This window comes from Scyliorhinus torazame, chromosome 13 (assembly GCF_047496885.1).
Source record: "Scyliorhinus torazame isolate Kashiwa2021f chromosome 13, sScyTor2.1, whole genome shotgun sequence".
Lineage (NCBI taxonomy): Eukaryota > Metazoa > Chordata > Chondrichthyes > Carcharhiniformes > Scyliorhinidae > Scyliorhinus > Scyliorhinus torazame.
In genome coordinates this window covers 156,571,950-156,643,470 of record NC_092719.1, presented here as the reverse complement: position 1 = coordinate 156,643,470, position 71,521 = coordinate 156,571,950, and positions in this window count along the sequence as shown.

Sequence of the window (71,521 nt, the reverse complement as noted above, 5' to 3'; positions counted from 1 at the left end):
GGTGAAAGAGAGTGAAACGAGACGAAGGAGGGTGAAAGATAGTGAAACGAGACGAGGGAGGGTGAAAGAGAGTGAAACGAGAAGAAGGAGGGTGAAAGATAGTGAAACGAGACTAGGGAGGGTGAAAGAGAGTGAAACGAGACGAGGGAGGGTGAAAGAGGGTGAAACGAGACGAAGGAGGGTGAAAGAGTGTGTAACGAGACGAGGGAGGGTGAAAGAGGGTGAAACGAGACGAGGGAGGGTGAAAGAGAGTGAAACGACACGAGGGAGGGTGAAAGAGGGTGAAACGAGACGAAGGAGGGTGAAAGAGTGTGTAACGAGACGAGGGAGGGTGAAAGAGGGTGAAACGAGACGAAGGAGGGTGAAATAGAGTGAAACGAGACGAAGGAGAGTTAAAGAGAGTTATACTAGACGAAGGAGAGTTAAAGAGTGTTATACTATACGAAGGAGGTTAAAGGGAGTGAAACGAAACGAAGGAGGGTTAAAGAAAGTGAAACGAGACGAAGGAGGTTTAAAGGGAGTGAAACGAGATGAAGGAGGGTTAAAGACAGTGAAGCGAGATGAAGGAGGGTGAAAGAGAGTGAAACGAGATGAAGGAGTGTGAAAGAGAATGAAACAAGACGAGGGGCGGTGAAAGAGAGTGAAACGAGAAGAAGGAGGGTGAAAGAGAGTGAAACGAGACGAGGGAGGGCGAGAGAGCGAAACGAGACGAGGGAGGGCGAAAGAGAGTGAAACGAGACGAAGGAGGGTGAAAGAGAGTGAAACGACACGAGGGAGGGTGAAAGAGAGTTAAACGAGACGAGGGAGGGTGAAAGAGGGTGAAACGAGACGAAGGAGGGTGAAAGAGGGTGAAACGAGACGAAGGAGAGTTAAAGGGAGTGAAACGAGACGAAGGAGAGTGAAAGGGAGTGAAACGAGACGAAGGAGGGTGAAAGAGTGAAACGAGACGAAGGAGGGTGAAAGAGTGTGTAACGAGACGAGGGAGGGTGAAAGAGGGTGAAACGAGACGAAGGAGGGTGAAATAGAGTGAAACGAGACGAAGGAGAGTTAAAGAGAGTTATACTAGACGAAGGAGAGTTAAAGAGTGTTATACTAGACGAAGGAGGGTTAAAGGGAGTGAAACGAAACGAAGGAGGGTTAAAGAGAGTGAAACGAGACGAAGGAGGTTTAAAGGGAGTGAAACGAGACGAAGGAGGGTTAAAGAGAGTGAAACGAGATGAAGGAGTGTGAAAGAGAATGATACAAGTCGGGGGGCGGTGAAAGAGAGTGAAACGAGAAGAAGGAGGGTGAAAGAGAGTGAAACGAGACGTGGGAGGGCGAAAGAGAGTGAAACGAGACGAAGGAGGGTGAAAGAGAGTGAAACGACACGAGGGAGGGTGAAAGAGGGTGAAACGAGACGAAGGAGGGTGAAAGACGGTGAAACGAGACGAAGGAGGGTGAAAGAGAGTGAAACGAGACGAAGGAGGGTGAAAGAGAGTGAAACGAGGCGAAGGAGGGTGAAAGAGAGTGAAACGAGACGAGGGAGGGTGAAAGAGAGTGAAACGAGAAGAAGGAGGGTGAAAGAGAGTGAAACAAGACGAGGGAGGGTGAAAGAGGAAACAAGACGAGGGAGGGCGAAAGACAGAGAAACGAGACGAAGGAGGGTGAAACGAGACAAAGGAGGGTGAAAGAGAGTGAAACGAGACGAAGGAGAGTTAAAGAGAGTTATACTCGACGAAGGAGAGTTAAAGAGAGTTAGACTAGACGAAGGAGGATTAAAGGGAGTTAAACGAAACGAAGGAGGGTTAAAGAGAGTGAAACGAGACGAAGGAGGGTTAAAGGGAGTGAAACGAAACAAAGGAGGGTTAAAGAGAGCGAAACGAAACAAAGGAGGGTTAAAGAGAGCGAAACGAGATGAAGGAGGCTGAAAGAGAGTGAAACGAGACGGAGGAGGGTTAAAGAGAGTGAAGCGAGATGAAGGAGGGTGAAAGAGAGTGAAACGAGTCGAAGGAGTGTTAAAGAGAGTGAAACGAGACGAACGACTGTTAAAGAGAGTGAAACGAGACGAAGGAGGGTTAAAGAGAGTGAAACGAGACGAAGGAGGTTTAAAGAGACTGAAACGAGACGAAGGAGGGTGAAAGAGAGTGAAACGAGACGAAGGAGGGTGAATGAGAGTGAAACGAGACGAAGGAGGGTTAAAGAGAGTGAAACGAGACGAAGGAGGGTTAAAGAGACTGAAACGAGACGAAGGAGGGTGAAAGAGAGTGAAACGAGACGAAGGAGGGTGAAAGAGAGTCAAACGAGAGGAAGGAGGGTTAAAGAGAGTGAAACGAGAAAAGGGAGGGTGAAAGAGTGAAACGAGAAAAGGGAGGGTGAAAGAGAGTGAAACGTGACGAAGGAGGGTGAAAGAGAGTGAAACGAGATGAAGGAGGGTGAAAGAGAGTGAAACGAGACGAAGGAGGGTGAAAGAGAGTGAAACGAGACGAAGGAGGGTGAAAGAGAGTGAAACGAGACGAGGGAGGGTGAAAGAGAGTGAAACGAGACGAAGGAGGGTGAAAGAGAGTGAAACGAGACGAAGGAGGGTGAAAGAGAGTGAAACGAGACGAAGGAGGCTGAAAGAGAGTGAAACGAGACGAAGGAGGCTGAAAGAGTGAAACGAGAAAAGGGAGGGTGAAAGAGAGTGAAACGTGACGAAGGAGGGTGAAACAGAGTGAAACGAGATGAAGGAGGGTAAAAGAGAGCGAAACGAAACAAAGGAGGGTTAAAGAGAGCGAAACGAAACGAGATGAAGGAGGGTGAAAGAGAGTGAATCGAGACGAAGGTGGGTGAAAGAGAGTGAAACGAGACGAAGGAGGGTGAAAGAGAGTGAAACGAGATGAAGGGGGGTGAAAGAGAGTGAAACGAGATGAAGGGGCGTGAAAGAGAGTGAAACGAGATGAAGGAGGGTGAATGTGAGTGAAACGAGATGAAGGAGGCTGAAAGAGAGTGAAACGAGACGTTGGAGGGTTAAAGAGAGTGAAGCGAGATGAAGGAGGGTGAAAGAGAATGAAACGAGACGAAGGACTGTTAAAGAGAGTGAAACGAGACGAAGGAGGGTTAAAGAGAGTGAAACTAGACGAAGGAGGGTTAAAGAGACTGAAACGAGACGAAGGAGGGTGAAAGAGAGTGAAACGAGACGAAGGAGGGTGAAAGAGAGTCAAACGAGACGAAGGAGGGTGAAAGAGAGTCAAACGAGACGAAGGAGGGTGAAAGAGAGTCAAAAGAGACGAAGAGGGTTAAAGCGAGTGAAACGAGACGAAGGAGGGTGAAAGAGAGTGAAACGAGATGAAGGAGGGTGAAAGAGAGTCAAACGAGACGAAGGATGGTGAAAGAGAGTCAAACGAGACGAAGGAGGGTGAAAGAGCGTCAAATGAGACGAAGGAGTGTTAAAGAGACTGAAACGAGACGAAGGAGGGTGAAAGAGAGTCAAACGAGAGGAAGGAGGGTTAAAGAGAGTGAAACGTGACGAAGGAGGGTGAAAGAGAGTTAAACGAGACGAAGGAGGGTGAAAGAGAGTGAAACGAGATGAAGGGGGGTGAAAGAGAGTGAAACGAGATGACGGAGGATGAAAGTGAGTGAAACGAGATGAAGGAGGCTGAAAGAGAGTGAAACGAGACGGAGGAGGGTTAAAGAGAGTGAAGCGAGATGAAGGAGGGTGAAAGAGAGTGAAACGAGTCGAAGGAGGGTTAAAGAGAGTGAAACGAGACGAAGGAGGGTTAAAGAGAGTGAAACGAGACGAAGGAGGGTGAAAGAGTGTGAAACGAGACGAAGGAGGGTGAAATAGAGTGAAACGAGACGAAGGAGGGTTAAAGAGACTGAAACGAGACGAAGGAGGGTGAAAGAGAGTGAAACGAGACGAAGGAGGGTGAAAGAGAGTCAAACGAGACGAAGGAGGGTGAAAGAGAGTCAAACGAGACGAAGAGGGTTAAAGCGAGTGAAACGAGACGCAGGAGTGTTAAAGAGAGTGAAACGAGACGAAGGATGGTGAAAGAGAGTGAAACGAGACGGAGGAGGGTGAATGAGAGTGAAACGTGACGAATGAGGGTTAAAGAGAGTGAAACGAGACGAAGGAGGATGAAAGAGAGTGAAACGAGACGAAGGAGGGTGAAAGAGAGTGAAACGAGACAAAGGTGGGTGAAAGAGAGTGAAACAACACGAGGGAGGGTGAAAGAGAGTGAAACGAGACGAAGGAGGGTGAAAGAGTGTGTAACGAGACGAGGGAGGGTGAAAGAGAATGAAACGAGATGAAGGATTGTGAAAGAGAGTGAAACGAGAAGAAGGAGGGTGAAAGAGAGTGAAACGAGACGAGGGAGGGCGAAAGAGGAAACAAGATGAGGGAGGGTGAAAGATAGTGAAACAACACGAGGGAGGGTGAAAGAGAGTGAAACGAGACGAAGGAGGGTGAAAGAGTGTGTAACGAGACGAGGGAGGGTGAAAGAGAGTGAAACGAGATGAAGGATTGTGAAAGAGAGTGAAACGAGACGAAGGAGGGTGAAAGAGTGTGAAACGAGACGAAGGAGGGTGAAATAGAGTGAAACAAGACGAAGGAGGGTGAAAGAGACTGAAACGAGACGAAGGAGGGTGAAAGAGAGTGAAACGAGACGAAGGAGGGTGAAAGAGAGTCAAACGAGACGAAGGAGGGTGAAAGAGAGTCAAACGAGACGAAGAGGGTTAAAGCGAGTGAAACGAGACGCAGGAGTGTTAAAGAGAGTGAAACGAGACGAAGGATGGTGAAAGAGAGTGAAACTAGACGAAGGAGGGTGAATGAGAGTGAAACGTGACGAATGAGGGTTAAAGAGAGTGAAACGAGACGAAGGAGGATGAAAGAGAGTGAAACGAGATGAAGGAGGGTGAATGTGAGTGAAACGAGATGAAGGAGGCTGAAAGAGAGTGAAACGAGACGTTGGAGGGTTAAAGAGAGTGAAGCGAGATGAAGGAGGGTGAAAGAGAATGAAACGAGACGAAGGACTGTTAAAGAGAGTGAAACGAGACGAAGGAGGGTTAAAGAGAGTGAAACTAGACGAAGGAGGGTTAAAGAGACTGAAACGAGACGAAGGAGGGTGAAAGAGAGTGAAACGAGACGAAGGAGGGTGAAAGAGAGTCAAACGAGACGAAGGAGGGTGAAAGAGAGTGAAACGAGATGAAGGGGCGTGAAAGAGAGTGAAACGAGATGAAGGAGGGTGAATGTGAGTGAAACGAGATGAAGGAGGCTGAAAGAGAGTGAAACGAGACGTTGGAGGGTTAAAGAGAGTGAAGCGAGATGAAGGAGGGTGAAAGAGAATGAAACGAGACGAAGGACTGTTAAAGAGAGTGAAACGAGACGAAGGAGGGTTAAAGAGAGTGAAACTAGACGAAGGAGGGTTAAAGAGACTGAAACGAGACGAAGGAGGGTGAAAGAGAGTGAAACGAGACGAAGGAGGGTGAAAGAGAGTCAAACGAGACGAAGGAGGGTGAAAGAGAGTCAAACGAGACGAAGGAGGGTGAAAGAGAGTCAAAAGAGACGAAGAGGGTTAAAGCGAGTGAAACGAGACGAAGGAGGGTGAAAGAGAGTGAAACGAGATGAAGGAGGGTGAAAGAGAGTCAAACGAGACGAAGGATGGTGAAAGAGAGTCAAACGAGACGAAGGAGGGTGAAAGAGCGTCAAATGAGACGAAGGAGTGTTAAAGAGACTGAAACGAGACGAAGGAGGGTGAAAGAGAGTCAAACGAGAGGAAGGAGGGTTAAAGAGAGTGAAACGTGACGAAGGAGGGTGAAAGAGAGTTAAACGAGACGAAGGAGGGTGAAACGAGACAAAGGAGGGTGAAAGAGAGTGAAACGAGACGAAGGAGAGTTAAAGAGAGTTATACTCGACGAAGGAGAGTTAAAGAGAGTTAGACTAGACGAAGGAGGATTAAAGGGAGTTAAACGAAACGAAGGAGGGTTAAAGAGAGTGAAACGAGACGAAGGAGGGTTAAAGGGAGTGAAACGAAACAAAGGAGGGTTAAAGAGAGCGAAACGAAACAAAGGAGGGTTAAAGAGAGCGAAACGAGATGAAGGAGGCTGAAAGAGAGTGAAACGAGACGGAGGAGGGTTAAAGAGAGTGAAGCGAGATGAAGGAGGGTGAAAGAGAGTGAAACGAGTCGAAGGAGTGTTAAAGAGAGTGAAACGAGACGAACGACTGTTAAAGAGAGTGAAACGAGACGAAGGAGGGTTAAAGAGAGTGAAACGAGACGAAGGAGGTTTAAAGAGACTGAAACGAGACGAAGGAGGGTGAAAGAGAGTGAAACGAGACGAAGGAGGGTGAAAGAGAGTGAAACGAGACGAAGGAGGGTTAAAGAGAGTGAAACGAGACGAAGGAGGGTTAAAGAGACTGAAACGAGACGAAGGAGGGTGAAAGAGAGTGAAACGAGACGAAGGAGGGTGAAAGAGAGTCAAACGAGAGGAAGGAGGGTTAAAGAGAGTGAAACGAGAAAAGGGAGGGTGAAAGAGTGAAACGAGAAAAGGGAGGGTGAAAGAGAGTGAAACGTGACGAAGGAGGGTGAAAGAGAGTGAAACGAGATGAAGGAGGGTGAAAGAGAGTGAAACGAGACGAAGGAGGGTGAAAGAGAGTGAAACGAGACGAAGGAGGGTGAAAGAGAGTGAAACGAGACGAGGGAGGGTGAAAGAGAGTGAAACGAGACGAAGGAGGGTGAAAGAGAGTGAAACGAGACGAAGGAGGGTGAAAGAGAGTGAAACGAGACGAAGGAGGCTGAAAGAGAGTGAAACGAGACGAAGGAGGCTGAAAGAGTGAAACGAGAAAAGGGAGGGTGAAAGAGAGTGAAACGTGACGAAGGAGGGTGAAACAGAGTGAAACGAGATGAAGGAGGGTAAAAGAGAGCGAAACGAAACAAAGGAGGGTTAAAGAGAGCGAAACGAAACGAGATGAAGGAGGGTGAAAGAGAGTGAATCGAGACGAAGGTGGGTGAAAGAGAGTGAAACGAGACGAAGGAGGGTGAAAGAGAGTGAAACGAGATGAAGGGGGGTGAAAGAGAGTGAAACGAGATGAAGGGGCGTGAAAGAGAGTGAAACGAGATGAAGGAGGGTGAATGTGAGTGAAACGAGATGAAGGAGGCTGAAAGAGAGTGAAACGAGACGTTGGAGGGTTAAAGAGAGTGAAGCGAGATGAAGGAGGGTGAAAGAGAATGAAACGAGACGAAGGACTGTTAAAGAGAGTGAAACGAGACGAAGGAGGGTTAAAGAGAGTGAAACTAGACGAAGGAGGGTTAAAGAGACTGAAACGAGACGAAGGAGGGTGAAAGAGAGTGAAACGAGACGAAGGAGGGTGAAAGAGAGTCAAACGAGACGAAGGAGGGTGAAAGAGCGTCAAATGAGACGAAGGAGTGTTAAAGAGACTGAAACGAGACGAAGGAGGGTGAAAGAGAGTCAAACGAGAGGAAGGAGGGTTAAAGAGAGTGAAACGTGACGAAGGAGGGTGAAAGAGAGTTAAACGAGACGAAGGAGGGTGAAAGAGAGTGAAACGAGATGAAGGGGGGTGAAAGAGAGTGAAACGAGATGACGGAGGATGAAAGTGAGTGAAACGAGATGAAGGAGGCTGAAAGAGAGTGAAACGAGACGGAGGAGGGTTAAAGAGAGTGAAGCGAGATGAAGGAGGGTGAAAGAGAGTGAAACGAGTCGAAGGAGGGTTAAAGAGAGTGAAACGAGACGAAGGAGGGTTAAAGAGAGTGAAACGAGACGAAGGAGGGTGAAAGAGTGTGAAACGAGACGAAGGAGGGTGAAATAGAGTGAAACGAGACGAAGGAGGGTTAAAGAGACTGAAACGAGACGAAGGAGGGTGAAAGAGAGTGAAACGAGACGAAGGAGGGTGAAAGAGAGTCAAACGAGACGAAGGAGGGTGAAAGAGAGTCAAACGAGACGAAGAGGGTTAAAGCGAGTGAAACGAGACGCAGGAGTGTTAAAGAGAGTGAAACGAGACGAAGGATGGTGAAAGAGAGTGAAACGAGACGGAGGAGGGTGAATGAGAGTGAAACGTGACGAATGAGGGTTAAAGAGAGTGAAACGAGACGAAGGAGGATGAAAGAGAGTGAAACGAGACGAAGGAGGGTGAAAGAGAGTGAAACGAGACAAAGGTGGGTGAAAGAGAGTGAAACAACACGAGGGAGGGTGAAAGAGAGTGAAACGAGACGAAGGAGGGTGAAAGAGTGTGTAACGAGACGAGGGAGGGTGAAAGAGAATGAAACGAGATGAAGGATTGTGAAAGAGAGTGAAACGAGAAGAAGGAGGGTGAAAGAGAGTGAAACGAGACGAGGGAGGGCGAAAGAGGAAACAAGATGAGGGAGGGTGAAAGATAGTGAAACAACACGAGGGAGGGTGAAAGAGAGTGAAACGAGACGAAGGAGGGTGAAAGAGTGTGTAACGAGACGAGGGAGGGTGAAAGAGAGTGAAACGAGATGAAGGATTGTGAAAGAGAGTGAAACGAGACGAAGGAGGGTGAAAGAGTGTGAAACGAGACGAAGGAGGGTGAAATAGAGTGAAACAAGACGAAGGAGGGTGAAAGAGACTGAAACGAGACGAAGGAGGGTGAAAGAGAGTGAAACGAGACGAAGGAGGGTGAAAGAGAGTCAAACGAGACGAAGGAGGGTGAAAGAGAGTCAAACGAGACGAAGAGGGTTAAAGCGAGTGAAACGAGACGCAGGAGTGTTAAAGAGAGTGAAACGAGACGAAGGATGGTGAAAGAGAGTGAAACTAGACGAAGGAGGGTGAATGAGAGTGAAACGTGACGAATGAGGGTTAAAGAGAGTGAAACGAGACGAAGGAGGATGAAAGAGAGTGAAACGAGATGAAGGAGGGTGAATGTGAGTGAAACGAGATGAAGGAGGCTGAAAGAGAGTGAAACGAGACGTTGGAGGGTTAAAGAGAGTGAAGCGAGATGAAGGAGGGTGAAAGAGAATGAAACGAGACGAAGGACTGTTAAAGAGAGTGAAACGAGACGAAGGAGGGTTAAAGAGAGTGAAACTAGACGAAGGAGGGTTAAAGAGACTGAAACGAGACGAAGGAGGGTGAAAGAGAGTGAAACGAGACGAAGGAGGGTGAAAGAGAGTCAAACGAGACGAAGGAGGGTGAAAGAGAGTGAAACGAGATGAAGGGGCGTGAAAGAGAGTGAAACGAGATGAAGGAGGGTGAATGTGAGTGAAACGAGATGAAGGAGGCTGAAAGAGAGTGAAACGAGACGTTGGAGGGTTAAAGAGAGTGAAGCGAGATGAAGGAGGGTGAAAGAGAATGAAACGAGACGAAGGACTGTTAAAGAGAGTGAAACGAGACGAAGGAGGGTTAAAGAGAGTGAAACTAGACGAAGGAGGGTGAAAGAGAGTGAAACGAGTCGAAGGAGTGTTAAAGAGAGTGAAACGAGACGAACGACTGTTAAAGAGAGTGAAACGAGACGAAGGAGGGTTAAAGAGAGTGAAACGAGACGAAGGAGGTTTAAAGAGACTGAAACGAGACGAAGGAGGGTGAAAGAGAGTGAAACGAGACGAAGGAGGGTGAATGAGAGTGAAACGAGACGAAGGAGGGTTAAAGAGAGTGAAACGAGACGAAGGAGGGTTAAAGAGACTGAAACGAGACGAAGGAGGGTGAAAGAGAGTGAAACGAGACGAAGGAGGGTGAAAGAGAGTCAAACGAGAGGAAGGAGGGTTAAAGAGAGTGAAACGAGAAAAGGGAGGGTGAAAGAGTGAAACGAGAAAAGGGAGGGTGAAAGAGAGTGAAACGTGACGAAGGAGGGTGAAAGAGAGTGAAACGAGATGAAGGAGGGTGAAAGAGAGTGAAACGAGACGAAGGAGGGTGAAAGAGAGTGAAACGAGACGAAGGAGGGTGAAAGAGAGTGAAACGAGACGAGGGAGGGTGAAAGAGAGTGAAACGAGACGAAGGAGGGTGAAAGAGAGTGAAACGAGACGAAGGAGGGTGAAAGAGAGTGAAACGAGACGAAGGAGGCTGAAAGAGAGTGAAACGAGACGAAGGAGGCTGAAAGAGTGAAACGAGAAAAGGGAGGGTGAAAGAGAGTGAAACGTGACGAAGGAGGGTGAAACAGAGTGAAACGAGATGAAGGAGGGTAAAAGAGAGCGAAACGAAACAAAGGAGGGTTAAAGAGAGCGAAACGAAACGAGATGAAGGAGGGTGAAAGAGAGTGAATCGAGACGAAGGTGGGTGAAAGAGAGTGAAACGAGACGAAGGAGGGTGAAAGAGAGTGAAACGAGATGAAGGGGGGTGAAAGAGAGTGAAACGAGATGAAGGGGCGTGAAAGAGAGTGAAACGAGATGAAGGAGGGTGAATGTGAGTGAAACGAGATGAAGGAGGCTGAAAGAGAGTGAAACGAGACGTTGGAGGGTTAAAGAGAGTGAAGCGAGATGAAGGAGGGTGAAAGAGAATGAAACGAGACGAAGGACTGTTAAAGAGAGTGAAACGAGACGAAGGAGGGTTAAAGAGAGTGAAACTAGACGAAGGAGGGTTAAAGAGACTGAAACGAGACGAAGGAGGGTGAAAGAGAGTGAAACGAGACGAAGGAGGGTGAAAGAGAGTCAAACGAGACGAAGGAGGGTGAAAGAGAGTCAAACGAGACGAAGGAGGGTGAAAGAGAGTCAAAAGAGACGAAGAGGGTTAAAGCGAGTGAAACGAGACGAAGGAGGGTGAAAGAGAGTGAAACGAGATGAAGGAGGGTGAAAGAGAGTCAAACGAGACGAAGGATGGTGAAAGAGAGTCAAACGAGACGAAGGAGGGTGAAAGAGCGTCAAATGAGACGAAGGAGTGTTAAAGAGACTGAAACGAGACGAAGGAGGGTGAAAGAGAGTCAAACGAGAGGAAGGAGGGTTAAAGAGAGTGAAACGTGACGAAGGAGGGTGAAAGAGAGTTAAACGAGACGAAGGAGGGTGAAAGAGAGTGAAACGAGATGAAGGGGGGTGAAAGAGAGTGAAACGAGATGACGGAGGATGAAAGTGAGTGAAACGAGATGAAGGAGGCTGAAAGAGAGTGAAACGAGACGGAGGAGGGTTAAAGAGAGTGAAGCGAGATGAAGGAGGGTGAAAGAGAGTGAAACGAGTCGAAGGAGGGTTAAAGAGAGTGAAACGAGACGAAGGAGGGTTAAAGAGAGTGAAACGAGACGAAGGAGGGTGAAAGAGTGTGAAACGAGACGAAGGAGGGTGAAATAGAGTGAAACGAGACGAAGGAGGGTTAAAGAGACTGAAACGAGACGAAGGAGGGTGAAAGAGAGTGAAACGAGACGAAGGAGGGTGAAAGAGAGTCAAACGAGACGAAGGAGGGTGAAAGAGAGTCAAACGAGACGAAGAGGGTTAAAGCGAGTGAAACGAGACGCAGGAGTGTTAAAGAGAGTGAAACGAGACGAAGGATGGTGAAAGAGAGTGAAACGAGACGGAGGAGGGTGAATGAGAGTGAAACGTGACGAATGAGGGTTAAAGAGAGTGAAACGAGACGAAGGAGGATGAAAGAGAGTGAAACGAGACGAAGGAGGGTGAAAGAGAGTGAAACGAGACAAAGGTGGGTGAAAGAGAGTGAAACAACACGAGGGAGGGTGAAAGAGAGTGAAACGAGACGAAGGAGGGTGAAAGAGTGTGTAACGAGACGAGGGAGGGTGAAAGAGAATGAAACGAGATGAAGGATTGTGAAAGAGAGTGAAACGAGAAGAAGGAGGGTGAAAGAGAGTGAAACGAGACGAGGGAGGGCGAAAGAGGAAACAAGATGAGGGAGGGTGAAAGATAGTGAAACAACACGAGGGAGGGTGAAAGAGAGTGAAACGAGACGAAGGAGGGTGAAAGAGTGTGTAACGAGACGAGGGAGGGTGAAAGAGAGTGAAACGAGATGAAGGATTGTGAAAGAGAGTGAAACGAGACGAAGGAGGGTGAAAGAGTGTGAAACGAGACGAAGGAGGGTGAAATAGAGTGAAACAAGACGAAGGAGGGTGAAAGAGACTGAAACGAGACGAAGGAGGGTGAAAGAGAGTGAAACGAGACGAAGGAGGGTGAAAGAGAGTCAAACGAGACGAAGGAGGGTGAAAGAGCGTCAAACGAGACGAAGAGGGTTAAAGCGAGTGAAACGAGACGCAGGAGTGTTAAAGAGAGTGAAACGAGACGAAGGATGGTGAAAGAGAGTGAAACTAGACGAAGGAGGGTGAATGAGAGTGAAACGTGACGAATGAGGGTTAAAGAGAGTGAAACGAGACGAAGGAGGATGAAAGAGAGTGAAACGAGATGAAGGAGGGTGAATGTGAGTGAAACAAGATGAAGGAGGCTGAAAGAGAGTGAAACGAGACGTTGGAGGGTTAAAGAGAGTGAAGCGAGATGAAGGAGGGTGAAAGAGAATGAAACGAGACGAAGGACTGTTAAAGAGAGTGAAACGAGACGAAGGAGGGTTAAAGAGAGTGAAACTAGACGAAGGAGGGTTAAAGAGACTGAAACGAGACGAAGGAGGGTGAAAGAGAGTGAAACGAGACGAAGGAGGGTGAAAGAGAGTCAAACGAGACGAAGGAGGGTGAAAGAGAGTGAAACGAGATGAAGGGGCGTGAAAGAGAGTGAAACGAGATGAAGGAGGGTGAATGTGAGTGAAACGAGATGAAGGAGGCTGAAAGAGAGTGAAACGAGACGTTGGAGGGTTAAAGAGAGTGAAGCGAGATGAAGGAGGGTGAAAGAGAATGAAACGAGACGAAGGACTGTTAAAGAGAGTGAAACGAGACGAAGGAGGGTTAAAGAGAGTGAAACTAGACGAAGGAGGGTTAAAGAGACTGAAACGAGACGAAGGAGGGTGAAAGAGAGTGAAACGAGACGAAGGAGGGTGAAAGAGAGTCAAACGAGACGAAGGAGGGTGAAAGAGAGTCAAACGAGACGAAGGAGGGTGAAAGAGAGTCAAAAGAGACGAAGAGGGTTAAAGCGAGTGAAACGAGACGAAGGAGGGTGAAAGAGAGTGAAACGAGATGAAGGAGGGTGAAAGAGAGTCAAACGAGACGAAGGATGGTGAAAGAGAGTCAAACGAGACGAAGGAGGGTGAAAGAGCGTCAAATGAGACGAAGGAGTGTTAAAGAGACTGAAACGAGACGAAGGAGGGTGAAAGAGAGTCAAACGAGAGGAAGGAGGGTTAAAGAGAGTGAAACGTGACGAAGGAGGGTGAAAGAGAGTTAAACGAGACGAAGGAGGGTGAAACGAGACAAAGGAGGGTGAAAGAGAGTGAAACGAGACGAAGGAGAGTTAAAGAGAGTTATACTCGACGAAGGAGAGTTAAAGAGAGTTAGACTAGACGAAGGAGGATTAAAGGGAGTTAAACGAAACGAAGGAGGGTTAAAGAGAGTGAAACGAGACGAAGGAGGGTTAAAGGGAGTGAAACGAAACAAAGGAGGGTTAAAGAGAGCGAAACGAAACAAAGGAGGGTTAAAGAGAGCGAAACGAGATGAAGGAGGCTGAAAGAGAGTGAAACGAGACGGAGGAGGGTTAAAGAGAGTGAAGCGAGATGAAGGAGGGTGAAAGAGAGTGAAACGAGTCGAAGGAGTGTTAAAGAGAGTGAAACGAGACGAACGACTGTTAAAGAGAGTGAAACGAGACGAAGGAGGGTTAAAGAGAGTGAAACGAGACGAAGGAGGTTTAAAGAGACTGAAACGAGACGAAGGAGGGTGAAAGAGAGTGAAACGAGACGAAGGAGGGTGAAAGAGAGTGAAACGAGACGAAGGAGGGTTAAAGAGAGTGAAACGAGACGAAGGAGGGTTAAAGAGACTGAAACGAGACGAAGGAGGGTGAAAGAGAGTGAAACGAGACGAAGGAGGGTGAAAGAGAGTCAAACGAGAGGAAGGAGGGTTAAAGAGAGTGAAACGAGAAAAGGGAGGGTGAAAGAGTGAAACGAGAAAAGGGAGGGTGAAAGAGAGTGAAACGTGACGAAGGAGGGTGAAAGAGAGTGAAACGAGATGAAGGAGGGTGAAAGAGAGTGAAACGAGACGAAGGAGGGTGAAAGAGAGTGAAACGAGACGAAGGAGGGTGAAAGAGAGTGAAACGAGACGAGGGAGGGTGAAAGAGAGTGAAACGAGACGAAGGAGGGTGAAAGAGAGTGAAACGAGACGAAGGAGGGTGAAAGAGAGTGAAACGAGACGAAGGAGGCTGAAAGAGAGTGAAACGAGACGAAGGAGGCTGAAAGAGTGAAACGAGAAAAGGGAGGGTGAAAGAGAGTGAAACGTGACGAAGGAGGGTGAAACAGAGTGAAACGAGATGAAGGAGGGTAAAAGAGAGCGAAACGAAACAAAGGAGGGTTAAAGAGAGCGAAACGAAACGAGATGAAGGAGGGTGAAAGAGAGTGAATCGAGACGAAGGTGGGTGAAAGAGAGTGAAACGAGACGAAGGAGGGTGAAAGAGAGTGAAACGAGATGAAGGGGGGTGAAAGAGAGTGAAACGAGATGAAGGGGCGTGAAAGAGAGTGAAACGAGATGAAGGAGGGTGAATGTGAGTGAAACGAGATGAAGGAGGCTGAAAGAGAGTGAAACGAGACGTTGGAGGGTTAAAGAGAGTGAAGCGAGATGAAGGAGGGTGAAAGAGAATGAAACGAGACGAAGGACTGTTAAAGAGAGTGAAACGAGACGAAGGAGGGTTAAAGAGAGTGAAACTAGACGAAGGAGGGTTAAAGAGACTGAAACGAGACGAAGGAGGGTGAAAGAGAGTGAAACGAGACGAAGGAGGGTGAAAGAGAGTCAAACGAGACGAAGGAGGGTGAAAGAGAGTCAAACGAGACGAAGGAGGGTGAAAGAGAGTCAAAAGAGACGAAGAGGGTTAAAGCGAGTGAAACGAGACGAAGGAGGGTGAAAGAGAGTGAAACGAGATGAAGGAGGGTGAAAGAGAGTCAAACGAGACGAAGGATGGTGAAAGAGAGTCAAACGAGACGAAGGAGGGTGAAAGAGCGTCAAATGAGACGAAGGAGTGTTAAAGAGACTGAAACGAGACGAAGGAGGGTGAAAGAGAGTCAAACGAGAGGAAGGAGGGTTAAAGAGAGTGAAACGTGACGAAGGAGGGTGAAAGAGAGTTAAACGAGACGAAGGAGGGTGAAAGAGAGTGAAACGAGATGAAGGGGGGTGAAAGAGAGTGAAACGAGATGACGGAGGATGAAAGTGAGTGAAACGAGATGAAGGAGGCTGAAAGAGAGTGAAACGAGACGGAGGAGGGTTAAAGAGAGTGAAGCGAGATGAAGGAGGGTGAAAGAGAGTGAAACGAGTCGAAGGAGGGTTAAAGAGAGTGAAACGAGACGAAGGAGGGTTAAAGAGAGTGAAACGAGACGAAGGAGGGTGAAAGAGTGTGAAACGAGACGAAGGAGGGTGAAATAGAGTGAAACGAGACGAAGGAGGGTTAAAGAGACTGAAACGAGACGAAGGAGGGTGAAAGAGAGTGAAACGAGACGAAGGAGGGTGAAAGAGAGTCAAACGAGACGAAGGAGGGTGAAAGAGAGTCAAACGAGACGAAGAGGGTTAAAGCGAGTGAAACGAGACGCAGGAGTGTTAAAGAGAGTGAAACGAGACGAAGGATGGTGAAAGAGAGTGAAACGAGACGGAGGAGGGTGAATGAGAGTGAAACGTGACGAATGAGGGTTAAAGAGAGTGAAACGAGACGAAGGAGGATGAAAGAGAGTGAAACGAGACGAAGGAGGGTGAAAGAGAGTGAAACGAGACAAAGGTGGGTGAAAGAGAGTGAAACAACACGAGGGAGGGTGAAAGAGAGTGAAACGAGACGAAGGAGGGTGAAAGAGTGTGTAACGAGACGAGGGAGGGTGAAAGAGAATGAAACGAGATGAAGGATTGTGAAAGAGAGTGAAACGAGAAGAAGGAGGGTGAAAGAGAGTGAAACGAGACGAGGGAGGGCGAAAGAGGAAACAAGATGAGGGAGGGTGAAAGATAGTGAAACAACACGAGGGAGGGTGAAAGAGAGTGAAACGAGACGAAGGAGGGTGAAAGAGTGTGTAACGAGACGAGGGAGGGTGAAAGAGAGTGAAACGAGATGAAGGATTGTGAAAGAGAGTGAAACGAGACGAAGGAGGGTGAAAGAGTGTGAAACGAGACGAAGGAGGGTGAAATAGAGTGAAACAAGACGAAGGAGGGTGAAAGAGACTGAAACGAGACGAAGGAGGGTGAAAGAGAGTGAAACGAGACGAAGGAGGGTGAAAGAGAGTCAAACGAGACGAAGGAGGGTGAAAGAGAGTCAAACGAGACGAAGAGGGTTAAAGCGAGTGAAACGAGACGCAGGAGTGTTAAAGAGAGTGAAACGAGACGAAGGATGGTGAAAGAGAGTGAAACTAGACGAAGGAGGGTGAATGAGAGTGAAACGTGACGAATGAGGGTTAAAGAGAGTGAAACGAGACGAAGGAGGATGAAAGAGAGTGAAACGAGATGAAGGAGGGTGAATGTGAGTGAAACGAGATGAAGGAGGCTGAAAGAGAGTGAAACGAGACGTTGGAGGGTTAAAGAGAGTGAAGCGAGATGAAGGAGGGTGAAAGAGAATGAAACGAGACGAAGGACTGTTAAAGAGAGTGAAACGAGACGAAGGAGGGTTAAAGAGAGTGAAACTAGACGAAGGAGGGTTAAAGAGACTGAAACGAGACGAAGGAGGGTGAAAGAGAGTGAAACGAGACGAAGGAGGGTGAAAGAGAGTCAAACGAGACGAAGGAGGGTGAAAGAGAGTGAAACGAGATGAAGGGGCGTGAAAGAGAGTGAAACGAGATGAAGGAGGGTGAATGTGAGTGAAACGAGATGAAGGAGGCTGAAAGAGAGTGAAACGAGACGTTGGAGGGTTAAAGAGAGTGAAGCGAGATGAAGGAGGGTGAAAGAGAATGAAACGAGACGAAGGACTGTTAAAGAGAGTGAAACGAGACGAAGGAGGGTTAAAGAGAGTGAAACTAGACGAAGGAGGGTTAAAGAGACTGAAACGAGACGAAGGAGGGTGAAAGAGAGTGAAACGAGACGAAGGAGGGTGAAAGAGAGTCAAACGAGACGAAGGAGGGTGAAAGAGAGTCAAACGAGACGAAGGAGGGTGAAAGAGAGTCAAAAGAGACGAAGAGGGTTAAAGCGAGTGAAACGAGACGAAGGAGGGTGAAAGAGAGTGAAACGAGATGAAGGAGGGTGAAAGAGAGTCAAACGAGACGAAGGATGGTGAAAGAGAGTCAAACGAGACGAAGGAGGGTGAAAGAGCGTCAAATGAGACGAAGGAGTGTTAAAGAGACTGAAACGAGACGAAGGAGGGTGAAAGAGAGTCAAACGAGAGGAAGGAGGGTTAAAGAGAGTGAAACGTGACGAAGGAGGGTGAAAGAGAGTTAAACGAGACGAAGGAGGGTGAAAGAGAGTGAAACGAGATGAAGGGGGGTGAAAGAGAGTGAAACGAGATGACGGAGGATGAAAGTGAGTGAAACGAGATGAAGGAGGCTGAAAGAGAGTGAAACGAGACGGAGGAGGGTTAAAGAGAGTGAAGCGAGATGAAGGAGGGTGAAAGAGAGTGAAACGAGTCGAAGGAGGGTTAAAGAGAGTGAAACGAGACGAAGGAGGGTTAAAGAGAGTGAAACGAGACGAAGGAGGGTGAAAGAGTGTGAAACGAGACGAAGGAGGGTGAAATAGAGTGAAACGAGACGAAGGAGGGTTAAAGAGACTGAAACGAGACGAAGGAGGGTGAAAGAGAGTGAAACGAGACGAAGGAGGGTGAAAGAGAGTCAAACGAGACGAAGGAGGGTGAAAGAGAGTCAAACGAGACGAAGAGGGTTAAAGCGAGTGAAACGAGACGCAGGAGTGTTAAAGAGAGTGAAACGAGACGAAGGATGGTGAAAGAGAGTGAAACGAGACGGAGGAGGGTGAATGAGAGTGAAACGTGACGAATGAGGGTTAAAGAGAGTGAAACGAGACGAAGGAGGATGAAAGAGAGTGAAACGAGACGAAGGAGGGTGAAAGAGAGTGAAACGAGACAAAGGTGGGTGAAAGAGAGTGAAACAACACGAGGGAGGGTGAAAGAGAGTGAAACGAGACGAAGGAGGGTGAAAGAGTGTGTAACGAGACGAGGGAGGGTGAAAGAGAATGAAACGAGATGAAGGATTGTGAAAGAGAGTGAAACGAGAAGAAGGAGGGTGAAAGAGAGTGAAACGAGACGAGGGAGGGCGAAAGAGGAAACAAGATGAGGGAGGGTGAAAGATAGTGAAACAACACGAGGGAGGGTGAAAGAGAGTGAAACGAGACGAAGGAGGGTGAAAGAGTGTGTAACGAGACGAGGGAGGGTGAAAGAGAGTGAAACGAGATGAAGGATTGTGAAAGAGAGTGAAACGAGACGAAGGAGGGTGAAAGAGTGTGAAACGAGACGAAGGAGGGTGAAATAGAGTGAAACAAGACGAAGGAGGGTGTAAGAGACTGAAACGAGACGAAGGAGGGTGAAAGAGAGTGAAACGAGACGAAGGAGGGTGAAAGAGAGTCAAACGAGACGAAGGAGGGTGAAAGAGAGTCAAACGAGACGAAGAGGGTTAAAGCGAGTGAAACGAGACGCAGGAGTGTTAAAGAGAGTGAAACGAGACGAAGGATGGTGAAAGAGAGTGAAACGAGACGGAGGAGGGTGAATGAGAGTGAAACGTGACGAATGAGGGTTAAAGAGAGTGAAACGAGACGAAGGAGGATGAAAGAGAGTGAAACGAGACGAAGGAGGGTGAAAGAGAGTGAAACGAGACAAAGGTGGGTGAAAGAGAGTGAAACAACACGAGGGAGGGTGAAAGAGAGTGAAACGAGACGAAGGAGGGTGAAAGAGTGTGTAACGAGACGAGGGAGGGTGAAAGAGAATGAAACGAGATGAAGGATTGTGAAAGAGAGTGAAACGAGAAGAAGGAGGGTGAAAGAGAGTGAAACGAGATGAAGGAGGGTAAAAGAGAGCGAAACGAAACAAAGGAGGGTTAAAGAGAGCGAAACGAAACGAGATGAAGGAGGGTGAAAGAGAGTGAATCGAGACGAAGGTGGGTGAAAGAGAGTGAAACGAGACGAAGGAGGGTGAAAGAGAGTGAAACGAGATTAAGGGGGGTGAAAGAGAGTGAAACGAGATGAAGGGGCGTGAAAGAGAGTGAAACGAGATGAAGGAGGGTGAATGTGAGTGAAACGAGATGAAGGAGGCTGAAAGAGAGTGAAACGAGACGTTGGAGGGTTAAAGAGAGTGAAGCGAGATGAAGGAGGGTGAAAGAGAATGAAACGAGACGAAGGACTGTTAAAGAGAGTGAAACGAGACGAAGGAGGGTTAAAGAGAGTGAAACTAGACGAAGGAGGGTTAAAGAGACTGAAACGAGACGAAGGAGGGTGAAAGAGAGTGAAACGAGACGAAGGAGGGTGAAAGAGAGTCAAACGAGACGAAGGAGGGTGAAAGAGAGTCAAACGAGACGAAGGAGGGTGAAAGAGAGTCAAAAGAGACGAAGAGGGTTAAAGCGAGTGAAACGAGACGAAGGAGGGTGAAAGAGAGTGAAACGAGATGAAGGAGGGTGAAAGAGAGTCAAACGAGACGAAGGATGGTGAAAGAGAGTCAAACGAGACGAAGGAGGGTGAAAGAGCGTCAAATGAGACGAAGGAGTGTTAAAGAGACTGAAACGAGACGAAGGAGGGTGAAAGAGAGTCAAACGAGAGGAAGGAGGGTTAAAGAGAGTGAAATGTGACGAAGGAGGGTGAAAGAGAGTTAAACGAGACGAAGGAGGGTGAAAGAGAGTGAAACGAGATGAAGGGGGGTGAAAGAGAGTGAAACGAGATGACGGAGGATGAAAGTGAGTGAAACGAGATGAAGGAGGCTGAAAGAGAGTGAAACGAGACGGAGGAGGGTTAAAGAGAGTGAAGCGAGATGAAGGAGGGTGAAAGAGAGTGAAACGAGTCGAAGGAGGGTTAAAGAGAGTGAAACGAGACGAAGGAGGGTTAAAGAGAGTGAAACGAGACGAAGGAGGGTGAAAGAGTGTGAAACGAGACGAAGGAGGGTGAAATAGAGTGAAACGAGACGAAGGAGGGTTAAAGAGACTGAAACGAGACGAAGGAGGGTGAAAGAGAGTGAAACGAGACGAAGGAGGGTGAAAGAGAGTCAAACGAGACGAAGGAGGGTGAAAGAGAGTCAAACGAGACGAAGAGGGTTAAAGCGAGTGAAACGAGACGCAGGAGTGTTAAAGAGAGTGAAACGAGACGAAGGATGGTGAAAGAGAGTGAAACGAGACGGAGGAGGGTGAATGAGAGTGAAACGTGACGAATGAGGGTTAAAGAGAGTGAAACGAGACGAAGGAGGATGAAAGAGAGTGAAACGAGACGAAGGAGGGTGAAAGAGAGTGAAACGAGACAAAGGTGGGTGAAAGAGAGTGAAACAACACGAGGGAGGGTGAAAGAGAGTGAAACGAGACGAAGGAGGGTGAAAGAGTGTGTAACGAGACGAGGGAGGGTGAAAGAGAATGAAACGAGATGAAGGATTGTGAAAGAGAGTGAAACGAGAAGAAGGAGGGTGAAAGAGAGTGAAACGAGACGAGGGAGGGCGAAAGAGGAAACAAGATGAGGGAGGGTGAAAGATAGTGAAACAACACGAGGGAGGGTGAAAGAGAGTGAAACGAGACGAAGGAGGGTGAAAGAGTGTGTAACGAGACGAGGGAGGGTGAAAGAGAGTGAAACGAGATGAAGGATTGTGAAAGAGAGTGAAACGAGACGAAGGAGGGTGAAAGAGTGTGAAACGAGACGAAGGAGGGTGAAATAGAGTGAAACAAGACGAAGGAGGGTGAAAGAGACTGAAACGAGACGAAGGAGGGTGAAAGAGAGTGAAACGAGACGAAGGAGGGTGAAAGAGAGTCAAACGAGACGAAGGAGGGTGAAAGAGAGTCAAACGAGACGAAGAGGGTTAAAGCGAGTGAAACGAGACGCAGGAGTGTTAAAGAGAGTGAAACGAGACGAAGGATGGTGAAAGAGAGTGAAACGAGACGGAGGAGGGTGAATGAGAGTGAAACGTGACGAATGAGGGTTAAAGAGAGTGAAACGAGACGAAGGAGGATGAAAGAGAGTGAAACGAGACGAAGGAGGGTGAAAGAGAGTGAAACGAGACAAAGGTGGGTGAAAGAGAGTGAAACAACACGAGGGAGGGTGAAAGAGAGTGAAACGAGACGAAGGAGGGTGAAAGAGTGTGTAACGAGACGAGGGAGGGTGAAAGAGAATGAAACGAGATGAAGGATTGTGAAAGAGAGTGAAACGAGAAGAAGGAGGGTGAAAGAGAGTGAAACGAGACGAGGGAGGGCGAAAGAGGAAACAAGATGAGGGAGGGTGAAAGAGAGTGAAACAACACGAGGGAGGGTGAAAGAGAGTGAAACGAGACGAAGGAGGGTGAAAGAGTGTGTAACGAGACGAGGGAGGGTGAAAGAGAGTGAAACGAGATGAAGGATTGTGAAAGAGAGTGAAACGAGATGAAGGATTGTGAAAGAGAGTGAAACGAGAAGGAGGGTGAAAGAGAGTGAAACGAGAGGAGGGAGGGCGAAAGAGGAAACAAGATGAGGGAGGGTGAAAGATAGTGAAACGAGACGAGGGAGGGTGAAAGAGAGTGAAACGACACGAGGGAGGGTGAAAGAGGGTGAAACGAGATGAAGGAGGGTGAAAGAGTGTGTAACGAGACGAGGGAGGGTGAAAGAGGGTGAAACGAGACGAAGGAGGGTGAAATAGAGTGAAACGAGACGAAGGAGAGTTAAAGAGAGTTATACTAGACGAAGGAGAGTTAAAGAGTGTTATACTAGACGAAGGAGGGTTAAAGGGAGTGAAACGAAACGAAGGAGGGTTAAAGAGAGTGAAACGAGACGAAGGAGTGTGAAAGAGAATGAAACGAGTCGAGGGGCGGTGAAAGAGAGTGAAACGAGACGAGGGAGGGTGAAAGAGAGTGAAACGAGACGAAGGAGGGTGAAAGAGAGTGAAACGACACGAGGGAGGGTGAAAGAGGGTGAAACGAGACGAAGGAGGGTGAAAGAGAGTGAAACGAGATGAAGGATTGTGAAAGAGAATGAAACAAGACGAGGGAGGGCGAAAGAGGAAACAAGACGAGGGAGGGCGAAAGACAGAGAAACGAGACGAAGGAGGGTGAAAGAGAGTGAAACGAGACGAGGGAGGGTGAAACGAGACGAAGGAGGGTGAAAGAGAGTGAAACGAGACGAAGGAGAGTTAAAGAGAGTTATACTCGACGAAGGAGAGTTAAAGAGAGTTATACTAGACGAAGGAGGGTTAAAGGGAGTTAAACGAAACGAAGGAGGGTTAAAGAGAGTGAAACGAGACGAAGGAGGGTTAAAGGGAGTGAAACGAAACAAAGGAGGGTTAAAGAGAGCGAAACGAAACAAAGGAGGGTTAAAGAGAGTGAAGCGAGATGAAGGAGGGTGAAAGAGAGTGAAACGAGTCGAAGGAGTGTCAAAGAGAGTGAAACGAGACGAAGGAGGGTGAAATAGAGTGAAACGAGACGAAGGAGGGTTAAAGAGACTGAAACGAGACGAAGGAGGGTGAAAGAGAGTGAAACGAGACGAAGGAGGGTGAAAGAGAGTCAAACGAGACGAAGGAGGGTGAAAGAGAGTCAAACGAGACGAAGAGGGTTAAAGCGAGTGAAACGAGACGCAGGAGTGTTAAAGAGAGTGAAACGAGACGAAGGATGGTGAAAGAGAGTGAAACGAGACGGAGGAGGGTGAATGAGAGTGAAACGTGACGAATGAGGGTTAAAGAGAGTGAAACGAGACGAAGGAGGATGAAAGAGAGTGAAACGAGACGAAGGAGGGTGAAAGAGAGTGAAACGAGACAAAGGTGGGTGAAAGAGAGTGAAACAACACGAGGGAGGGTGAAAGAGAGTGAAACGAGACGAAGGAGGGTGAAAGAGTGTGTAACGAGACGAGGGAGGGTGAAAGAGAATGAAACGAGATGAAGGATTGTGAAAGAGAGTGAAACGAGAAGAAGGAGGGTGAAAGAGAGTGAAACGAGACGAGGGAGGGCGAAAGAGGAAACAAGATGAGGGAGGGTGAAAGATAGTGAAACAACACGAGGGAGGGTGAAAGAGAGTGAAACGAGACGAAGGAGGGTGAAAGAGTGTGTAACGAGACGAGGGAGGGTGAAAGAGAGTGAAACGAGATGAAGGATTGTGAAAGAGAGTGAAACGAGACGAAGGAGGGTGAAAGAGTGTGAAACGAGACGAAGGAGGGTGAAATAGAGTGAAACAAGACGAAGGAGGGTGTAAGAGACTGAAACGAGACGAAGGAGGGTGAAAGAGAGTGAAACGAGACGAAGGAGGGTGAAAGAGAGTCAAACGAGACGAAGGAGGGTGAAAGAGAGTCAAACGAGACGAAGAGGGTTAAAGCGAGTGAAACGAGACGCAGGAGTGTTAAAGAGAGTGAAACGAGACGAAGGATGGTGAAAGAGAGTGAAACGAGACGGAGGAGGGTGAATGAGAGTGAAACGTGACGAATGAGGGTTAAAGAGAGTGAAACGAGACGAAGGAGGATGAAAGAGAGTGAAACGAGACGAAGGAGGGTGAAAGAGAGTGAAACGAGACAAAGGTGGGTGAAAGAGAGTGAAACAACACGAGGGAGGGTGAAAGAGAGTGAAACGAGACGAAGGAGGGTGAAAGAGTGTGTAACGAGACGAGGGAGGGTGAAAGAGAATGAAACGAGATGAAGGATTGTGAAAGAGAGTGAAACGAGAAGAAGGAGGGTGAAAGAGAGTGAAACGAGATGAAGGAGGGTAAAAGAGAGCGAAACGAAACAAAGGAGGGTTAAAGAGAGCGAAACGAAACGAGATGAAGGAGGGTGAAAGAGAGTGAATCGAGACGAAGGTGGGTGAAAGAGAGTGAAACGAGACGAAGGAGGGTGAAAGAGAGTGAAACGAGATTAAGGGGGGTGAAAGAGAGTGAAACGAGATGAAGGGGCGTGAAAGAGAGTGAAACGAGATGAAGGAGGGTGAATGTGAGTGAAACGAGATGAAGGAGGCTGAAAGAGAGTGAAACGAGACGTTGGAGGGTTAAAGAGAGTGAAGCGAGATGAAGGAGGGTGAAAGAGAATGAAACGAGACGAAGGACTGTTAAAGAGAGTGAAACGAGACGAAGGAGGGTTAAAGAGAGTGAAACTAGACGAAGGAGGGTTAAAGAGACTGAAACGAGACGAAGGAGGGTGAAAGAGAGTGAAACGAGACGAAGGAGGGTGAAAGAGAGTCAAACGAGACGAAGGAGGGTGAAAGAGAGTCAAACGAGACGAAGGAGGGTGAAAGAGAGTCAAAAGAGACGAAGAGGGTTAAAGCGAGTGAAACGAGACGAAGGAGGGTGAAAGAGAGTGAAACGAGATGAAGGAGGGTGAAAGAGAGTCAAACGAGACGAAGGATGGTGAAAGAGAGTCAAACGAGACGAAGGAGGGTGAAAGAGCGTCAAATGAGACGAAGGAGTGTTAAAGAGACTGAAACGAGACGAAGGAGGGTGAAAGAGAGTCAAACGAGAGGAAGGAGGGTTAAAGAGAGTGAAATGTGACGAAGGAGGGTGAAAGAGAGTTAAACGAGACGAAGGAGGGTGAAAGAGAGTGAAACGAGATGAAGGGGGGTGAAAGAGAGTGAAACGAGATGACGGAGGATGAAAGTGAGTGAAACGAGATGAAGGAGGCTGAAAGAGAGTGAAACGAGACGGAGGAGGGTTAAAGAGAGTGAAGCGAGATGAAGGAGGGTGAAAGAGAGTGAAACAAGTCGAAGGAGGGTTAAAGAGAGTGAAACGAGACGAAGGAGGGTTAAAGAGAGTGAAACGAGACGAAGGAGGGTGAAAGAGTGTGAAACGAGACGAAGGAGGGTGAAATAGAGTGAAACGAGACGAAGGAGGGTTAAAGAGACTGAAACGAGACGAAGGAGGGTGAAAGAGAGTGAAACGAGACGAAGGAGGGTGAAAGAGAGTCAAACGAGACGAAGGAGGGTGAAAGAGAGTCAAACGAGACGAAGAGGGTTAAAGCGAGTGAAACGAGACGCAGGAGTGTTAAAGAGAGTGAAACGAGACGAAGGATGGTGAAAGAGAGTGAAACGAGACGGAGGAGGGTGAATGAGAGTGAAACGTGACGAATGAGGGTTAAAGAGAGTGAAACGAGACGAAGGAGGATGAAAGAGAGTGAAACGAGACGAAGGAGGGTGAAAGAGAGTGAAACGAGACAAAGGTGGGTGAAAGAGAGTGAAACAACACGAGGGAGGGTGAAAGAGAGTGAAACGAGACGAAGGAGGGTGAAAGAGTGTGTAACGAGACGAGGGAGGGTGAAAGAGAATGAAACGAGATGAAGGATTGTGAAAGAGAGTGAAACGAGAAGAAGGAGGGTGAAAGAGAGTGAAACGAGACGAGGGAGGGCGAAAGAGGAAACAAGATGAGGGAGGGTGAAAGATAGTGAAACAACACGAGGGAGGGTGAAAGAGAGTGAAACGAGACGAAGGAGGGTGAAAGAGTGTGTAACGAGACGAGGGAGGGTGAAAGAGAGTGAAACGAGATGAAGGATTGTGAAAGAGAGTGAAACGAGACGAAGGAGGGTGAAAGAGTGTGAAACGAGACGAAGGAGGGTGAAATAGAGTGAAACAAGACGAAGGAGGGTGAAAGAGACTGAAACGAGACGAAGGAGGGTGAAAGAGAGTGAAACGAGACGAAGGAGGGTGAAAGAGAGTCAAACGAGACGAAGGAGGGTGAAAGAGAGTCAAACGAGACGAAGAGGGTTAAAGCGAGTGAAACGAGACGCAGGAGTGTTAAAGAGAGTGAAACGAGACGAAGGATGGTGAAAGAGAGTGAAACGAGACGGAGGAGGGTGAATGAGAGTGAAACGTGACGAATGAGGGTTAAAGAGAGTGAAACGAGACGAAGGAGGATGAAAGAGAGTGAAACGAGACGAAGGAGGGTGAAAGAGAGTGAAACGAGACAAAGGTGGGTGAAAGAGAGTGAAACAACACGAGGGAGGGTGAAAGAGAGTGAAACGAGACGAAGGAGGGTGAAAGAGTGTGTAACGAGACGAGGGAGGGTGAAAGAGAATGAAACGAGATGAAGGATTGTGAAAGAGAGTGAAACGAGAAGAAGGAGGGTGAAAGAGAGTGAAACGAGACGAGGGAGGGCGAAAGAGGAAACAAGATGAGGGAGGGTGAAAGAGAGTGAAACAACACGAGGGAGGGTGAAAGAGAGTGAAACGAGACGAAGGAGGGTGAAAGAGTGTGTAACGAGACGAGGGAGGGTGAAAGAGAGTGAAACGAGATGAAGGATTGTGAAAGAGAGTGAAACGAGATGAAGGATTGTGAAAGAGAGTGAAACGAGAAGGAGGGTGAAAGAGAGTGAAACGAGAGGAGGGAGGGCGAAAGAGGAAACAAGATGAGGGAGGGTGAAAGATAGTGAAACGAGACGAGGGAGGGTGAAAGAGAGTGAAACGACACGAGGGAGGGTGAAAGAGGGTGAAACGAGATGAAGGAGGGTGAAAGAGTGTGTAACGAGACGAGGGAGGGTGAAAGAGGGTGAAACGAGACGAAGGAGGGTGAAATAGAGTGAAACGAGACGAAGGAGAGTTAAAGAGAGTTATACTAGACGAAGGAGAGTTAAAGAGTGTTATACTAGACGAAGGAGGGTTAAAGGGAGTGAAACGAAACGAAGGAGGGTTAAAGAGAGTGAAACGAGACGAAGGAGTGTGAAAGAGAATGAAACGAGTCGAGGGGCGGTGAAAGAGAGTGAAACGAGACGAGGGAGGGTGAAAGAGAGTGAAACGAGACGAAGGAGGGTGAAAGAGAGTGAAACGACACGAGGGAGGGTGAAAGAGGGTGAAACGAGACGAAGGAGGGTGAAAGAGAGTGAAACGAGATGAAGGATTGTGAAAGAGAATGAAACAAGACGAGGGAGGGCGAAAGAGGAAACAAGACGAGGGAGGGCGAAAGACAGAGAAACGAGACGAAGGAGGGTGAAAGAGAGTGAAACGAGACGAGGGAGGGTGAAACGAGACGAAGGAGGGTGAAAGAGAGTGAAACGAGACGAAGGAGAGTTAAAGAGAGTTATACTCGACGAAGGAGAGTTAAAGAGAGTTATACTAGACGAAGGAGGGTTAAAGGGAGTTAAACGAAACGAAGGAGGGTTAAAGAGAGTGAAACGAGACGAAGGAGGGTTAAAGGGAGTGAAACGAAACAAAGGAGGGTTAAAGAGAGCGAAACGAAACAAAGGAGGGTTAAAGAGAGTGAAGCGAGATGAAGGAGGGTGAAAGAGAGTGAAACGAGTCGAAGGAGTGTCAAAGAGAGTGAAACGAGACGAAGGACTGTTAAAGAGAGTGAAACGAGACGAAGGAGGGTTAAAGAGAGTGAAACGAGACGAAGGAGGGTTAAAGAGACTGAAACGAGACGAAGGAGGGTGAAAGAGAGTGAAACGAGACGAAGGAGGGTGAAAGAGAGTGAAACGAGACGAAGGAGGGTGAAAGAGAGTCAAACGAGACGAAGGAGGGTGAAAGAGAGTCAAACGAGACGAAGGAGGGTTAAAGAGAGTGAAACGAGACGAAGGAGGGCGAAAGAGGAAACAAGATGAGGGAGGGTGAAAGATAGTGAAACGAGACGAGGGAGGGTGAAAGAGAGTGAAACAACACGAGGGAGGGTGAAAGAGAGTGAAACGAGACGAAGGAGGGTGAAAGACTGTGTAACGAGACGAGGGAGGGTGAAAGAGAGTGAAACGAGATGAAGGATTGTGAAAGAGAGTGAAACGAGAAGGAGGGTGAAAGAGAGTGAAACGAGAGGAGGGAGGGCGAAAGAGGAAACAAGATGAGGGAGGGTGAAAGATAGTGAAACGAGACGAGGGAGGGTGAAAGAGAGTGAAACGACACGAGGGAGGGTGAAAGAGGGTGAAACGAGATGAAGGAGGGTGAAAGAGTGTGTAACGAGACGAGGGAGGGTGAAAGAGGGTGAAACGAGACGAAGGAGGGTGAAATAGAGTGAAACGAGACGAAGGAGAGTTAAAGAGAGTTATACTAGACGAAGGAGAGTTAAAGAGTGTTATACTAGACGAAGGAGGGTTAAAGAGAGTGAAACGAAACGAAGGAGGGTTAAAGAGAGTGAAACGAGACGAAGGAGTGTGAAAGAGAATGAAACAAGTCGAGGGGCGGTGAAAGAGAGTGAAACGAGACGAGGGAGGGTGAAAGAGAGTGAAACGAGACGAAGGAGGGTGAAAGAGAGTGAAACGACACGAGGGAGGGTGAAAGAGAGTTAAACGAGACGAGGGAGGGTGAAAGAGGGTGAAACGAGACGAAGGAGGGTGAAAGAGGGTGAAACGAGACGAAGGAGGGTGAAAGAGAGTGAAACGAGATGAAGGATTGTGAAAGAGAATGAAACAAGACGAGGGAGGGCGAAAGAGGAAACAAGACGAGGGAGGGCGAAAGACAGAGAAACGAGACGAAGGAGGGTGAAAGAGAGTGAAACGAGACGAGGGAGGGTGAAACGAGACGAAGGAGGGTGAAAGAGAGTGAAACGAGACGAAGGAGAGTTAAAGAGAGTTATACTCGACGAAGGAGAGTTAAAGAGAGTTATACTAGACGAAGGAGGGTTAAAGGGAGTTAAACGAAACGAAGGAGGGTTAAAGAGAGTGAAACGAGACGAAGGAGGGTTAAAGGGAGTGAAACGAAACAAAGGAGGGTTAAAGAGAGCGAAACGAAACAAAGGAGGGTTAAAGAGAGTGAAGCGAGATGAAGGAGGGTGAAAGAGAGTGAAACGAGTCGAAGGAGTGTCAAAGAGAGTGAAACGAGACGAAGGACTGTTAAAGAGAGTGAAACGAGACGAAGGAGGGTTAAAGAGAGTGAAACGAGACGAAGGAGGGTTAAAGAGACTGAAACGAGACGAAGGAGGGTGAAAGAGAGTGAAACGAGACGAAGGAGGGTGAAAGAGAGTCAAACGAGACGAAGGAGGGTGAAAGAGAGTCAAACGAGACGAAGGAGGGTTAAAGAGAGTGAAACGAGACGAAGGAGGGTTAAAGAGAGTGAAACGAGACGAAGGAGGGTGAAAGAGAGTGAAACGAGACGAAGGAGGGTGAAATAGAGTGAAACGAGACGAAGGAGGGTTAAAGAGACTGAAACGAGACGAAGGAGGGTGAAAGAGAGTGAAACGAGACGAAGGAGGGTGAAAGAGAGTCAAACGAGACGAAGGAGGGTGAAAGAGAGTCAAACGAGACGAAGAGGGTTAAAGCGAGTGAAACGAGACGCAGGAGTGTTAAAGAGAGTGAAACGAGACGAAGGATGGTGAAAGAGAGTGAAACGAGACGGAGGAGGGTGAATGAGAGTGAAACGTGACGAATGAGGGTTAAAGAGAGTGAAACGAGACGAAGGAGGGTGAAAGAGAGTGAAACGAGACAAAGGTGGGTGAAAGAGAGTGAAACAACACGAGGGAGGGTGAAAGAGAGTGAAACGAGACGAAGGAGGGTGAAAGAGTGTGTAACGAGACGAGGGAGGGTGAAAGAGAATGAAACGAGATGAAGGATTGTGAAAGAGAGTGAAACGAGAAGAAGGAGGGTGAAAGAGAGTGAAACGCGACGAGGGAGGGCGAAAGAGGAAACAAGATGAGGGAGGGTGAAAGAGAGTGAAACGAGACGAAGGAGGGTGAAAGAGGGTGAAATGAGACGAAGGAGGGTGAAAGAGTGTGTAACGAGACGAGGGAGGGTGAAAGAGGGTGAAACGAGACGAAGGATGGTGAAATAGAGTGAAACGAGACGAAGGAGAGTTAAAGAGAGTTATACTAGACGAAGGAGAGTTAAAGAGTATTATACTAGACGAAGGAGGGTTAAAGGGAGTGAAACGAAACGAAGGAGGGTTAAAGAGAGTGAAACGAGACGAAGGAGGTTTAAAGGGAGTGAAACTAGACGAAGGAGTGTGAAAGAGAATGAAACAAGACGAGGGGCGGTGAAAGAGAGTGAAACGAGACGAGGGAGGGCGAGAGAGCGAAACGAGACGAGGGAGGGCGAAAGAGAGTGAAACGAGACGAAGGAGGGTGAAAGAGAGTGAAACGACACGAGGGAGGGTGAAAGAGAGTTAAACGAGACGAGGGAGGGTGAAAGAGGGTGAAACGAGACGAAGGAGGGTGAAAGAGGGTGAAACGAGACGAAGGAGGGTGAAAGAGAGTGAAACGAGACGAAGGAGGGTGAAAGAGAGTGAAACGAGATGAAGGAGGGTGAAAGAGAGTGAAACGAGACGAAGGAGGGTGAAAGAGTGAAACGAGACGAAGGAGGGTGAAAGAGAGTGAAACGAGACGAAGGAGGGTGAAAGAGAGTGAAACGAGATGAAGGATTGTGAAAGAGAATGAAACAAGACGAGGGAGGGCGAAAGACAGAGAAACGAGACGAAGGAGGGTGAAAGAGAGTGAAACGAGACGAAGGAGGGTGAAAGAGTGAAACGAGACGAAGGAGGGTGAAAGAGAGTGAAACGAGACGAGGGAGGGTGAAACGAGACGAAGGAGGGAGAAAGAGTGTGTAACGAGACGAGGGAGAGTAAAAGAGGGTGAAACGAGACGAAGGAGGGTGAAAGAGAGTGAAACGAGACGAAGGAGAGTTAAAGAGAGTTATACTAGACGAAGGAGGGTTAAAGGGAGTTAAACGAAACGAAGGAGGGTTAAAGAGAGTGAAACGAGACGAAGGAGGGTTAAAGAGACTGAAACGAGACGAAGGAGGGTGAAAGAGAGTGAAACGAGACGAAGGAGGGTGAAAGAGAGTCAAACGAGACGAAGGAGGGTGAAAGAGAGTCAAACGAGACGAAGGAGGGTTAAAGAGAGTGAAACGAGACGAAGGAGGGTTAAAGAGAGTGAAACGAGACGAAGGAGGGTGAAAGAGAGTGAAACGAGACGAAGGAGGGTGAAATAGAGTGAAACGAGACGAAGGAGGGTTAAAGAGACTGAAACGAGACGAAGGAGGGTGAAAGAGAGTGAAACGAGACGAAGGAGGGTGAAAGAGAGTCAAACGAGACGAAGGAGGGTGAAAGAGAGTCAAACGAGACGAAGAGGGTTAAAGCGAGTGAAACGAGACGCAGGAGTGTTAAAGAGAGTGAAACGAGACGAAGGATGGTGAAAGAGAGTGAAACGAGACGGAGGAGGGTGAATGAGAGTGAAACGTGACGAATGAGGGTTAAAGAGAGTGAAACGAGACGAAGGAGGGTGAAAGAGAGTGAAACGAGACAAAGGTGGGTGAAAGAGAGTGAAACAACACGAGGGAGGGTGAAAGAGAGTGAAACGAGACGAAGGAGGGTGAAAGAGTGTGTAACGAGACGAGGGAGGGTGAAAGAGAATGAAACGAGATGAAGGATTGTGAAAGAGAGTGAAACGAGAAGAAGGAGGGTGAAAGAGAGTGAAACGCGACGAGGGAGGGCGAAAGAGGAAACAAGATGAGGGAGGGTGAAAGAGAGTGAAACGAGACGAAGGAGGGTGAAAGAGGGTGAAATGAGACGAAGGAGGGTGAAAGAGTGTGTAACGAGACGAGGGAGGGTGAAAGAGGGTGAAACGAGACGAAGGATGGTGAAATAGAGTGAAACGAGACGAAGGAGAGTTAAAGAGAGTTATACTAGACGAAGGAGAGTTAAAGAGTATTATACTAGACGAAGGAGGGTTAAAGGGAGTGAAACGAAACGAAGGAGGGTTAAAGAGAGTGAAACGAGACGAAGGAGGTTTAAAGGGAGTGAAACTAGACGAAGGAGTGTGAAAGAGAATGAAACAAGACGAGGGGCGGTGAAAGAGAGTGAAACGAGACGAGGGAGGGCGAGAGAGCGAAACGAGACGAGGGAGGGCGAAAGAGAGTGAAACGAGACGAAGGAGGGTGAAAGAGAGTGAAACGACACGAGGGAGGGTGAAAGAGAGTTAAACGAGACGAGGGAGGGTGAAAGAGGGTGAAACGAGACGAAGGAGGGTGAAAGAGGGTGAAACGAGACGAAGGAGGGTGAAAGAGAGTGAAACGAGACGAAGGAGGGTGAAAGAGAGTGAAACGAGATGAAGGAGGGTGAAAGAGAGTGAAACGAGACGAAGGAGGGTGAAAGAGTGAAACGAGACGAAGGAGGGTGAAAGAGAGTGAAACGAGACGAAGGAGGGTGAAAGAGAGTGAAATGAGATGAAGGATTGTGAAAGAGAATGAAACAAGACGAGGGAGGGCGAAAGACAGAGAAACGAGACGAAGGAGGGTGAAAGAGAGTGAAACGAGACGAAGGAGGGTGAAAGAGTGAAACGAGACGAAGGAGGGTGAAAGAGAGTGAAACGAGACGAGGGAGGGTGAAACGAGACGAAGGAGGGAGAAAGAGTGTGTAACGAGACGAGGGAGAGTAAAAGAGGGTGAAACGAGACGAAGGAGGGTGAAAGAGAGTGAAACGAGACGAAGGAGAGTTAAAGAGAGTTATACTAGACGAAGGAGGGTTAAAGGGAGTTAAACGAAACGAAGGAGGGTTAAAGAGAGTGAAACGAGACGAAGGAGGGTTAAAGGGAGTGAAACGAAACAAAGGAGGGTTAAAGAGAGCGAAACGAAACAAAGGAGGGTTAAAGAGAGCGAAACGAGATGAAGGAGGGTGAAAGAGAGTGAAACGAGACGAAGGAGGGTGAAAGAGAGTGAAACGAGACGAAGGAGGGTGAAAGAGAGTGAAACGAGACGAAGGAGGGTGAAAGAGAGTGAAACGAGACGAAGGAGAGTGAAAGTGAGTGAAACGAGATGAAGGAGGCTGAAAGAGAGTGAAACGAGACGAAGGAGGGTTAAAGAGAGTGAAGCGAGATGAAGGAGGGTGAAAGAGAGTGAAACGAGTCGAAGGAGTGTTAAAGAGAGTGAAACGAGACGAAGGACTGTTAAAGAGAGTGAAACGAGACGAAGGAGGGTTAAAGAGAGTGAAACGAGACGAAGGAGGTTTAAAGAGACTGAAACGAGACGAAGGAGGGTGAAAGAGAGTGAAACGAGACGAAGGAGGGTGAAAGAGAGTGAAACGAGACGAAGGAGGGTTAAAGAGAGTGAAACGAGACGAAGGAGGGTGAAAGAGAGTGAAACGAGACGAAGGAGGGTGAAAGAGAGTGAAACGAGACGAAGGAGGGTTAAAGAGACTGAAACGAGACGAAGGAGGGTGAAAGAGAGTGAAACAAGACGAAGGAGGGTGAAAGAGAGTCAAACGAGAGGAAGGAGGGTTAAAGAGAGTGAAACGAGACGAAGGAGGGTGAAAGAGAGTGAAACGAGACGAAGGAGGGTGAAAGAGAGTGAAACGAGACGAAGGAGGCTGAAAGAGAGTGAAACGAGAAAAGGGAGGGTGAAAGAGTGAAACGAGAAAAGGGAGGGTGAAAGAGAGTGAAACGAGATGAAGGGGGGTGAAAGAGAGTGAAACGAGATGAAGGAGGGTGAAAGTGAGTGAAACGAGATGAAGGAGGCTGAAAGAGAGTGAAACGAGACGGAGGAGGGTTAAAGAGAGTGAAGCGAGATGAAGGAGGGTGAAAGAGAGTGAAACGAGTCGAAGGAGTGTCAAAGAGAGTGAAACGAGACGAAGGACTGTTAAAGAGAGTGAAACGAGACGAAGGAGGGTTAAAGAGAGTGAAACGCGACGAGGGAGGGCGAAAGAGGAAACAAGATGAGGGAGGGTGAAAGAGAGTGAAACGAGACGAAGGAGGGTGAAAGAGGGTGAAATGAGACGAAGGAGGGTGAAAGAGTGTGTAACGAGACGAGGGAGGGTGAAAGAGGGTGAAACGAGACGAAGGAGGGTGAAATAGAGTGAAACGAGACGAAGGAGAGTTAAAGAGAGTTATACTAGACGAAGGAGAGTTAAAGAGTATTATACTAGACGAAGGAGGGTTAAAGGGAGTGAAACGAAACGAAGGAGGGTTAAAGAGAGTGAAACGAGACGAAGGAGGTTTAAAGGGAGTGAAACGAGACGAAGGAGTGTGAAAGAGAATGAAACAAGACGAGGGGCGGTGAAAGAGAGTGAAACGAGACGAGGGAGGGCGAGAGAGCGAAACGAGACGAGGGAGGGCGAAAGAGAGTGAAACGAGACGAAGGAGGGTGAAAGAGAGTGAAACGACACGAGGGAGGGTGAAAGAGAGTTAAACGAGACGAGGGAGGGTGAAAGAGGGTGAAACGAGACGAAGGAGGGTGAAAGAGGGTGAAACGAGACGAAGGAGGGTGAAAGAGAGTGAAACGAGACGAAGGAGGGTGAAAGAGAGTGAAACGAGATGAAGGAGGGTGAAAGAGAGTGAAACGAGACGAAGGAGGGTGAAAGAGTGAAACGAGACGAAGGAGGGTGAAAGAGAGTGAAACGAGACGAAGGAGGGTGAAAGAGAGTGAAACGAGATGAAGGATTGTGAAAGAGAATGAAACAAGACGAGGGAGGGCGAAAGACAGAGAAACGAGACGAAGGAGGGTGAAAGAGAGTGAAACGAGACGAAGGAGGGTGAAAGAGTGAAACGAGACGAAGGAGGGTGAAAGAGAGTGAAACGAGACGAGGGAGGGTGAAACGAGACGAAGGAGGGAGAAAGAGTGTGTAACGAGACGAGGGAGAGTAAAAGAGGGTGAAACGAGACGAAGGAGGGTGAAAGAGAGTGAAACGAGACGAAGGAGAGTTAAAGAGAGTTATACTAGACGAAGGAGGGTTAAAGGGAGTTAAACGAAACGAAGGAGGGTTAAAGAGAGTGAAACGAGACGAAGGAGGGTTAAAGGGAGTGAAACGAAACAAAGGAGGGTTAAAGAGAGCGAAACGAAACAAAGGAGGGTTAAAGAGAGCGAAACGAGATGAAGGAGGGTGAAAGAGAGTGAAACGAGACGAAGGAGGGTGAAAGAGAGTGAAACGAGACGAAGGAGGGTGAAAGAGAGTGAAACGAGACGAAGGAGGGTGAAAGAGAGTGAAACGAGACGAAGGAGAGTGAAAGTGAGTGAAACGAGATGAAGGAGGCTGAAAGAGAGTGAAACGAGACGAAGGAGGGTTAAAGAGAGTGAAGCGAGATGAAGGAGGGTGAAAGAGAGTGAAACGAGTCGAAGGAGTGTTAAAGAGAGTGAAACGAGACGAAGGACTGTTAAAGAGAGTGAAACGAGACGAAGGAGGGTTAAAGAGAGTGAAACGAGACGAAGGAGGTTTAAAGAGACTGAAACGAGACGAAGGAGGGTGAAAGAGAGTGAAACGAGACGAAGGAGGGTGAAAGAGAGTGAAACGAGACGAAGGAGGGTTAAAGAGAGTGAAACGAGACGAAGGAGGGTGAAAGAGAGTGAAACGAGACGAAGGAGGGTGAAAGAGAGTGAAACGAGACGAAGGAGGGTTAAAGAGACTGAAACGAGACGAAGGAGGGTGAAAGAGAGTGAAACAAGACGAAGGAGGGTGAAAGAGAGTCAAACGAGAGGAAGGAGGGTTAAAGAGAGTGAAACGAGACGAAGGAGGGTGAAAGAGAGTGAAACGAGACGAAGGAGGGTGAAAGAGAGTGAAACGAGACGAAGGAGGCTGAAAGAGAGTGAAACGAGAAAAGGGAGGGTGAAAGAGTGAAACGAGAAAAGGGAGGGTGAAAGAGAGTGAAACGAGATGAAGGGGGGTGAAAGAGAGTGAAACGAGATGAAGGAGGGTGAAAGTGAGTGAAACGAGATGAAGGAGGCTGAAAGAGAGTGAAACGAGACGGAGGAGGGTTAAAGAGAGTGAAGCGAGATGAAGGAGGGTGAAAGAGAGTGAAACGAGTCGAAGGAGTGTCAAAGAGAGTGAAACGAGACGAAGGACTGTTAAAGAGAGTGAAACGAGACGAAGGAGGGTTAAAGAGAGTGAAACGAGACGAAGGAGGGTGAAAGAGAGTCAAACGAGACGAAGGAGGGTGAAAGAGAGTCAAACGAGACGAAGGAGGGTGAAAGAGAGTCAAACGAGACGAAGAGGGTTAAAGCGAGTGAAACGAGACGCAGGAGTGTTAAAGAGAGTGAAACGAGGCGAAGGAGGGTTAAAGAGAGTGAAACGAGAGGAAGGAGGGTTAAAGAGAGTGAAACGAGACGAAGGAGGGTTAAAGAGACTGAAACGAGACGAAGGAGGGTGAAAGAGAGTGAAACGAGACGAAGGAGGGTGAAAGAGAGTGAAACGAGACGAAGGAGGGTGAAAGAGAGTGAAACGAGACGAAGGAGGGTGAAAGAGAGTCAAACGAGACGAAGGAGGGTGAAAGAGAGTCAAACGAGACGAAGGAGGGTTAAAGCGAGTGAAACGAGACGCAGGAGTGTTAAAGAGAGTGAAACGAGGCGAAGGAGGGTTAAAGAGAGTGAAACGAGAGGAAGGAGGGTTAAAGAGAGTGAAACGAGACGAAGGAGGGTGAAAGAGAGTGAAACGAGACGAAGGAGGGTGAAAGAGAGTGAAACGAGACGAAGGAGGGTGAAACAGAGTGAAACGAGACGAAGGAGGGTGAATGGGAGTGAAACGAGACGAAGGAGGGTGAAAGAGAGTGAAACGAGACGAAGGAGGGTGAAAGAACATAAGAACATAAGAACTAGGAACAGGAGTCAGCCATCTGGCCCCTCGAGCCTGCTCCGCCATTTAATGAGATCATGGCTGATCTTTGTTGACTCAGCACCACTCTCTGGCCCATACACCATATCCCCGAATCCCTTTATTCTTTAGAAATGTATCTGTTTTTTTCTTAAAAACGTTTAAAGAAGGAGCCTCAACTGCTTCACTGGGCAAGGAATTCCAGAGATTCACAACCCTTTGGGTGAAGAAGTTCCTCCTAAACTCGGTCCTAAATCTATCCCCCTTATTTTGAGGCTATGCCCCCTAGCTTTGCTTTCCCCGACCAGTGGAAACAACCTGCCCGCATCTATCCCATCTATTCCCTTCATAATTTTATATGTTTCAATAAATTCCCCCCGCATCCTTCTAAACTCCAATGAGTACAGTCCCAGTCTACTCAACCTCTCGTCATAATCTAATCCCCTCAACTCTGGGATCAACCTAGTGAATCTTCTCTGCACTCCCTCCGGTGCCAATATGTCCTTTCTCAGGTAAGGAGACCAAAACTGAAAACAATACTCCAGATGTGGCCTCACCAGCACCTTATACAATTGCAGCATAACCTCCCTAGTCTTGAACTCCATCCCTCTAGCAATGAAAGACAAAACTCTATTAGCCTTCTTAATCACCTGTTGCACCTGCACTCCAACTTTTTGCGACTCGTGCACCAGCACACCCAGGTTCCTCTGCACAGCAGCATGTTGTAACATCTTACCGTTTAAATAATAATCCATTCTGCTGTTATTCCTCCCAAAATGGATAGCCTCACACTTGGCAACATTGAATTCCATCTGCCAGACCCTAGCCCATTCACCTAACCTATCCAAATCCTTCTGCAGACTTCCGGTATCCTCTGCACTTTTTGCTTTACCACTCATCTTAGTGTCGTCTGCAAACTTTGACACATTGCACTTGGTCCCCAACTCCAAATCGTCTATGTAAATTGTGAACAACTGCGGGCCCAACACTGATCCTTGAGGGACCCCACTAGTTACAGGTTGCCAACCAGAGAAACACCCATTTATCCCCACTCTCTGCTTTCTGTTAGTTAACCAATCCTCTACCCATGCTACCACTTTACCCTCAATTCCATGCATCTTTAGTTTATGCAGCAACCTTTTGTGTGGCACCTTGTCAAAAGCTTTCTGGAAATCCAGATATACCACATCCATTGGCTCCCCGTTATCTACTGCATTGTAACGTCCTCAGAAAATTCTACCAAATTAGTCAGACACGACGTACCCTTTATGAACCCATGCTGAGTCTGCCTAATGGGACAATTTCCCTCCAGGTGCCCCGCTATTTCCTCCTTAATGATAGATTACAGCATTTTCCCGACAACCGAAGTTAAGCTTACCGGCCTATAATTACCCGCTTTCTGCCGACCTCTTTTTTAAAAAAAGTGGTGTCACGTTTGCTACTTTCCAATCCTCTGGGACCAGAGAGTGGGAAAGAGAGTGAAACGAGACGAAGGAGGGTTAAAGAGAGTGAAACGAGACGAAGGAGGGTGAAAGAGAGTGAAACGAGACGAAGGAGGGTGAAAGAGAGTGAAACGAGACGAAGGAGGGTTAAAGAGAGTGAAACGAGACGAAGGAGGGTTAAAGAGAGTGAAACGAGACGAAGGAGGGTTAAAGAGAGTGAAACGAGAAGAAGGAGGGTTAAAGAGAGTGAAACGGGACGAACGAGGGTTAAAGAGAGTGAAACGGGACGAAGGAGGGTTAAAGAGAGTGAAACGAGACGAAGGAGGGTTAAAGAGAGTGAAACGAGACGAAGGATGGTGAAAGAGAGTGAAACGGGACGAAGGAGGATGAAAGAGAGTGAAACGAGACGAAGGAGGGTTAAAGAGTGAAACGAGGCGAAGGAGGATTAAATAGACTGAAACGAGACGAACGAGGGTTAAAGAGAGTGAAACGAGACGAAGGAGGGTGAAAGAGAGTGAAATGAGACGAAGGAGGGTGAAAGAGAGTGAAACGAGACGAAGGAGGGTGAAAGAGAGTGAAACGAGAAGAAGGAGGGTTAAAGAGAGTGAAACGGGACGAAGGAGGGTTAAAGAGAGTGAAACGGGACGAAGGAGGGTTAAAGAGAGTGAAACGGGACGAAGGAGGGTTAAAGAGAGTGAAACGAGACGAAGGAGGGTTAAAGAGAGTGAAACGAGACGAGTGAGGGTGAATGAGAGTGAAACGTGATGAATGAGGGTTAAAGAGAGTGAAACGAGACGAAGGAGGATGAAAGAGAGTGAAACGAGACGAAGGAGGGTTAAAGAGAGTGAAACGAGACGAAGGAGTGTTAAAGAGAGTGAAACGAGACGAAGGAGGGTGAAAGAGAGTGAAACGAGACGAAAGAGAGTGAAACGAGACGAAGGAGGGTTAAAGAGAGTGAAACGTGTCAAAGGAGGGTTAAAGAGAGTGAAACGAGACGAAGGAGGGTTAAAGAGAGTGAAACGAGACGAAGGAGGGTTAAAGAGAGTGAAACGAGACGAAGGAGTGTTAAAGAGAGTGAAACGGGACGAAGGAGGGTTAAAGAGAGTGAAACGAGACGAAGGAGACCAAGGCTCGGGATCGCATGCCCGCAGTAGGGTAACCTCACCATGGCTCTGTTCAACACTTTGGGGGGGGGGTGGTTTCGGGCGATCGGAGGCCCCTGGATGGCTCTGGGAATCCATTTCAGACAGCATCGATGGTACCTCTCCAGTGCCCAGAGTTGCCGTCTGTACATAGTCCAAGTTTCTGAGCCGTACAAAAGAGTTTGGAAGATGCCTTGTACACGAGGATATTGATATTGGCAGTGTCGCGGTCATCCAAGACTCTTGTCCTTAGGTGCCCTGAGGCAGCACTCGTGGTTTGGAGACAATGTTGCATCTCCATATTGCTATTACCCTTACATGAGACTTAGAGCTCCCCAGGTCGAGGAAATGTACAGTAACAGAATGTTTATAAATGAAAAATGATTGACCAAGGCGAGTTGCAGAATGACACTAGTGTGTCTGTTTCTTCTTCATTTATGGGAGTGAATGTTGCTGGCAAGGTGAGCATTTATGTTCCCATCCGTAATTGCCCTGAGAAAATAGTGGTGAGCTGTCTTCTTGAACTGCTGTAGTCCGTATGGTGTAGCTACAAGGATGTTTCAGGTTTTGATCCAGCAACAGCGAAGGAATAGTGACATAGATCCAATAGTGACATAGATATGTGACTTGGAGAGGAAATACAGGTGGCAGCATTCCCATGCGACTGCTACCTTGTTCTTGTAGAGGCCACGGTTTTAGAAGGTGCTGGCGAAGGAGCCTTGGCGAGAGGCTGCAGTGCATCATTTATGGCAGCAGTCTGTGCTGCCACTCTGCACCAATGCTGAAGCAATTGACTGTTTGAATTACTGGAAGAGCTGATCAAACAAGTTGCTTTACCTTCAACGGTGTCAAGCTACTTGCATTTTGTTGGAGCTGCACCCATCTAGGCAAGTGCAGAGTATTTCCATCACATACCTGATTTGTTCCTTGCAGATGGTGGACAGACCTTAGCGAGTCAGGAGTGAGGCAATCATCATACTACCCCAGGCTCTGATCTGCTCATGGCTGGTACAGACTACCCTGGGTTTTAAAGATAGCAATCGTTCTATAATATGCAATCATCTATCTCTGAACTGAGTAGGCAGCATGAATTTATGATCAAAGAGTCCAAGCTTTCAGCTAAAACTGAATATGGCTCTACTCCCAAGTGTAAAAGAGTGTTTAAATGTTGAAAACTTCAAGCAGCAAATATAGTGGCCCAAAATGTTTCATGTCATTGAGGATTAACCATCGTTGTTTCAAAACTTGAATGTGTCCATTAATTATGTGAAAATCATTGCCAGCGTTTGTGAAAGAAATGAAATGAAGCAGCTATTGTCTCCATATGTGACATGAAACAGATGAATAGCAGGTAAATAATTTGAACAGGAAAATGTTCCAACTCCCATTTACTAATAGGTAACCATAGCTCTTCACAGCACAACATGTGAGAGCATGAAATAAGATTATCATAAACTATATTTGTTTATCATGACAAGTGCACTTAATTTTCTTGCAAGCTGTTGTCCAACAGCACAGATAATGTTGTCATTGTTGCATTTTCCAATCAAGCCTGTAATTATAATCAATTTAAATTCAGCACATTGGCTGAATACAATTTTAATTACAGTACATCAAATGAGCATTGCCATATACACGAGCCCATTATTCAGTTTCACTGGTCAAAAGATTTATCTCTGTTAACTCTGCACAATATCTGAACTGTACAGAGCTTTCATCTATGTTCGCTGTCCATTTCTTATTCATGATCGGGTTGCGAGCTACTGGAGTAAAAGAGACATTAAGAATTATTGGTCCCTGTTACTGACAGCTTTGCTATAGTGGGCACACTGGTATAAAAGTCACATCCGAGGTCAGCAAAAATGCAATATTACCTCGCACGTGCCAATATTCAGATTTACAGACCATGAAGAAATACCATAGAACTGCAACCTATGGATCTGATATCACCTCAAAACAGCAGGATGTATTATTAAAATTTAATGACCCAAGTTGGAATTGCAGTACTCAGTCCAAATGCCCACAAATCATTTCAAAATAGTTTAAAATCACAGTCCATTCCTTAATATAGCAAGTACAGTTAGTCGCAAGTGTGTAAATACAATTTCACATATACCTATGAAAAAACAAAAATTGGCACTTTATCCATGTTTACAGGGTTGGCACCAGGAGGAAGGAACTGGAGGTGTTCATTCTCTCAAAACCTAATAGTTTTCAATTGTAATTTGAAAGTGACAAGGAAATTCACCCAAAGCTGGCTGAATATTTCTTTTGTGTGTACAAGAGGTGCTGATTATATCATTGAGACCCATCCAACTATAATTTTGACTTCAGTAGCCTGAGCATGAAGCCATGGTGAGTTTCCTACTGGGCTCACCAAGCTGGGAAAGCCCAAAAAAGGCCAGTTGCTGAGCTTCCATTTTAGACTTTCCTCTCAGGCTAGGTATACTCCTCCATGCCCCACAAAGAAAACCTTGCCCTGCCCTGGCATGGAATCAGTCCCACTTCTGGATCACAAAACCACCAAGACAACTCATTGCACTTGAGATAACCTACCAGGAGCTGGACCAAGAGCTGGAAAAGTGGGATTCGGCTGGATGACTACTTGTTTGCTGACATGGACGTGATTGGCCAAACAGCCTCCTCCCATGCTGTAAATTTCTATGATGCCAAGAGGCTTGATAATTTAAATAGAGAAAACCTAATTTCTGGAACACTTTCTGGACATGGCAACATTCATCCAAAGACTGTCAGTTTACACATTACTATACTCTTTGTCGCACTCACTTATTGCCCCTACGCTCACTAATCTACATTGACTCAATTATAAAACTTGCATGCACAAATCTCTCCATTACATTACTGTTCCCTGTCTCTGTAACCTCCTCCAGTCCTATAATCCTCCAAGAAATCAACATCTCTCCAACTCTGGACTCCTATGCATCCCCCATTCCCTTTATTTCCCTATTGGAGACTCTGCCTTCAGTTTACTAAGCCCTGGGCTCTTTAATTTCTTCGCTAACCTGTGTTTCTCAAACTCATTCCCCCTTATTTGAAACCATCCCTTAATCGTAGTTTTTGACCATGCTTTTATTTACCTGTTCCGATACTTCAATCTTGGGCTCAGTGTTCATTTGTGTCCTATTGTGCTCCCAAGGGGGTGGTTTGGGGATAAAAGGACTTGTATGTATTTTGCAGTACTTCAGGTTGTGCCAAAGCACTTGCAAGGGAATGAAGTAAGTTTGAAGTGTAGTCACTATTGTAATGGAGGAAATGTAGCAGCTGATTTGTACACAGCAAGCTCCCACAAACATCAGTGACATAAATGGACAGATAATGGCTTCTTTAGTTTTTTTTTTTACAGGAATATATATAGGTCTGGACACTTGAGAAAATTCCCCTCCTCTTTGAAATATTACTGTGTGATGTTTTATGCACACCTGAGAGCAGGCATAGTTTAACAGCTCAGCTGATGGTCTGTAGCCTCCAACAGTGAAGGACTCTCATTACCACATTCAACTATAAACCGAGGTTATTTTCTCAACTATCTAGACAAGAAATTTAACCCATAATCTTCTACCCAGAAATCATAGTGCTCCCATTAAATCTTCTATCCAGAAATGATAGTGCTCCAACTGAATTAAGGCTTATTTGACTACCATATTGTGGTGGTATGTATTAAGGGTAATACGGTACACCATGAATGCCGAGGAGCCATTGGAGGACAGATGCTGGATCCCGATTGGATCCGCCGCCTACTGGGCTCCACCCAGATAGGCGGGGTATAAGAACCTGGGTTAATCCCCGCAGCTGCATTCTGTGACTGAGCTGCTGGGGAACGAGTCTGCTCAATAAAGCCTCGATTGAAGTTCTTTACGTCTCGCCTTGTGTGTGATCGATGGTGCTACACATATTAAATGCACTGTATAATTTGGGACTTAGTCATGTTTTGATATTAGTTTGAACAATATATGCCCAATATTCAGCACTAAATCACTTTAGCAACAATCCAATATATCATTAAAAAATCAGAGGCACAAAATTCAGGCGAATTAAACTATTACTGTGTATATTTTTTATAAAACAGATTTACTATCTACGGATTTATTCATATTTTTGTGAATATTTGAATTTATTGCCGCATGAGATGAAAATGAAATAAAACTACTACATTTTGGATATGTTGACCAGGCTACATGCACCTATTGATTTATACCCATCAGCTGCACAGAATCTTCAAGAATACAAAAGCACAATATCGACCAATGCAGAATGACATTTCAGAGACTGATCTTTAGCTGATGAAAATAAATAGAATCCAAATAACTTCTCCATTGTAATTTTTATCTAATATTGTTTTGCTTCTGGAACCCTTTCTGAATGTCATCTAATGCATCATTACGGACTTATGGAACACATGTCGAATAAATGAGAATGAGAACACGGCAATGATGCTACTGTCATAGTTTTGGAAGGAAATTATTAGGTAGAGATTGAATTTCATTGCAAACTGATGGAAGTACTATTTTGTTTGAAATTGTGTGTCTTACAAATCTCAAGCCTGTCTTAGATATTCTCCTAGTCTCAGCAGTGGTGAACACTCCTATAAGCATTTCCTGTTTCGGGAATGCAAACACATGGTCCAGTAGCTCAGTGTTTTTCAAACTTTTTTCCCCGGGGACCCATTTTTACTAACCGGCCAACCTTCGCGACCCACGCCAGCCGACCTTTGTAACCCACACGTTCCACGCTGGCTGACCTTTGCAACCCATGCGGCCCATGCTGGCCGACCTTCGTGGCCCACGCCGGCCAACCTTCGCGGCCCACCATTTTCTCTTACCTTGTTTGCTGCTGACAAAAATGGAGGAATCGCAATCGAGTCCAAAGCACGTGATGTCAATATTCGGGGGGCGGACCTGCTCTCTGCCTCCCTTCAGGCAGGAAGATTACATAGAATTTTTTTTTTTTTAATCTTCTGCATCTCCGATTGCAATAATTTGCGGGCAACAGCTGCAGCAGTCGGCTTTTAACCTTCTTTTGTTGTATTCTTGTGCATTATTTCCTTTGCTCCACAATTGACGGCTGTACTGCCGGCTGCTATTGCCCTAAACTCTGGAAAATCTTCCTTAAACCACTCTGCCTCTTTAACTCTCTCTCTCTCTCACTTCCTTTAAGCCTCTCCGTCTGTCGCAGCGCTCCCGATTGCACAAATTTGCACAGGGCAGCCGGATTATAACAATGTCGGCTGCAAGCGGCCTTCAAAAAGGCCGCGTTCTATTAAAAAAATGTGACTGCACTGCGCATGCATGTCCACTCATCGGTGTGCACAGTGCGGCCGCATTTTTAAAAATATGGTCGCGGCCTTTTTGAAGGCCGCTCGCAGCCGGCATTGTAAAAGCAGGCTGCTGCGGCTGTTAAACACAAATTTGCGCAATCGGCAGCGCCGCGATGGATGGCTGCGCGACCCTCCCAACACCCGCCCGTGACCCACCCACAGGTCGTAACCCAGGCTTTGAAAATGCTCATCATTTTTTCACTATCTCCAGAGAACTTAGTAACTTTTAAAAAGGTATTTCAATTCCCAGGGACCAACCTAAAGGAATCACATTACAAGATTTTCAAGTATTAAGACTTTAACTGTAATAAACTGAAGCAACATTGGCTATACTAAAGCAACAGTGACTAAACATTATCTAGTAGGCAACTAATACATAAAATTGCAGAAATGTTTTCCCTCCTTTAAAACAACCAAAAACCCATGCCACAATTATACTGCACTGCCTGCTCTCTGAAGAATTGCAGGCACCAGTCCAAAACTCCCAGCTTCCAAGGGTTCCATTCACCCTGTTTTGTTGGGCATGGTCTACCGGCTGTTCATGCAAGTGGGATATTCTGGTCCCATGCCGGCACACGGGTTTCCAGACAATCTCATTGATAACGGCGGGGCTGGTAAATCCCGCTGGCGGGCTGTCTCTGCCACAGAAAAACACATGACGGGTTGGTCAGTAAATCCAGCCCAGTTGAGTTGCAACATCAAGTAACTATCAAAAGACGCTTCTTCAAAATTCCAGAGAAGTCCCAAACCAATTACTAACATTAAGGCCTACACCCAATAATTCCTTCCCTGGGCCAAGCCAGGAATGAATCTTTCGGGATCTTTAGATTACCATGGGGTGTGCCTCTTTGACCAGAGATGATGTTCCCTCTGCATTCTGACTGATAGTCCACAGAAAGGCAGCACACTCCTCTCTGCTGAACACACTAATCCACTTTTTGTGACACCACTTAGTCTGAAACCTCAGACAGAAAGTCTGCCCACCTACACCTGCCTCTGGTTTCAGGTGTGGGATAAATAATTGCAACTTACTCTGCAAGTCTCAAATCTAGACCCTTCTATCCTTATGGTAACAAAGCCATCCAAGCTGGTTGGCAGGTAGAATTCTGAACAGATTATATGATTATCTACACTGCTCCATTTTACCTTAAATTGAAAAGCCACGATAGTCCCAGATGACCATAGGCTGCTTTCCCCTTTGAGGAAGAGAGCTGAAAGATGGTGATTTAATCTGAGAATCACCACACCTCAGGCGAGGGACAAGGGGGATAAGACGGAGTCTTCATGAATAACCCATGTAGTTGGCCTCACTCTGCACCATGAACCAGTTGCCCAGCCAACTGGGCCCCCATACTAGCAATGCTTCAAAACACAAAAATTTTATAAAATCTTGCATTCATAACAAAATGATATTGTCACCAAAGTGGTTGTATGTGTTGATTGTCCCTTTAAGGGCAATACAGCAGAGGAAGACGACCGCTTGTGGTCTGAACGTGACATTATGAGACTAATTTAAATATCTTGAATGGACATCCGATCTGGGGCAGACAATGAAATCTTTCCATATGTCTCAATGGGCTCATTGAGATTCTGCTAGACCCCAATGGTAGCACTAACTCTTAGTCAGAGATTGTGGGTTCAAATTGCATCTGGGAAACTAAGCACATAATAATTCAGGCTAGCATTCCAGCGTACTGAGGGAGTACAGTCTTTCAGATTGTGAAATAGATGTTAATCAGAGAGCCTGTCTTCCCTCTCAGATAGATGTTGAAGACCCTATTACACTATTCTCGTCTCTCCCTCGCCTGGTAATGATATGGACTAGTGCATTTTCAGCAGCCCACACTCTGAAATTTCCTTCCGAAACATCTCCATTGCCCCTCTATTAGTAGCTTACTAGGCTCCTCATTGTTTCAATGACACTAGATAAAAGGCCACTGAAGGTAGTTGTGCATTATCATATGCAAAATATTTGGCCACTGTAAGCCCTATTGTTGGGATACAGGCTTTAAAAGATAAAATATGCTTTAAAACATGCAAATCTCCGAATTAGGGGAGTCCCAGCTCGCCATATGTTTACAGAAACCGAGATAAATGGCAATGAAAGTAAGTGCCAGTTGGAAAGATAAAAAGTAAATATAATGTCAGGAGTCCTAAATGGTTAAAGTTGAGCATTGCCACTTTTATAACATTTGTATTAGTGGGAGCAATATTAGCTGTGAAGTGATAATAGCAGGGTATCACCTTTGTGGCCTAGCAAAGTACAATTCAGTTTTAGATTACAAGCAAAGGAATCTGGGTCAGTGCAATTTAGTGCAGATTAGAACTGCTGAATAAATTTTAGTCACTGCACTTTCTGTCACATCAAAAATAATATTTGTATGGACTGGGCTTGAATTTAACTCCAGGTAGGGAAGCAAAATAAGGAGCAGATGCTCCATTTGGGAATGTTAAAAGAGATGCTTTATTAATGGCTGGGCCTCATTAACATGTCACTTGCCAATTTTACAACTAAAACAGCCAAAAAATTAATGGGAAATGGCAGCCCAGCTGTTAAAATCAGGCAGCAGGAAACACTACCAGAAACCAAGGAGAAAAGACTCGCTGGTAGGTCCCCAATTACCAAGGGAGGCCCAAGGTTTCCTTCTGGAACATGGAAGAGTATTCTGCTCCTCATGGTCTGCAAAGATGAAGCAAAATCTTAAAACTATACCTTTACTGCACCTGTTCTGGTGTTGGCTGTTGCTCCTGGCTGGGAAACCAGCATTGATTCCCCACTCATGCCTCAAGTTAAATTGGCAGGTCAGATCCCAATTACATCATCAGGGGCTGATCTGCATATTTAAAGTGGCTTGGAGCAGGTGTCTTTGCACCTGTAATTTAAAATTGCTGCAAGTCATATCAGAGCAGAATCTGTTTGGTTTGCTTTCTTGGAGTAAAATGCAACCTTGGTGATTCATGCTGTCGGGTCAGTGTCATTGCAGACATGATTGTTAACTGATCCAACAGTGGTGTTTCTCAGTGTAGATCTTGTGTGAAAAGCTAATGGAGAATGCATATGACTTAAACACTGATCATGTTGAGGATCTGTCATCAGCGCCATTCAGTTCACTCTACGATGGCTAGTGGCTGGCTGTTGTAAGATTTGGACTGTACAATGTAATGAATTGATTTCATCAAAAGCAATCATTTCCCTGAAATAGCTTTAGGGTTTGAGATGTTAGTGTAATAAAACAAATTGTAAGGTAACTTGTAAAACATTTATTGGATAGAAGACATTAAATAACTTTGCTAAACCGTGAAAAGAACAATGATTTTTCTTGTCACATAAAACTGGAACATTTAATTTGAGGGACAGTTTGTTTATCTAATCATTATTCACAGACAAATAAAATGTCCTGCATTATTTCAATCAGCTTTCCAAAAATCCCAATTCAAGTAATGATAATAATAATATAAAAATCTTTATTAGTGTCACAAGTAGGCTTACATTCTGTCTTCGAACTATCTTGAGCAACCTATTTGTAAACGTTGATCACTTGGAATATGGGGTGACACAGTGGTTAGCACTGCCGCCTCACAGCTTCAGGGACTCGGGTTCAATTCCAACCTTGGGTGACTGTCTGTGTCGAGTTTGCACTTTCTCCCCGTGGCTGGGTGCTCCTGTTTCGTCCCACAGTCCAAAGGTGTGCCGGTTAGGTGGATTGGCCATGCTAAATTGCCCCTTAGTATCAGAAAGGTTGGGTGGGATTATGAGAATGGGGCGGGGGAGTGGACCTAGGTACAGAGTGGGCCGGTGCAGACTCGATGGGCTGAATGGCCTCCTTCTGCACTGTACATACTCTATGATTCTATGAAAGCTAAAGTAAGCATTATTTTGTATTTTACGATTTGAATGTGATGCTTTTGTGACTTTCGGTTTTGTCAGGTTTAAAACCTGATAACGTAGCTCCATGTACATCCAGCAGAGGGAGTATATCAAGGTATAATCGCTGCCATTTAAATGTTCAATGTCCTTCTGCCTTTCCAAATATATACAGCCAGCAAGTTGAAAATGTGCTCCTAACAGAGAATAGGATTCTCCACTCCCGCCGCTGAGATTGGGAATCCTGAGAAAAACCCAGGTCAGCCCAAAAACAGAATCAGCGCCGGGCGGCAGACACGTCCCCAGTCTCTGGTCCCGCTATGCTGGCCAAAGTGGGTTTCCCATCCTTCGCCGAAGGGAACATGCAAACTGCTTATTTGCATTTGTTTGAATGCAATTAACGAGTTGGTCACCTGAACCTCCAAACCTCCCCCAGCCCACCGCCCACCGTTAGCTTAACCCATCCCAGCCGGGTGTCGTGTGATTTGGTGCAAGTATTTACAATGTCCTGGCACAATGGCCTTTGAAGGGAACAAGGAAGTGTGTACCATTTTCATTGTTTTCCAGCTTGTTGGTCTATGTCTGCCTGGAGTTCTGGAACTAGTGTGGGCAATAGTGAGGGCAGCTGAGCAATCAAACTCAGGATGGCCATGTAATTTGGAGGGTTTGGATGGTTAAGGGAAGCATCACCTTGGTGGTAGTGTCTGTCTCTCCCTCCTGCCCCGCACAGATATGGAATTTGGAACTCAGACTGCCGTTCTAACCATCTCCGTGGCCATGTTGCCATTCTGAATACACGGTGGCAACAGCACCAGGGCCAGCCCAGGAAAGACCCTGCACGACAGGAGACTGCGCCAGAACAGCAGGGACCAGCTGGTGAGGCTCAGATTCTGGCTGTCTACCACACAATGAAGGAGGTACGAAGGCTGCACCATATCAGGCCACATTTCTACCATCGGCGCTTATCCTTCGAGGAGCTGCCACATTGCATGTGCTGCCGTCGACTCCACCTCATCAAGGACACCATGTGCTACCTGTGCCCGGGCAGCTATATACATCAATTTCTTTTTTTAAATGTTTTTCATTGTTTTTTTTTGCAACTGTACACAAAGAGGAAAAAAAAGACGATAACAAAAACAAAAACACTATATAAATAAAACAGACACATAAATAAAAAACCAAGGGGTGGGAAAGTAAAAACTGGGGAGGTGTGTATACATAGAAGCACTGGGGAGACCATTACATTATACATGCCCCCCCCCCCCCCACACTGTTTTTTTTTCTTCTTTTTTTTTAGCAAAGAGAGTACATGCAACGCCAGCAACACAAAATAGATCTGGGTGGGGGGGGGTGGTGCCCCATGCTGCTTGCTTCTCCCGGGGGGGGGGGGGGGGCGCCCCATGCTGCTTGCTTCTCCCGGTCAGTTTCCGCTGTTGTTGTTTTGTGTTTGCCTCTGCTTCGGCCATCCGTCTTTCCTTCCTCTTGTACTTTCTTACTCTCTGTTGCACTGCTGCATTCATTACGGTCATTGTCGCTTCCTGTGCTCTCCTTCCAGTATGTGTTCCCTCGTCTTTCTCCCCTCTGGTTCCCCTCTTATGTTCTTTGCCCCCTGTCCTTCTTTCTTCCCTCCCTCCCCTTCCCTGGCCCCTTCTCTCTCCCTCCCCCCCCCTCCCCCAACCCCCCCCCCCCCCCCCCCCCCACCACCCCCCCCGCAACCACCCTCTCCCACCCTGCAGCTCCCCTTTCTTTTCTGTTGTGTTTGGCTACCTCCTCTTGCACTATTCACCCCCGCTCCCCCCCCCCCCCGACCCCGCCACGCCCCACCCCCGGGTCTTTCCCTCCTTCCTTCTCTGTTCTCATTTTTTGGCTACTTTCCCCTGGCTCTTGGCTACTTGATAATTTATTTGTTTGTTCGTTGGCCACAAACAGGTCCCGGAACAGTTGGGTGAATGGCTCCCATGTTCTGAAGAAGCCATTTTCTAACCCCGGATGGCGAATTTGATTTTCTCCATGTAGAGAAATTCCGATACGTTGGATAGCCAGTCTGCAGCTTTAGGTGGTGCTGCTGACCGCTAGCGGTGCAGGATTCTATGACGGGTGATCAGAGAGGCAAAGGCAAGGGCGTCCGCCCTCCTCTCCATGAAAAGATCTGGCTGGTCTGATATCCCGAAGACCGTCACTTTCGGGCATGGCTCCACCCTCATCCCCACCATTTTGGACATTGCCTCACTCTGGGGTTCCCCATTGTTAGGGGTCCGTCCACGATGGCCGCTGTCACTGCTCTGCCCTTGCGGTCAGGTGCCTGTACTCCGGGGTTTCCCTTTGTCCAGGGGGCACCCAACATGGCCACCAACTGTGCGTCCGCCACGTGGGTAGGCCCCTGCACTCCGGGGTCTTCCTTCGCCCAGAGACCGTACTGAGTTACTTGCCATGCTTCTTTTCCCCTGGATGCGGCTCTTTGTAGCCTTATTGCTGCTCTCGCTCGAGTCCTATTTTTACCCCCCTCCCTCTGTTACCCCCACGCTCCAGCCTCTCCCTTCCTCCCTTCTTATCTCCCCTTTCCCATGTTCCCCTCTTTTGTCCCCTTTCCCCCAGCTCCTATCCCTGTTTGCTCCTCCGTCCTCATTGTGTGTTTCCCCCCCCCCCCGCCCTTTTCCATGTCTTTGATGGTCGCCTCTTTGGCTGAAGGATGTCTTCCAGTAACCCCCCCACCCCCGGCGACACGGGAGGTGTTTGTTCATGTCTGCCTTGCTCCTTTTGTTTCGGTGAAACATGCGCTCCGCCGCCTCATGCGCTGGTTGGTTCGCCCGAGTGTGGTCGTCCCTGGCCCCTTCTACTCCTGGTCTCTGTTCTGGCTCTAGTTTGGCATCTTCCGGGCATTTTACCTTATATTTCCCTGACTTTCTTCCTTCCTCTGTCTTGTTAAAGTTGGAGAATGAATTGCTGCGTCTTTTTGGTGAATTATCGTTGTAAAGTGGCCCATCAATTTCAACCTGGGCCAGGTCTACCAGGATGCCTGGGTTGCTGGATTTGCTGCCTTCATTGGCCTGCCCTGGGTCCAGGGAGTTATTGATGACACGCATGCCACCCTCAGAACACTGGCTCGACAGTAGGTGCCCTCCATTGGCAGGAAGTGGTTTCACTCCCTGAACATGCAGCTGGTGCAATCACCAGCTGCACATCGTGCACGTCTATGCACAATACCCAGGCAGCGTGCACAACACTTATGCCCTGGTGCACTCGGTGCTTCCCGGCACCTTTGAAGCACTCCCTCGTGTGAGGGGTTGGCTAGTGGGTGACAAGACCTACCCAATAAGGTCATGGCTGATGATTCCTTTGTAGATGCCCCAGTGGTGAGGTGATTTAAATGCTCACTCAGCAACCAGGAGTGTCATCGAACGGTGCATAGGGCTCCTAATGGTGCACATCCGCTGTCTTGACTGGTCTGGTGTGGCTCTCCATTATGGCCCGCAAGGGGGGGGTCTCATGCATCATGATGGCTAGCTGCATCCTGCACAACATCGGGCAGCAAGGGGGCGACATGCTAGAGGAGGGGGAATAACGGCAGGCCTCGTCAGACAAGGAGGTGTCTAGGATGAGCTAAGCGAGAAGCCGGAGTTGGACCGACTGGTCATGGATCAAGTCCTTCAGGGCTATAGAATCTGATCAGCTTCCGATTCGCCGCCTCGGAGGCCAAAAGACCGGCAGCTCCATCACCATCACCCCCCATCACCTTGGCCCTCTCCCCCACCTTCCCCTTAGCCTGTCACACCAATTTCCCCTTTGACTTTCACCCCTTCCCATGACAACAGCTCCACCTCCCCCCTCCGAGGGTCATCTCATCATCACAACAGGGTGTTGGGCCTGGGTTGGCAGTATCAGTAGGACTTGTCTGTCGGATGGAGGAAGATGACGACTCGCTGTGAGATGATCTCTGGTGCTCCTCAGTGTGTGACAAAATCTGACTCTTGTCTTTTAGATAACAGACCACTTTCCACCCGGATGATCTCTGGCTGTCCAATGGGGCTCCTTCTCATTGGGCCACAGCCCAACACCCATTCTCAGCCCAACCTTCCCACCCATGGGACAATAGTAAGAGGCAGATTAGACTGGTTGTGGAAAAGTGTTTAATGGTACGTTTTTACAGATTATGTCCCTTTTCCCCTGACTCACTGTATTCTATTACACCCGTGCCAACTTATGTGTCCTCTATCTTTCTGATCTTCCTTGGCCTTCTGCTCTTTCTAGATGTTCCATTAAATTGCACATCAGGAACGGAGGTAACCTGTTGCTTGTCCCGCCCTCTGCCCTGTGATGCCCTTGTCAGTGTCAGATTAGGGGGATTCAGAAGGGCTGCAGTGTGCTAGCAAGGCCCAGGATGGGACCCTTGGCTACTCCGTAGGATGGAGGGGCAGTGGAAATGAGCTCCAGAGGCCTTTACATTATCAGGTGCTGCTAGTCCTGGAGGCCCGCCCTCGTCTTAACTATTGTGCCGATGCCCTTAACATTGGGGCTTTGTGCCTGGAACATATGCCTCAGCAAGTGAGCCGTGTCCCTCATTGCCTTGGTCATGTCCCGCTGTGACAGTGTCATGTCATTCTAGGACATCTCAGAAAATCAGATCACAAGATGGTGCTCCTTCTCTCAGCATACAAGCAGAAACTTAATACAGTTAAGGGTCCAGTTAAGAAGGTCGTGCAATGCTAGTCCGAGGCAATGGAAGAGCTCCTACATGACTGTTAGAGTCAGTGGACTGGTCCATATTCAAGAACTCAGCGGCCAACCGAGATGAGTATGCTACTACCATCACAGACTTCATACAAAGTGCATTGAGGACTGCATGCCAAAGAAGGAAGTATGAGTGTTCCCCAACAGAAACCATGGTTTAACCAAGAGACCCATTTCCTACTGAAGTCCAGGTATGAGGTGTTCAAGACGGGTGACCCTGACCTATACAAGCAATCCAGGTATTACCTCCGCAAAGCCATCAGGGATGCCAAGAGACAATACCAGACTAAGCTAGAGTCCCAGGCTAACGACACAAAATCTCAATTGTGGCAAGGCTTACACAATATAACGGGCTACAAAGCAAAGCAGGGTAGAATCTCTGACAACAGATCACCCCCCCGATGAACTCAATGCATTCTATGCTTGTTTTGAGCAGGAAACCAACGGATCGATGTTACTTGCCTGGGACACACCCATCCCTGCCGTCACAGCCTTAGAAGTTAGATTGGCCTTCTTGTAAGTGAATCCACGGAACACAATGGGTCTTGATAGAATTTCCAGTCATGTACTCAGATCCTGCATGGACCAATTGGCAGGTGCGTTGACAGACATCTTTAACCTCTCCTTACTCCATTCCGAGGTTCCCACCTGCTTCAAGAAGACTACCATCATATCAGTGCCAAAGAAGAACCAGGCAACGTGCCTGAACGACTACCGACCGGTGACCCAGGCATCTATTATTATGAAGTGTTTTGAGAGGTTCGTCATGCGAGACATCGACTCCAACCTTCCAGAATGCCTAGATCCACTGAAATTCGCATACCACCACAACCAGTCCAGAGCAGATATTATCTCCCTGGCCCTACACGCATCCTTGGAGCATCTCAATAACAAGGACACCTACGTCAAACTCCTGTTCATTGACTACAGCTCCGCCTTCAACACCATAATCCCAGCCAAACTGATATCCAAACTCCAAAACCTCGGCCTTGGCTCCTCCCTTTGCAACTGGATCCTCGACTTCTTGACCCACAGACTGCAATCAGTAAGTATAAACAACAACACGTCCTCCACGATACCAGGGCCCTGCAAGGCTGCATACTTAACCCCCTACTATACTCCTTATACATACATGACTGTGTGGCAAAATTCAGCTCCACCTCCAACTATAGGTTTGCTGATATCATGACCGTAGTGGGTCAGATCTCAAACAAAGACGAGTCAGGTTACAGGAGGGTGATAAAGAACCTAGTGGCATGGTACAATGGCAACAAACCCTCCCTCAATGTCAACAAAACTAAGGCGCTGGTCATCCAATTCAGGAAGTGAATGTCGCACGTGCCCCTGTCTGTATCAATGGTGCCAAGGTGGAGATGGTTGACAGCTTCAAATTCCTAGGTATAAACATCACCAACAATCAGTCCTGGTGCACCCACGTCAACGATACGACCAAGAAAGCACAACAGCACATTTACTTCCTGAAGAAATTAAGGAAATTCGGCATCCTATCTGGCTGCATCACAACTTAGTCTGGCAACTGTTCGGTCCAAGACCTTAAAAAACTGCAGAGAGTCGTGAACACAGCCCAGTCCATCATGCAAGCCCACCCCCTACCCCCTCCTCCATTGACTCTGCCTACGCCTACACCTCCTGTTGCCTTGGGAAAGTGGGCATCATAATCAAAGACCCCTCCCACCTGACCTATTCTCTCTTCCAACATCTTCCATCAGGCAGAAGAAACAAAAGTTTGAGAACACGCACCAATAGATTTTAAAAAGCTTCTTCCCCACTGTTACCAGACACCTGAATGGCCCTCTTATGGACAGAACTGATATTTCTATGCATCTCCTTTTCAGTTGTAGCACCATATTCCGAATGCTGCATCTGGTAGCTCTGTTTATGTATATCATTGTCTATTTATAGTGTGTTCTGTGTATTCGTGTATGGAACAATCTGCCTGGATTGTACGCAGAACAATACTTTTCATTGTACCTCGATACATGTGACAATAAATCTAAACCTAATCTGAGTAACATGAAATGAGCTTCACCCCTACAATGGGGGCGATTCTCCGAGCCCCGCGCCGCTGGAGAATCGCCGCAACCGCGCCATGACGCCCCGACGCCTGCGCGCGATCCTCCGAGGTGTGGAGAATCGGCGCCATTTATGCCGGCGCTGGCCGCGGGCCGCTGGAATCGGCGGGGCCGTCGATTCTCCGGCCCGGATGGGCCGAGCGGCCGCGCGGATACGACAAAGTCCCGCCAGCGCCGTTTACCCCTGGTCGCTGCCGGCGGGAACTCTGCGCGAAGGGTTGGGGGGCGGCCTGTGGGGCGGGGAAAAGCGCTCCTTCACCGGGGGGGGGGGCTCTGATGGGGTGTGGCCCGCGATCGGGGCCCACCAATCGGCAGGCCGACCTCTCCCCCGCCCCGGGCCTACTTTGTTGCGCGGCCGGCCCCTGAATCCCTACGCCATGTTGCGTTGGGGCCGGCGCGCTGAAGAAGTCCCCCGTGCATGCCCCCAATTCTCAAAGTTCGATCATTTCTTTTGTCATGGTAACTGTTAAAATGCAAGTACAGTTCTCTGAAACCTTTGACTTTTTGCAGTGACAAGTTAGTTTGTAAGGTCCACTCTGAACTTACTTTTTCCTGGACACAACAAGGAACTCTTGTTCCCACCATTTGGGATATATATCGCTACATGCTGTGCAGGCCTCAGTAAACCTTTAATATGATAACGTCACATGTCTTTCTTATAGTAAAAAGAATTTGGATACATTTTTGAAGACTCCAACATTGTTAGTTCTTTGGACCTTTCATTGCATTCACAATGCTTGTTACAAACATCAAAAATGAACGTGAAACTTAATATTCATGTAGAATCCGCGCAGTGTATACACATGGAATGGTTAGCTGGACGTAACAACATAGATTTATTTAAAATACACAATAACTCTCCAGTCCCCGAAGGGGCTCCCTCTTCGACCTGCACTCAGGTTGGGGTTTTGATACTATGAGAACTCCCTCGTTAAGGGGAAAGCCTCGCCCCATTACCAGGGAAGTTTGTATTCTGTGGCTGTCACGGGGACTTGGACGGTCAACAACCCGTGGCCTCCGTGGGGGTTGCAACAATTCCTAAAGCCGTGCGGAACACAAAACTGTAATTGGAAATAAAATTCCAACATATGACCAAAATTAGTTTGGAAGCGACAGTGATCTGGAGCCATGCAGAATGCATCCAGATTCAGAGCTTAATATGTGCTCAATGAGAAGATTTCAGCCCTGGCACTTATTTTGGTCGTTTCTCTTGGCCTTAGCACCATTGTCTAGGGAGATGAAAGGATCAATGTGCCTTGGCATTGTACAAAGGCAGCATTGGGTCCAACTGTCGCGCTCTTTGTAGTTGAATAAGCTGCTGGCCTTCATTTTCAGGATGACATCTGAAAACTTACTGTTTGGAAGAGGGCCCTGGAATTCTATCCAAACAAAAACCAGTGCTGTCAAAAGAATGAGATAAAAATGTTTTCAGAAGTGACTAGAATATTATTGCATTATTGTCAGAATTTGAAAAGTATCTTTTTCGTTGTATTTTTTATTGAAGAAAAATGACTGGGGACTTACTTTTCATTCCAACGTATATGTGTAACTTTGTGCTCAGATGTCATATCTTTACCAACAGCTACAATTACAATTTCACTCATTGGTCTTTTGCATTGAGTGCTGGAAAAATGAAATGCTGAGAGCCATTCCGTTTCTTGAATCATCACACATTTTCTTTCGTGCTGCAGGATTTATTGAAATACTAGGGCAATACAAGCTCTGTTTCTGCCCAGACTATCAAATATATGGCAAACTTTACTTCAAGCTTTCAAAAAATCTGTCATGATTCCACTTCACAAAAAAGCAAAATCTGGTCAGACTTTAATTTGAGGCTGTAATTTGAAAAACAGCTGAGGCATGTAATTGAGTTTGTTAGCATAATTGTATTTCTGAATAGATAGGACTTTTAAATCCAGTGAGCCCTGTATTTAAGGCTCTGATTAATTCTGTTAGCGAAGCTAATTAAAAAGATTGAGATTGTGGTGTAGATCAGATACAATTCGCTTTAAGTATTAAGTCCCTTGTTAGATTACTTTGTGGAAGAACAGTACAAAGCAGAAGATCTCAGGAGCTTGGTTAAAATAGATAAAAAACACTGCTTTGGAAGACACACAAATGAAAATTATGAATATAATCTAAATTACATGGAGTTCCTTTGAGATGTCTATCAGACTGAAGGCAGCAGTACCTGCAATCCTCAAGGTGAATAAGTTGTGTTGGAATTTATTCAGTGTCTTTCGTTTTATAAAATGTTCTCAAAGTTGCATTTGTTGAAGTTGGTACTTTTTTTTATAGCAGTCCATATGATTTTAACTCACACTGTTTAGGGTGATGGGGGGGGGGGGGGGGCGCAGGTGGGAGGGGGGGGGCGGGTGGGAGGGGGGGGAGCGATGGGGGAGCAGGTTAGTTTTCCAGAGCCAAATATAGGAATGTGTCAACACGCCCAAATCTTGAAAAAATCTTCAAGAGACTGCCGGCTAAGTTATTCTTAGATAATGCATGATAAAAATTGTCAGTTGCAAATATTTAACCACCCACTCAGCAAAAAACTCGCAGACTTTAAATATATGCAGATAACTTAAGATTGATTGGTTGCAACCATTCTGCCATTTGTAGAGCAAAGTAATAGTGAGTTGGCTATATTTGGTGTTTGGAGCAAAACTCAAAATTGTGTTTGACAGTTTTGCAAGGGTCAGGAAATCTGCACATTATGGATGGAATCTTCCACTATGAAGTCGAGGTTTGACACCAAGAATGGAAGTGAGAGTGATCTCCCGCTGGGGGCAGGATGGCTGACCATTTGTGATCCTGCGTTGTTCAGCTCATCAAATTTAAATTGATGACGTGCTCTCCAAATCTCGTGGCGTGGGCAGGGAGGAGGTCACTCTCTCTGCCATTACCTCATGAACTAGGAGATCCGGGCGCCATATCTGAAGGACACCCGGACAGTCTGTACTGTCCCTTCCTTCTTTGCCCAGCCACTGCTCCACCCTGACTCGCCAGCCCTTCCTCCCTTCCTTGGCATCCTGCGTGGAACTTGTACAGTCATCATCTGTTCTTAAACATTTACAGACAGCCCCCAAGGAGGACAATGCAGACTCAACTCAACATTAAGCATGAAAGAGGTCTGCCTTGCCAGGTGCATGCATCTTCAGTGCTTTTGTAAAAATCAACATGCTCATTCCTGGCTGGTGAGGAACATAATTCCAGCACGGTGGCCATTTAATGATCATGCATGACATACCAATGCATGCAAAAGGGTTTCCCGACATTATTCATTGGGAGGCTTTACCTGCCTTTAAAGTCCAGCGAACAGAAATCCAGCAGTTCATTCCGCCATCAGGAAATGGATTTTTGGCCTCACGCTAAATTAAGTTCCCCTGTCTGCCAAACCTCCCACTGCCGGGGGGACTGAAAGGTTTCGCCTGAGTGTAGTGGCGGCGTCCTGTTAGGATACATTGTAATTCTAAGCATTGTTAAGAATTTATCTTGAAGTAAGCAAATGTCTGGGTTACTGTACAGCAGTGATTGGCAACTTAGGTTCATGAGTGGGCATATGAGTAACCCTCCTTCATCTGACTGTGCCGCAAGACTGAAATCAGACTTGTTCACTAACTATAACTCCATGAATAAGATTAAATACATTTAATATACGCCAAATACTTCATAGAAGTGTTGCAGAAAATGCTTAATCGTTTATATTAATAGAGCTTTCATCAACTTCAAATGGTAAAAAGAAAATAAATATTTACACTTTGAATGCATGACTGCCACATCCCAGGATGACCGGTTGGCTCTTTGGGATAAGGGGTACACCCTGAGGTCCTTACTGATGACTCAGAGGCCGGAGACTGAGGGAGAGGCCCGATATAACGAGGCCCATGTTCCCACACGTGCTGTCACTGAGCGGTGCATCGGACTGCTCAAAATGCAGTTCTGATCTCTGGACAACTCTGGGCTGTGTCATAATATCCACGCATGTATATAATGAAGTGCAGACAGGTAGTGATTGACACACAGGATGACCAGTAAGCACACAGCACAGTGCAGCCAATCACCAGACAGGACACCACCACTATAAAGCCAGAGGGCACTAGGTTTCCCACGCTCTCTGGACCCAGCCACTGAGACAGTCAGAGTCCAAGAGCTAGCACAGTGCAAACACCATGCGGTAGCTAGTAAGTCTGGTCAGGCTATTACAAGGTCTCCAGTCAGTTCAGTATAGTGTCGACCCACAGTTAAATATGTATATTAGTTCTATTGTTCAATAAAACCGTGTTGGATCTTCTACAGTGTTAGACGTCTGTTTCTCGCATCGCTGCATCAAGTGCAGTCCACATCAAACCGACCTGCCTAACACATCAGGCCGAACTGCAGAACAACCACCCAGATGGTCTCCCACTTTGTGGTGGTCTGCTGTGCTCTCCACAACCTGGCAGAGCAGCGGAGTGACATTTTAGACGAGGAGGGCCATGTGGCTTTGTCTGAGGAGGAGGAGCCAGACCAGGAGGGGATGATAGATGAGCCCCTGGAGCAGCCGGAGGATGGAGGACAGGCGGCGGCAAGAGCTCAGCATGCCCGAAAAACCAGGGAGGCCCTCATCCTCGCCCGCTTCTCATAGGACGTTGTCCGTCAGCTCCCTCCCTCCTTCTCCCATTTTCCTCCTTCTCCCCATTCCCCTCCTTTTCCCCATTCCCTCCCTTCCCCATTCCCATTCTTAACCCTATTCCCCTAATTCCTCTCCCCACCCCCCTAATTCCCCAAACTTCCCACCCCCGACTACATTGTTCCCCCCTCCCAGGATCTGTGTAACATCATCCCAGTCCTGTGTCAGCACTGACAGGAGGTCAATGTACAAGGCAGGAATGTGATGATCACTCGCTGTGAGGTCATCTCTGGTGCCGCTCAGCTTATGCCAAAGCCTGACTCCTATCTTGCTGCTGACAGCGCTCACACCCATCCACTGAACGAGGCCTATATCGGGGCGTTTGATCTTGGACCACTGTGCTGGGGGGGACGGGACGTTGGGGTGTGTGGAGGGCAACAGGAGGTGGAGGCAGGTCCGCTGTGAAGATTAACGGCTACAGAAGCTTCACATGCATCAGGTGTAACATGTTTTAATAGTGAACATTGGACATTTCCATTCCCCCTAGCTACAAATTGTGAATCCCCCCTCCCCTATTGCCCACTCTGATCCTCAATCTTTTTAATCTTACGTGGACTAATGTTACGTCTAGGTGTGTCCCCAGGGTCTGCATCAGAGTTGGAGGCAGTCTGCTGCTTTTCATTCCCTGTGGTCTTTGATGCCCTTGGTAGTGATCCTCTAGAGGACCTGGAGCCGGAGGACCCCGGCCAACTTACCAGTGCCCCATTGCTGCGCCACCCTGTCCTGCTCGCTGACCTTGAGATGCGCTGGTGACACGAGGGGGGCATGCGGAAGAGCTGGAGACCACCGTCATCTCCTTGCTGGCAGGTTCCGGGTTGGCCTCCAGCATTCCCAACTCCCTCACGGTGTTAGTAGGGCCTTGGGGTCTCCATGGAATGGAGGGGCAGCTGGATTGTGCTCCAGAAGCCTCTGCGTCATTTGGCTCTACCAGCTCTGGTGTCTCTCCATTGTCTGTACCATGGTGTCAACACCCTCAGCGATGGTCCTCAGTGAGTGGGCCACGCACTGCAGTGCCTCAGCAATTTTCACCTGCATCTGGTACACGTCCCTCAGAGACTGGGACATGACGGTGAGGCCCTCAGTCAAGCTTGTCACAGACTGGGGCTTCCGGTGACGGTGGGCGGGAGGCAGCCACGCGTTAGAGGGCTCCCGTTCGGGAACGGCATTGTCGGGGGTTAACGCCCGGTCCTAGGGCCAGCGAAGGCAGTAAAAGTCAGGAGACAGCACAGAGAAGGGAAATGTCGAAGACCAGCAAAAAAAATGGCCGTGAAAAAAGCAGCTGAAAGTCCGTCGGAGAGTGGAAAGGTCACCGCGGGGTCAGTAAAGAAAATGGAGGCTGGAGCACCAGGGGAGGCCACATTGCTTACGGCTGAAAAAATAACTAAGGTGGTGGCCGTGGAATTCGAAAGGCAATTTACAAAACATATGGAGGCAATGAGGAAGGAGATGGGGGCGGTTTTGAAAGTGCTGGTGGAGGAGGCGATTACCCCAGTGAGGACGGCGGTGGCGAGCGCAGTGGCGGAGTTGCGGGAGCAAGGCGAGGCACTGAAGGAAGTGAAAGAGATATTACTGCAGCACAGTGGTCAAATTACCTCGATGGGGAAGGAGATGTGGAAGGTAATAGAGATCAACAAGGATCTGCGAGGCAAAATGGAAGACCTGGAAAACAGATCCAGGCGACAGAATTTGAGGATTGTGGGGTTGACCAAAGGAGTGAAAGGACCGACTGAGTATTTTGCCATGATGTTGGCGAAACTATTGGGGGAGGGGGAGGATCCCTCCCGATATGAGCTGGATCAGGCACATCGGTCGTGGAGGCCTGTACCAAAGGCGAGTGAGCCGCCAAGAGTATGTAGCCAGTTAAAATGGCTAACTCCCGATTTAGAATGGCTAACCCCGATTTAAAATGGCGAACGGCAAAGGCTGATGGGGAAATCAGCCAACAGGACTAAAACAAGCAGCTACAGGTAGACTGTGTATTCACCTCTGGGAAGGCCAGACAAGATCGATACCTGTAGCCATCAGCACAACAAAACACCAGCCATCTGCATACTAATGAGCAATCCCCGGGAACAATGTGCAACATTTTAGACACAAAGCCAACCCAGACTCGTCGACGCCAGCAGAAGCCTACACAAAGGGAGGTGAACGATCACCTCAAGACCACCCATCAATCAAGGAATCGCTCCAGCATTGGAGAATATCGAACCAAGTGATTGGGACAAAGTCCAATCACTTGGAGCCAGGTACAGGGTCCGCCCCGAAAGGCAGGAAGCCCCTGGGCACTATAAGAATAGAGTCCAAGTTCAAATCAACCCTTCTGCTACCCCTTCTGCACACCTTCAGCATCCTCCTGCACCCTTCTGCTTCTTCTTCTGACCGTTGGCCTGTTAGTTGTAGGAAGTAGCTCAGACGTAGAATTTATGCATGAGTATTGATTACTGTATATAATAAATGTGTTTTGATTTAACTCTTACTAAGCGGTGTATTGGATGATTGATCATTACTCGGACTTGAGCCACGTGGCGGTATCAGAAAGATACCTGGCGACTCAAGAGCAAAGGTGATAGAACAGAGCAATTAAACTAAGGCTAAAGTTAGCAATAACATTTGGCGACTCCGCCGGGACCCGATCTAGAAGTGGAAAACCACTCCGGGGGAACCCAAGAATTTGAATTAGAGATCCAATTGGAAACAGAAAACCACAAGTGTTCAAGTAGTTCTTATCAATAGTCATAATTCGGAAGTGTGTGTATGCATGCGTAACTAACAGGGCTATAAGGTAAAACTGATAGATTTTTGTTGCGTCAAAACTGTCGGAAGTTTGTATATCGGAAAGTAGCGAAAGCCGTACTCGTATTTACAGCACCGCCTTAACCCCCCTGTTCCAAATTTAAAAGAAGCATTCGGATAGGAAAGATGGCAATGCAGGCAATGCAGCGCCTCATGAACCCTGAGGAATTTGCGGTCGCAGCGACCAGCAGTAGTAGAGTGGGACAATGTCCCATTTGGGAGGAAGAGATCAGGAAACATCTCAAAGGGAATGATTTCTGTGATAACGAGGAATCAGGTCCCGGGAGTATAGGACATACTTGGTGGGAGAACCTGAGCGAGATCCACAAAAAGAGCTTGGGGAAAGCTCGCAAGCCGATGGCAATCATGTCCTGCTTGGCACAATTGCGAGGCACAGAGGAGGTCATTAGGATGCTTCGGAAAGAAGTTGAGGGCACACATCGGATGAGTAAGGTCGATGTAAGCGAGGTAGAAAAGGAGAATATGGAATTGAGAAGGAAATTGGCAGCAAAAGATGGAGAGGTGGATGACGCCAAAAGGGCTCACCAGTCTTGTCTGGCGCACTTAAGCAGCTTCCAGTCTCAATACGAAAAGGCCTATCAGGACACGCAACGTGCAGTCCTGGTACGAGAAGAAATGGAAAAACAGGTAGAAGCGCTACAGAGACAGTGTAACGATCTAAAGGCAGCATTAAGAGCACTCCATGCTGCCACCACAGAACAAAGACAAAGCACATTAGATCACGCAAAGTGCCGGAAGCAGATTGCAGAGCTGCAATCACTGCTTTTTGTTCAAAAAGGTTTTCAGGAAACCTTTGGAGAAAAATTAGATCAGGAAGACGGCCCTGATTGGGAAGAACTGAATGAAACAGCGCAGAGATATGTTCAGGGAACATGTGCGCAGGGAAAACCCCAAAAGAGAAAAGCACCCCAACCCCCCACACAGCAGATAGTTCACGTTCCAATGAACCCAGTAACCACCCGCCGCACAGCCACACCAGACGATGCGGAATTTCTATATTCCACCCCCTTAACAGTGACCCAATTACGGGACGCGTGCGATAAAATCTCACCGTTCCTCCCCACCTCAGACTCTCACCATTTCTTTGCCACAGTTAGACGTCAGGTGAACATGTACGCCCTGGATGAGCGAGAGCATGTAAAGCTCATGGTTTTAAGTTTAGATCCGTCAGTAACAGCAGCCCTTCCCGACCCACAGAATGTAGGAGGAGGCACCCTTGCAGAAATGCATACCGCGATCCTGGATGCGATTGGGTATAACCGGGGTGACCCTGTAGATGGCCTGAACAAATGTAGGCAAAAGAAAGTCCGAGCACGCCACAGCGTTTGCTGGACGCCTGTGGATCCACTTTGCTGCAGTCTTTGGAGACGTAGATAGTGCCCATTTGTCCCCAGACAACATGGCCAAATGGACCCGCACCCTTATCTCCCATGCCACAGAAACAGGACAGAAAGCCTGTACGAGTTATGATCCCTCAGAGGAGGCCCATAACGAGAAGTGAGTAGTGAAAAGATTGTCCCGCGCTTAGGAGCAATCTGTTCAAAGTAAACCCGCAGTTAAGGATAGCGAGGAAAAGCAGGCCGCCGCAGATATGCAGGCAGTAAAGACAACACACCAGAACCCCACATGGGTGAATGAGGGAAGGAACAGCCCCCCACCCAAGTCACAGGAGTGTTACAACTGCGGACAGTTGGGACACTTCGCAAAAGAGTGCAATACCCCTAAAAAGCCACAGAGAGCCCAGCAGACGGGCACTCTGATTAAGAAAAAGACAGAGCCCATTCATAACGTTAGCGCCCGTTCAGATCAGACGGACTTGACCGGAACGGACTGACTGTGTACGGGCTCCCCCAGTTGGGTCTGCGACACCCTTTGGGATAGGTCCGGACGACCGGTAGTTGCAGCGAAAATTCGGGGACAGCCCATCGAATTTCTCTGGCACACAGGAGGGTCCCACACCATAATAAATTCCTCCACCCTGTTTCAAAAAGACACGTGGCCCACTACAGCCACTATCACCCTCAGCGGCTTTACAGGCCACTCACAGCAGGGACACATCACAGCCCCTGCACCCATTCAAATCGGCACCATTACCACCAAGCACCCCGTGGTTTTAGTTGACCTGCCCCACATAGCAGAACACATTCTGGGAATTGATTTCATCAATTCCCATCATCTTTCATTCGATCCAGTCAACCAGTGTGTCTGGAAGATGGCAAAATCCGCAAGAGCCCCCGCAACGCTCAACATAGGAGAGTACATGAACAAAATTAGCGCAGTAGGCGAATTTTGGTTCAACCCGACCACACTTAGTACGGACAAGCAGGTTAGGGCAGTTCTGCAAAAGAACAGGGCAGCATTCGCGACCCACAAGCACGACTGTGGACGGATGACTGGCTCCGTACAAGTAACAGGACCTGACCCTAGACCCCAAAAATAGTACGGATTTCCCCAAGAGGCAGAGGGAGAAATCTCCAAGGTAATAGAAAGCTTATTAGAGCAGGGCGTACTTAGATCAGTAGCCTCCACTAATAATGCCCCGATTTGGCCAGTGAGAAAGCCCGATGGATCATGGTGACTGACCATCGATTACCGTGAACTCAACAAAGTCACCCCCGCAGCAGCCCCCACAGTAGCAACAAGTCCCGAGACCATGCTCAAGCAGGGACTCAATTCCCGATTCTTTACGGTTTTGGACGTCAGTAATGGATTCTGGTCCATTCCATTGGCAAAGGCGTGCCAATACAAATTTGCCTTCACCTTTAAAGCACAGCAGTACACGTGGACATGCCTGCCACAAGGATTCCACAACTCCCCCTCCATTTTCCACCGACAGCTGGCAAATGGTTTTGCAAAATTTTCTCGTCCCGAATGTCTGGTACAGTACGTAGACGACCTACTACTGCAGAGAGACACCAAGGAAGAGCACATTGAGCTTCTGTCCGAACTCCTGGAACTATTACACTCAATCGGTTGTAAAGTCAATCCCAAAAAGGCCCAGATTTTGGAAGAAAAGGTGATATATTTGGGAACAATTATCACGCACGGTAAACGCGAGATCGAGCATAAAAGGATTGACTCGATCGCGAAATTGCCCCTTCCCCAGAACGTTTCAGCCCTCCGGTCGTTTTTAGCACTGGTTGGCTACTGCCGAAACCACATTGACGGTTTCGCCAGCAAGGCAGCACCCCTCTCAGACCTCCTAAAGAAGGGAGCCCCCTGGGAATGGCTTCTGCAGCATACGAATGCTATGGACTCTTTAAAACAGGCACTCATAGCAGCCCCCGCACTACAAGTTCCAGACCCGCTTTCCCCTTACGCCATAGAGGCAGCGGCCACAGACCACACCCTTTCAGCCGTGCTCCTCCAGGAACGGCACGACCAGTTAAGGCCCGTAGCTTACGCTTCCAGAATTTTAGATGCTGTGGAGCAGGGATTTTCAGCCTGTGAGAGGCACCTGCTCGCAGTATTTTGGGCAGTCCAGTATTTTTCGTACATTACCGGACTGAACCCCATCACAATTCTCACCGAACACACCCCCACCCAACGTTTACTGGACTGACGACTCAAGGACGGTACAGTTAGTCAGATAAGAGCAGCTAGATGGACCCTTCTCTTGCAGGGACGGGACATCACTGTTAAAAGGACAAAGACACACACCTATTTAACCGACAACTTACAGTACCCCGGAACCCCCCATGAATGCGAAATTATCTCTCCACACCACAACACAGGCCCCTTTATTGCTAAAACACCCCCCAGAAAGATAGATAGTTCAACTCAGAGCCCCCAGCACACGGACACGTGTGAGCCCATAAAGATCTATGTGGATGGATCTTCCACAGTCTTGGATGGGAAGCGCATAACAGGTTGCGGTATCTATGTTGAGGATGCGCAGGGACGAGCCCTCGAGGAAATATCATTAAAACTACCCGGACACTTAGGCGCGCAGGCAGCAGAGCTCGCGGCCATCGTGTATATAGTGGAACACCCAGATTCCTTCCCCAGCCCAGCAGACATATACTCGGACAGCCTTTATGTCTGCAACAGCCTCACGGAATTTCTGCCCCTGTGGAAAGCAAGAGGATTTGTTTCCGCAGACGGAAAACCCCTCCCCTCAGCCCCATTGCTCCGTCATATTTTAGAAAAAGCTCAAAACAGGACTTATGGGATAATCAAAGTCCGCAGCCACCATCGTTCCTCCCCCCCCTGGAAATGTGAAAGCCGACGCACTGGCCAAAGCAGGTTCCAGGCATGGATATTTTTGGACACCCCCCGAAAGCGCACCAGTGAGTGCAGTTCAGGTCTCACAGACAAAGATCGAGGATCTAGTGGAGGCCCAGAAGCAGGACACCAATCTCAGGGAGATTGTAAAAGGGAAAATATCCAGCTCCCTATGAGAGGTTTAGAAATACACTGACCACACATGACGGTGTGGTGTTAAAAGACACCCTTTATGCGGTTCCTGAACAGGACAGGAATCAATTGATTTGCTTGTTCCATGACGGTCGTGGACATCAGGGAATCGATCGCACTACAGCCCATCTCAAGCAGCTTTGTTGGTGGCCGAATATGAAGGAAGATGTAAACCATTACATAGAGAATTGTCTTATCTGTGCCCAGAATAATCCGGACATATATGCTAAAAATATATGCTAAAAAACCCAACTCAGCCACACCTGACCCGTTAATGGCCCCTGGACTAACCTCCAGATCGATTTTATAGGACCATTGCCCCCTTGCAGGAATGGCTATAAATATGTACTTGTGGTAATTGACACATTTACAAAATGGGTGGAAGCATTCCCAGCCCACACAAACACGGCAAAGACCACAGCCAAGATTTTGACCCACCACATCTTTACAAGATGGGGACTCCCCCACAGCATTGAATCAGACCAAAGTTCCTATTTTATATGCCGTGTCATGCAGAACGTCCTCACGATATTTGGCATCACCCAAAAATTCCACATAGCATACCACCCACAGTCGGGTGGTATCGTGGAGCGCATGAATCGGACCCTAAAATCCACCCTCAGAAAAATGGTCCAGCAGAACAACACCACTTGGGACTCAGTCCTCCCTTTTGCGCTGATGTTTATACGTAACACAATTTCTACTTCCACAGGTTACACCCCACACACCCTCATGACCGGACGCCCCATGAAAGGCACTGAATATTTATTAGGTTTGGACTTGACCAGCCCCAAAGTGATGGCCCTCACACACGAGAAAGCCGTGGAGCAATTAGTTGACAATGTTAAAACGGCTCAGCTAGCAGCCGCAGTAAAATTGGGCACAAGAAAGAAACAGGGCAAGGCTTGTTTCGACAAGACAGTGCATGCGACTGAGTATAGTATCGGACAGCAAGTTATGCTCTCTGTATATAACCCCAGCACATTCCTGTCACCAAAATACTCGGGTCCGTATTCCATTGCGGACAAAGTAAGCCCTTCCATTTATAAAATAAAGTACCCCAATGGTAAGACTGCGTGGTTTCATATAAACCAGCTGAAGGCATATGGAAAACAGTCGAACCACGCACACCACGTCATGCTCGACGCAGCACACCACACCACGCCCACAGCCAACGTAACCCTACCAACCCCCACCATGTCCAGCCCAGCCACGGACTCGACCTCGACTCCACCCCCAAAATATACACTCGTCCCCGGAATGCCCACAGACTGCAGCAGCAGAGACAGCGACTGTGACTTGGACGACAGCCACAGCACGCCTCCCTAGTATCCCCATGCAACAGGACCCCCACCCAGCGATTCCGACTACGATCCAAGTGATCCCTTCATGATCACTTTCCTAAATAAACCCCACCACTGACCACCGAACCACACTGATGACCCCGATTTTGTCCCCACACAACTAGACACCAATTATTGGCACCGTGACAACTCATACCGAATCATCCGCAACGACGAGAGCGACCCCACCTCACACCATGCAGCCCTTTCAGCCCTAATCCACTCCAGAGTTTGGCACCCGGGAGAAGAGGACGACCTTGGGTCTGACTCCCAAACCGACAACCCCTTTGCGATCCTGTTCGCAACCGAGAACTGAGGTGTCCAGATGATGTTTTAAAAGGAACCGCTTGGGAGAAGTGTTGTCCTTTCTGATGGAGCCTGCAGAATGTTTTATGTTGTTTGTAAGTTTGTTAAATGTTGTATGTCCGACAGGAGAATTTTTTTCTCACTGCCCCACGCCTATTCGGCTGAAACCTCTGAGGACTTGCCTACAGAGATTTACCATTGCCAGACACTAGCTCAGCAGAAACCTCTGAGAGCTTGTCTGCAGAGACTGGTTAAGGAACCAGATGCCCGTTCGTAACTGCCCTTCTGGTTCGAAGAATAGAACCACTACGGCAGCCCCACCACGATGACTACATTCTTTTGCCCGTTCTTGTCGGTTGCTCAGGCAGTGGAGATACGGCTTGGGACCCTCCCTGACCCCCCTCTGGTCAACTACGCTCGGGTAGGAGAGACACGGCATTGGTAGCCGTCCTACCTGGGGACTCCATCCAACTCTTACCCGTCGCGGCCCATACGCACCTCATTTTGGCACTTTCAGTTCAAAAAGGTTTTGTTTTGTTTAGGTAACCTTTAGGTTGCTGCCATATGCTATTTACATCCTGGAACATTTGGATGCTAAATCAGCACTGGTTCATTATTAGGAAGTGTGCCGTGCCCTAAAAATTTTTTTTTTTTTTAAATGAGGGAGTCACACATAGTGACCAATTATAAAAGGAATAATTGGCACCAAAGCGTACAAGATATTAAACAAAGATAGTTACAGACACTATGCTTGTTTCTACAGAACTCCAGAAGCTCCAGGACCGGAGAAGACAAAGAAAGAAAAGGAAAGAGAAGAGCCATGAGGACTTCCTTCAAGTGGATCATCCTTGTGCTTTTGGACATTTCGTTGCGCGTGACCGCGAACCCCATGACTTCAAGCCCCCAGCCGTTAATGTTTCACTATCCCGCAGTACCCAGAGCCCAGTCACCAGCGACACTACAGCATCTTGGTGTGCCAGATTTCTAACCTGGTACTCACTGTCCTATGTAATCGAAACATTACTAGCATTAGCGATACTCTGCTGCATTGTGCAGACTATGCGTCTACGGAAATGGAGAAGGAGAGCCTACCGCGCTCGAACCCCGGTATATAGGATCAGTTCCCCTATGTTCGGTTACGACCAGACCCCCTGACCCCCGCGATCTATAATAAAGTACATTCACTTGCATTTATTGTTATTGTAAATAAAGAACTGTGAAGAACTTTTTCATGAGCAAATTGTACGATCCTGAGCTTGACTGCCAAGCCAAGAAAGACTGTATGAAATGCTATGATTTTGTTGTATGATTGAGGAAGGTAATATAATGGAATGTTTAAGTGAGTGTAGTATATTAAGAATAAGTTAGAGGTTCCCAGTTTATTGTTTTGTAATGCATGTCCCTGTCTGACATAGCGCCCTTAGAATTGTTAGTTAAACATTTTCTGCATAGCTATGGTCAGTGCAGAGGCCATGAAGGAAGTGTCCCCCCCCCAGGTCAGGGAATGGAAAGCAACATAGTGATGTGATCCTTCACGCTTCGCGTTAGGATCACAAGGAGGGAATGTAGCCAGTTAAAATGGCTAATTTCCAATTTAGAATGGCTAACCCCGATTTAAAATGGCGAACGGCAAAGGCTGATGGGAAAATCAGCCAACAGGACTAAAACAAGCAGCTACAGGTAGACTGTGTATTCACCTCTGGGAAGGCCAGACAAGATTGATACCAGGAACCATCAGCACAACAAAACACCAGCCATCCGCATACTAATGAGCATTCCCCGGGAACAATGTGCAACATTTTAGACACAAAGCCAACCCAGACTCGTCGGCGCCAGCAGAAGCCTACACAAAGGGAGGTGAACGATCATCTCAAGACCGCCCATCGATCAAGGAATCGCTCCAGCATTGGAGAATATCGAACCAAGTGATTGGGACAAAGTCCAATCACTTGGAACCAAGTACAGGGTCCGCCCCGAAAGGCGGGAAGCCCCTGGGGACTATAAGAATAGAGTCCAAGTTCAAATCGACCCTTCTGCTACCCCTTCTGCATCCTCCTGCACCCTTCTGCCTCTTCTTCTGACCGGGTCACTCAGCAACGCAGACCAGCCCTTGACAGTGACCGGTCCAGCCATCGCGAAACATCCCGTAAGTCTTACTTCAACGCTCGCAACGAGATAGGCGCTCCTAGCTATCAATCTGTACCAGCTTCGAATCCCGCAGGCTCAGAACCCGAACAAAAGGCCATTCGTTTCCCTGACCTGGTGGGCCACTTCCAAGTTAAGTATTGGCCTGTTAGTTGTAGGAAGTAGCTTAGACGTAGAATTTATGCATGAGTAGTGATTACTGTGTATAATAAATGTGCTTTGATTTAAATCTTACTAATCGGTGTATTGGATTATTGATCATTACTCAGACTTGAACCATGTGGCGGTATCAGAAAGATACCTGGCGACTCAAAAGCAAAGGTGATAAAACAGAGCAATTAAACTAAGGCAAAAAGTTAGCAACAAGTAGTGACTCTGTTTTTCCGTATGTACAATGTAAAGGAGAAGGTCCTGTGCTGGGCTAAGCAGAAGCGGGTGGTGCAGTGGGCTGGAGCTGGTATACGCGTATACCAGGACTTTATGGTGGAGCTGGCGAGGAGGTGGGCTGCCTTCAACCGGGTGAAGAGGGCACTGTACATTAGCAGGGTGCAGTGCGGCATTGTATATCCAGCGAAGCTGAGGGTGACCTACAAGTTCAAGGACTTTTATTTTTGGGACGGCGGAAGCAGTGGAGGAGTTTGCGAAGGCAGAAGGACTGTGGCAGAATTCAGAAATGGTCATGTACCGATGTAGCCTCATTTTTTCTTTTTTGTTTCACTGCGTGCTGGTCTATGGGCTATAGGAGCCAACGTTGTATATATTTGGACAAGGGAAGAAATGGGACTTTCAGTCTGAATGAG